The sequence below is a fragment of the Rhododendron vialii genome, chromosome 4a, assembly GCF_030253575.1.
Source record: "Rhododendron vialii isolate Sample 1 chromosome 4a, ASM3025357v1".
Lineage (NCBI taxonomy): Eukaryota > Viridiplantae > Streptophyta > Magnoliopsida > Ericales > Ericaceae > Rhododendron > Rhododendron vialii.
In genome coordinates this window covers 32,923,578-32,995,666 of record NC_080560.1, presented here as the reverse complement: position 1 = coordinate 32,995,666, position 72,089 = coordinate 32,923,578, and the positions used below count along the sequence as shown (strand labels likewise).

The 72,089-nt window shown below is 40.7% G+C and overlaps 4 protein-coding genes and 2 pseudogenes across 5 annotated transcripts; 4 read left to right on the top strand and 2 right to left on the bottom strand.

The window, feature by feature from the left end:
* The first annotated feature begins 2,483 nt into the window (after positions 1–2,483).
* Positions 2,484–5,002, top strand: LOC131322047 (protein FAR1-RELATED SEQUENCE 4-like). 2 transcript variants are annotated; one of them, XM_058353148.1, is made up of 4 exons: positions 2,484–4,095; positions 4,222–4,238; positions 4,384–4,422; positions 4,508–5,002. In XM_058353148.1, the coding sequence occupies exons 1-4, from the start codon at positions 2,493–2,495 to the stop codon at positions 4,874–4,876; spliced, it is 2,028 nt and encodes a 675-aa protein (XP_058209131.1). In that variant the 5' UTR covers positions 2,484–2,492; the 3' UTR covers positions 4,877–5,002. The 2 variants fall into 2 exon arrangements, with proteins under 2 accessions (XP_058209131.1, XP_058209130.1); XM_058353147.1 differs by lacking the exon at positions 4,384–4,422 and having other exon boundaries at positions 4,222–4,277.
* An 8,579-nt stretch (positions 5,003–13,581) lies between these two features.
* Positions 13,582–15,810, top strand: LOC131322046 (L-type lectin-domain containing receptor kinase IV.1-like). The gene has a single exon (XM_058353146.1). It carries the CDS (start codon positions 13,638–13,640, stop codon positions 15,633–15,635), a length of 1,998 nt encoding a protein of 665 aa, XP_058209129.1. The 5' UTR covers positions 13,582–13,637; the 3' UTR covers positions 15,636–15,810.
* A 17,222-nt stretch (positions 15,811–33,032) lies between these two features.
* LOC131324980 (U2 spliceosomal RNA) lies at positions 33,033–33,182 on the bottom strand (annotated as a pseudogene).
* Positions 33,183–39,621: 6,439 nt separating this feature from the next.
* Positions 39,622–47,590, top strand: LOC131322045 (L-type lectin-domain containing receptor kinase IV.1-like). The gene is made up of 2 exons (XM_058353145.1): positions 39,622–40,623; positions 46,336–47,590. The coding sequence occupies exons 1-2, from the start codon at positions 39,662–39,664 to the stop codon at positions 47,366–47,368; spliced, it is 1,995 nt and encodes a 664-aa protein (XP_058209128.1). The 5' UTR covers positions 39,622–39,661; the 3' UTR covers positions 47,369–47,590.
* A 1,193-nt stretch (positions 47,591–48,783) lies between these two features.
* On the bottom strand, positions 48,784–48,933 carry LOC131324969 (U2 spliceosomal RNA; annotated as a pseudogene).
* Positions 48,934–62,925: 13,992 nt separating this feature from the next.
* On the top strand, positions 62,926–65,165 carry LOC131322044 (L-type lectin-domain containing receptor kinase IV.1-like). The gene has a single exon (XM_058353144.1). The coding sequence runs from the start codon at positions 62,965–62,967 to the stop codon at positions 64,984–64,986; it is 2,022 nt and encodes a 673-aa protein (XP_058209127.1). The 5' UTR covers positions 62,926–62,964; the 3' UTR covers positions 64,987–65,165.
* The last annotated feature ends 6,924 nt before the right edge of the window (positions 65,166–72,089 follow it).

The following is a 72,089-nucleotide window of genomic DNA, read 5'->3' as shown; positions in this document are numbered from 1 at the left end:
ATCAGCACACAAAATTTTTTTTACACCCTTTATATATACTCCCTCCGTCCCTTTTTTAGAGTCCAATTTTCTATTTTGGGCTGTGCTTTAATAAGTGTCCATTTTGTAAAGTTAGTGGGTAAAAGTTGATGATGAATTTTCCATTTTGACCTAAAAATATATTCCATTTTGAAAAGTTAGTGAGTAAAAATATAATGATGATACTTTCATAGATGGAAAGGAGATAAAGTAGAAGTAAAAGTTGATGTGAAAGGTGTAATGATGATGTCTGTTTAATAAGTTGAAATTACAAAGCAAGAGACTTAAAAATGGAAGGAGGGAGTATCAAAAAATATGGTTAAAAAACTAATTACTCCAATTTTTAATCCGTTCGAGCCAATGTAAAGATTTTATTTTTTTGATCATTTTATCCTAAATGATCATAATAATTTTTTGCTCTAAAGCCTTTCAATAAGCACCCTAAAAGATTCCTAGAACCAAATTAAAAAAAAAAAAAACATACGGTAAGTTAACGTTTAGTGTGGGTAAACTTGTATTTTGTTAAAATCAATGAGGGTAATTTGGTCATTTTACCTAAAATGGAAAAACCCATTAATGCAAAAAATACCTTTCCCCCTACTTCTCACTTTTGCCCTAGTTAAGGAAAATCAGTGAATCTATTTTGGCAAAACTCATTTTCAAAAGTTGGTGCAAAACAAGGAAAATCTAAAAAGCCATAATGAGAACCAAAAACTGAAAACACATTCTCCAAAATACATTTCCAAAATCAGAAAGTCTACGTACACTACGTATTTCCACTACCTCATCCACTACCTCCCCAAAACGACGTCGTTTTGGGAGGTACCCTTTAAAAAAAAAAAAAAACGAAAATCCAAAATCAAAATCAAAGAAACGCGCGCTCCCCAGGTCCCCAAATTAGTCGTCGACCTACAGAACGAGAGAAGAAGAAGAAGAAGAAGTAGAAGAAGAGGAAGAGGAGGAGGAGGAGGAGGAGGAAGAAGGGGACACCACAGCCAATCCAACCCACCGCCAACCACCACAGGACGCTCCCTATCCACCTCTGGCGACCACCACTACCGGCAAGGAAAGGACCAGACTAATTCGAAATCTCGGGTTTTCACGACCACCACCACCAAGGTCTCTCTCTCTCTCTCTCTCTCTCTCTCTCTCTCTCTCTCTCTCTCTCTCTCTCACGCTGCTCGCTTTCTATCTCTGTCACGCTATATTAGAGATTTTTTGAAAAAAATTTAGGGTTCCAAAACAGATTAATTAAATGATATGCCCAAGCCTCCAAAACAGATTAACTAACGTACAGTCAGTTTTTCTTTTAAAGTTTGCTCCTTGAAATAAGAGAAGTAAGAGGATTATTCTTAAACAGAACATGGTGAAAATTCTAGGATAGTCTTATTACTAATTTTTCGAATCGGATTATTTAGGCCTTATTTGTTCTCCATTTGGGTCTTCTTTGTAGCTAAGTTGCATAGAACTTTTCTAGTTTTCAACATTTAGCTTTATTTTGGGGCTGACAATGTAGCATGAAAATAATTAATCTTAATTAAATTTGCCATGTAAAAACTTAATCAACCCATAGTGTATATAGGAGTCCTATATACAAGCTTTGTATCTGTTTTGCTAATTATGTGGTGCTTATTGACTTCTTTTGGAGGCTTTTTTGAGATGCATACATTTGTAAAGGAACTATTTTTTTTGTAGTTATCGAGTGTTCGAGTCAGTTTACGCGCTCAGCGACTAATTATTTGTTTCCTTTGTTTCTTAACTACTAGATGATGTCGTCGGAGTCCGTTCCATTGACATTGCCTCCAAACAAAGAGTGTGGAGAACAAGAAAAGGTGTGGAGTGGAGACAGTGAACATGAAGAAGAGGTATGGCAACATGGTCCTTCAAGCAAAGATTGCGATGAGATAGAAACTATTGAGGAAACAGAAAATTGTGAACATAAAGCTGAAGAACCGAAGGTGGGAATGACATTCGACACATCGGAGGACGCTTATTTGTATTACTTAAAATATGCAAAAGAAAAAGGGTTTGCTGTTGCGAAAAGATCATCGAGAAAGGGAAGAGATGGAAATGTGAGGCATATAGGGTTTGAATGTTGTCGTGCTGGAAAAGCAAGGGTGAGAACAAGCAACCCGGTCAAACCACGGCCACAAACAAAAATTGAGTGTCCAGCTCACGTTAATGTTGTGATACACCCGGATGGAAAGTGGAGGTTAAGCCATGTTGTTTTGGAGCACAATCATGAATAGAGCCCGGCAAAGGCAAGGTATTTCAAGTGCAACAGGGTACTAGATGAACATGTAAAAAGAAAACTTGAATTAAATGATCAAGCCGGGATCAGAGTGTACAAGACTTATGATTCACTTCAGATTGAGGCTGGAGGTCCTGATAAGCTTCCATTTCTTAAGAAAGATTGCCGAAATCATTTGGATAAAGTTCGACGTTTACGACTTGTGGAAGGAGATGCTGAAGCGATGCATCGTTATTTCATGAGAATGAAGGCCGACAATTCTGACCTTTTTTTTGCAATGGATTTGAATGAAAAGGGTCGACTACGGAATGTTTTTTGGACTGATGCAAGGAGTAGGGCAGCTTGTAAGGAGTTTGGTGATGTTGTGACCTTTGACACAACGTACTTGGTAAACAAGTATAACATGTCTTTTGCTTCATTTGTAGGTGTAAACCATCATGGTCAGTCGATTTTATTGGGATGCGGGCTCATTTATCATGAAGATACAGAGTCATTTTCGTGGTTATTTGAGACTTGGAAGACATGCATGTGGGGTTGTGCTCCGAAAGCAATGATTACCGATCAGTGTATGGGCATGAAGAATGCTGTAGAAAATGTATTCCCTGACACCCGACATCGGTGGTGCATATGGCATATAATGAAAAAGTTGCCCGAAAAGTTGAATGGGTACAACGACTATGAGAAAATTAGTTCGTGTATGCGCAAGGCAGTATGGAATACATTGACGGTAGAACAATTTGAGAATGCTTGGAATAGGTTCATCACAAAGTATGAGCTTCAAACTAACACATGGTTAGAGGGGTTGTATCTGGAGAGAAAACGGTGGATTCCTGCCTATGTGAATGGTTGTTTTTGGGCGGGAATGTCATCCACTCAAAGAAGCAAGAGTATGAATTCATATTTTAATGGTTACATAAATTCAAAGACGACCTTGAAACAATTTGTAGAGCAATATGAAAATGCATTGGCAAACAAGGTGGAGAGTGAAAACCAAGAAGATGAGAAAAGTTGGCGAACTTACATCCCCTTAATAACTCAAAGTGACTTTGAGAAACAATTTCAAAGTGTTTACACAAATGACAAGGTTAGAGAGTTTCATGAAGAATTTTTTGAAAGACTTGAGTGTTCTTGTAGTAAAATAAAAGAAAGTGTGTCTGAATATGAGGTAAAAGAATGGGTTACATATGGAGAAGGAGAAGGGAGAAAGAGAATTCAAGTGTCGTTTATTGTTGATTTCAATGCTGAAACCAATGATGCACATTGTAATTGTCGATTGTTTGAGTTCAAAGGAATGGTTTGTAGGCATCAACTCATGGTGTGGAGTCAAATGGGAGTTGAAAGAGTGCCTGACAAGTATGTCTTCAAAAGATGGTGCAAAAATTTGAAAAGGGTCCACACTAAAATTCGGATCAGTTATGATAAGTCCTCAACGTTAATTGAAGCGCATCGGCATGACAACATGTGCAATCTCTTTAATGAGGTTGTCGATTTAGCAGAAGATTCTCAAGAGAAGTATAACATGGTGATGACACGGGTACGCAAGCTAAAACGAGAGTTGATGGAAGTTTCGGTCGTTTGTGAAAGTAATGTGGTTTCACTTGGTGATGACACGGGTACTCGTATTGTGGACATTTCACTTGGAGATGGGGTTATACCTTCTGGAGATGGGGTTATACCTTCCAAACAGAGCACGAACATACTTGACCCGGAAAGTCTTCGAAGAAAAGGGAGGCCGCCGTGCAAAAGGAAGCGAGGTGTTGTGGAAAAAGCAGTGAAGAAGAAAAGAGAAACAAAAAAAAAGACGGTATCTAATGAAAATGTCAAGGTATAAGTTTTTTATTATTTGTTGCTTCCTAGTTAATTTTTTTTTCCAACAGCAGCTTTTTAGTTAATATTGACATATAGATCTATTCGATGCATGTGTAATACTAATATTATTGGCTAATTTCGGGAGGTTGAGAAAATTGCAGTTGGCCATGGGTTCGGGACACAAGATAGTGTAGTAAATGTACATATTATGAACTTTATTTTTAATTGCACAATCTCATTCTTGATGGAGAAGATATTGATAATCGTTCTTTATTGTTGGGCAGGATAACCCAAGCCATATGGAGCATTGCCATGAGTTTGGGACACAAGAGAGTGTAATAAATGTACATATAAGGAACTTTATATTTAATTGCACAATCTCATTTTTTATGTAAAAGATATTGATAATCGTTATTTATTGTTGGGCAGGGCAACCCAAGCTATATGGGGCATTCAATGTGGCCAAACATGATGCCCTATAATATGCAAGCAAATATGGCACAAGGCAGAACCATCTTTTCATTTTCACCAACTTTTTGTCCAACCGGAACAATCTTGAACCAATTTTGGCCTTCTTTTTCAAGTTCACAAAGCCTATTCAATGGTCAATTTTGGAGAGGTCAATCAACTATTATGGACAGTCAAGTTTGGGGAGGAGGACAATCAAGTTTTTTGGACGACCAAGGTCAATATTGGGGGGGACAAGAACCAAGTTTACAGCAAACTCAAGGGCATGGATGTGAAAGACGAGAAAGTTTCACAGATATGTTGAATGCAACGAATAATGATGGGGAATAGTTCACTTGTTTGTTTAATGGAAATGATGAATATGTATTGTTATTTTTATTGGTCTTCACATTGATGAATCTGTATTAGTATTAACATTACGACGACTTTTGTTGAACTTGTGAATGTTGCAAGGTTGCACTGTGTTATATTTTATATATGCAATTTATGGTAATCAAATATATTCTGTTGTGTCCATATCGTATTTTGAAAGATGTGTCTCAAGGTATTTTTTTAAAAATTCGACAAAGTTTTCTTTACTTTCGGTCTAACCCGACGTCACAGCATCTCAATCAACAAGAGTCAGCAATAGTAACAGAAAAAAGAGCAAAATACTGTGAATATTGCAAGTTTACTATGTGCTGGATTGTTTTTTGTTTTTTGTTTTGACATGCAGGATTATATTTGATGAATGAAATTTATGGTAGTCAAATGTATCGTGTCGTGTCCGTATCGTATCTTGAAAGACTTCAAAGTATTTTCTCAAAAATTCGGCAGAGTTTCCTTTGTTTTCAGTCTAGCCTGATGTCACAGCGTCTCAGTCAACAATGGTCAGCAGTAGCAACAGAAAAAAGAGCCAATTCAATTGCAATTGAAACAGAAGTTTTAAATCTAGCCGAAATAAATACATAATGTTTTACAAAAGAGGAATAAGCTGAACATCATCATCATCATTTACCCTAAGCTATATTACAAGTAGAATGAAAAAGAAAAATCCTAAGTGTCGCTAGCATCTCTTCTTGGCTGGACGCTCCATCTCTTTAAGAAGTTCTCCAATTGTCACATACAGTTATTGCACAAAGGAGCACCATTTGAAGTACTTTGAACAGCTGCATATTGGGTATTTCCATTCAACGTAACTCTAAGCTCTGGACCAGAAAAAACATGCATACTGTCATGATACAATGTTTCATCTCCGCATTGTTGCTTCAGTTTTTGATTTTCCAGGTACTTGAGCACTCCATAAGTTACAGTTCCGGCAACAAATAAGAAGACAATTGGAGTAAAAACTAGGTATAGATACTTGACCACGAAATTGTCCCATTCGTCTGGTAGAAAACCTGAGAATCAAAAGAAAGATGAAATTTAATCTTGAGCCAAGATAAACAACCAAATATTGAACATTGTTATGCATCTTGTTTCTAGTCTTGCATCCGATCATTGTTCAGATAAACGGCACAAAAAGCGGGACTACATGTATCCAAATTGATGAGGAGTTACCAACTCTTAAATACGGATATAACATGGAAACTTCAAGGCAGAATTCTGTGCAGATATTCATTTTGAATTGTTTAGTGTTGCAGCCTTTGTCATGTAATTTAGCATATAAGAGTTTGCAAAACCACCACCAAAATTTTAAAAGAAAAAACATACTACTTAATGAATATGTCAAACAGCTCAAACCACTTGGGCATTGGTGGCAATATAGAGAGGTGCTTAGCTTAGTTTTTTGCTGATAAGCAATGGCTCATATGCTTTCCATTTTCAAAATGCCTAGGATAGCATACTAATAGCAGATAGGCACATGACGCTTCAAACTACCTAATAGAAAGGGAAGAACTCCTGAGTCTTGCTCTTTGTGCCCGTGTTCAGGGAGTTATGGGAGGGGGAAGGCTAGCTAATACTGTATTTCACTCTAAAAAAAGAATGAAAATGAACCACAAGGATAGCTAATATAAAAAACTGTTTCAAACAGTTTTTCATGATCACAAGAGATGTAATATGTAGACAGCTTATGCAAATAAAGTGATCTTCATGATTCAAACCTACGCCTTCCACTTGGGCGGATGAAGCATCATCATCCCAAGTTTCACTTATTTAGTACTAAATACTTGTCCAATTGGTTTTAGATTCCAACAATTTGGCTTGGCTTCACATATCGACAAACTATCATGTGCACATAAGATGTAAATGGGCATGCCCTATCTAGCCAGTCATTCAAAACAATATCATGTTGCCCCCAATTATATCAATATAAGTAACAATGTAATGAATTCACAAATAGCAAGATCTTTCCTTGGGAAGAAAACTGTTTATAGCTAGCTATTACCTAGCCTCGGCGAGTTAGGCCAAAGCTGCTGGCATTATACCATCCAAATGACCCTTCTCAACTCTCATAAGGGCAAAGAATAATGGTACTCCCACACCTTAAGCTAAGGGCGAACATTTTAACTTGCACTCCTAAGAGCCCAGTAGAATGGGAACGAGTCAACGCATTAAGTAGAACAACATTGTAAAGAACGAATCATTTGACAAGCCATAATATCCTGGTAATTCTGTCATACAACAAGATTAAACTGTTTTTACCTTCCTTTACAAGTGAAAATGCAGCAAAAAGGTAATACGGCAACAACCTTACTAACACTAGAAAGTTGGTAGAGGTATTTTATCAAACACATGACGTGCCTACGTTAAATTTCTTAGTTCACTGTACAAGTTAGTGAGATTGTTAGAGGAAAGTCTCTGGGTGGGAGACGATTTTGAGCATAAGGCAGTGAAGTTTCTTTGCTTGGATCTATGAACGATTTTGAGTAACGAACAGTAGTAGTTAGATACCAATATCTATGAACAGTAGCAGTAGGCAGTCAATCCTAACTTTTTGTGCAAAAATCCCCAATATGTACAAATTGAAATTGGTACTCTAGTTCGATCGATACCAGCGTTCTAGATCAAGAGAGAGAGAGAGAGACCTTCGTCGCCATACGGCGGCAGTGGCCGAGACCTTCGTCGGTGTTCTAGATCGATACCAATGATTGTGGTTCAAAGCTCGTAGGTGCACGACCATCGTGGAGGCGTTTTCGTTGTCGGAGTCGTTTGCTCGAGTGGTGGACGGTGGATTGGGTTGGGTTGGGTGTCGGCTATCCTCTTCTCCTTCTTTTGTAAAGAAGCGTAGGAAGGAACAGGAATGGAGATTTTGGGTTCTTTGATTGTAATTTTGGATTTTCGTTTTTTTTTTTTTTTTAAAGGGTACCTCCCAAAACGACGTCGTTTTAGGGAGGTAGTGGATGAGGTAGTGGAAATACGTAGTGTACATAGACTTTCAGACTACGAAACAACCAAAATGTAGTAAAAAATAAAAAATGAGAAATTGAAAATGTGAGAACCAAACACCCCCTTTATCTTTTTCGAACCCGCATTTTAGCAAATTTCCTCAAATCATCACAACCGAAGGAGCACCCATGTTCCAAACACCTACAGAGAGCAACCAAAAATAGATTTTTAAAATTTTTGAAACACCCACGTAGATATTCATTCCAAACAGATATATTGATCAGTATTTCAAATACTCCAAATTTGAAAAAAGAATAAATTTTTTATACCGACGGTGTAAATATTTGTTTCCTTCAAATTAATTGCATTGTGTCACGTCGCCATATTTTATTAATTGTAACCATTGTTTTGACATATGTCGTAATGCAAGTGATTGGAGGAAATAAATATTTACACCAGCGGGGTGAAAAATTTAATAAAGACTTTCAAGTCTTATCTAGAAGTTAAAATATCTTCTTTTTTTTTTCCAATCAATAGAAGAGATCATTTTACATCGGATATGAAGTACAAAGTACTAACTTGAGACACTATATCAATTGTAAGAGTTCATAAGACAATCAAGCTCAACAATTTAACTAATACAAGAAATAAGCCAATTATTGGGTAATAGGGATGAACGTTTTAACCGAAAGACCGAAAAGACCGACTGAACCGACACATTTTTTACAAATCCAGTCGGTTTTAAGAATAGTTCAGTTTGATTTGGTTTCAAATTTTGAAAAAATATGAGAATCGGTTCGGTTTCGGTTTTCAAGTAAAATGAACCGAAAACAACCGAACCGAACCGACACTAAACTCTTCCGTTTGATTTTAATCCTAACCGTCCATTTGTTTAGTATTAGCTCTTCCGTTTGATTTTAATCCTAACCGTCCATTTGTTTAGTAACAGCTGCCAGGCGGTGATTCTCTCCACGTGCCCAACCAATGAACCAAGGAGGCGAGGACTAAACTTGGACTGGAGTTTGGACTTCACCTCTGTCCTGTACTTCCCAACCCCGCCGCCCGCCCCCCCCGGGTCTATCTAGCCGCCGTCAATGGCTGCGATCTGCGAGCTCCATCCGAAACGGTGATGGCGTAACAAAAATCGGAGTATCTCACCTCCTCAGTCCTTCATCTAATTCTTACGCTTGAAATCAACTAGATTTCTCACTATTTTCCACCGATTGTTGCAAGAAGACGACCAAATGGGTGTGGGTGTGCCGCCTGTTCAGTGCTTGTTATCTACGTGGCATCCAAGTTGGATCTTCCTACTGTCTGAAATCTCAAACCGAAAAATCGACAAAATCGATCGAACCGAACCGATTTCACAATCCCCGAACCGAACGATTTCTCTCACCAACAAGTTGGTGTCGGTTCTAAATTTTGGAAAACCGATTGGTTCGGTTTGGGGGAAATATTGGCAAAAAATCGACCGAACAGAACTAATATCATGAGAGATAAAAAAGAAAGGAAAAGCATTTTAAGGAAAGAACACCCACACATAGGCAGAGAGACTCGAACGTTTGACCTCCTAATAAGATGCGAGAGTTCTGACCAACTGACCTAACCGCATTAGTTAAAATATCTCTTACTAAGAACATGCCGATCCCGTTTGTTTTGAGATTTTGAATTTGGATTTGTAGATAATAAGTGTAAAAAGAAATAGAGTAATAATTGAAAATATCGATAATGAGTGGAGAGAGATAGAAAAAAAAATAAAAATAATAATTGGTGAGAAATAAAATAACAATTAAAATTCAAAACTCCTAAACGAACTGAGCCGCCATTTCTCCAACACTCATCCAATAGAGCATTGAATTTTACACCCATATTCCCATCGTTATTTTAACAAAAAAAAAAACTTTAAAACGTGGAATGAATTTCAATGCTGTAACAATAAGTTCGTATGACATGCTAGATTCAAAAGAGTAATCTGACCAAGACTAGTCTCCATTAAACCTTTTGAAATTTAATGGGCAAAAATATATACCCCACTGGCCAATTACTACTCCGCACTACCCATTATTGGCAGAAGCGGGTTAATGCGTGTTCACTGCAAATACATTAACGAAATGAATAACACTTGATGATGATGCCTAACTACGACAATGACATTCAAGAATCCAGTTGCCATTCCAGCTACGCAACCATGAGAAAGTGGCAGTAGGTTTCGCTCAATGACGGGTGTGTAACTTAAAAAAAACATAAAAAATCTATTTACTTTTTCCAATCTAGACGAGTCAATCCACAATAGCAGAGCATAGCACACATTTCATAGGTGCCAATTTCAAGTTTTCCAGTCGTACGATTTCTTGGAGGGTTACAACTCAAAATCAATTGGCAATAGGTGAAATAATTTTTAGAATATATTAACCAAATTTGGATGTCTTAAATGACAGATGTGAGACAAATCTAACACGCCTCCTCACGTACAGTCCGGATGCACGTGGAGGTGACAGACCAGGAAATGAGCGATTGATTCAGGCGACGGAGAAGATAAAGACTTTCTCATAAGAGGTAAGATCACATAATACCTAGTTCTGATACCTTGTTAGATTTTTTAGAGAGTTCCAACCCAAAATCAATTGACAATAAGTAAAATAACCTCTAAAATATATTAATCAAGTTGGACCGATGTGGATAAGTTTACCAGGTTTTTAATCAAAGTTGAACATGCAGCTCTTCTCCTTGTACAAACACAGGTTTACAAATTCATAAAGCTAGCTATCGGTTTTCCAAGAAACACCCCTGTTTTTTTCTTTTCTTTTCCCCTTCCCATTTGAGAGTTGAATTTTGAGCGTAGAAATAATAACAGTAATAAAAATCCCTTCCGTTCCGCGTCCATAACATGTCACTTCATGAAGGTGCAAAAAAAGAAATGCAGTCATTAAGGCTCCGTTTCAGAACTCAATATAAGTATTTATTTTTTAAGAAAACAATTTCAAGCTTAAAAATAACGTGTTTACGCTAAGAATTTTCCTACCAATATAGATCTTGTTTGATAGATCTTATCGAGATCTTTTATACGGTGCAAAAAAAATTAAAAAATTATTTTTCATTTACATTAGTTTTTATTTTGAAAATGTGAAATAAGTACTTATTTTTTAAGAAGGTGTTCTGGAACGGAGCCTAAGTATATGCGCACAAGCACACTTGCATATTAAACATAAATTCTCATAAATGATTCTCGCCTTGAGCATACAGTCTCTGTATTTATTCAAACGGTTTCTTTTCTCTTATATTGTTGGAAATATTTGTTCGAATTTCTGTAAACTATAATAACAGGAGACAACAACACGTCAATAAAAAAAAATAAGACCATACTTCAATAATAGAAAATAAGAGTATGAGAGAATTTATGTGGATTGAGTCACGCATAAAGCATTGTCCTAAGGGAAGATACATTCCTGTTTGCACCGATTTGTGTGACATTCCACTCCCAGGATAAAACGATTCATGTGAAGCTTTGTGTAAAGCTAGAGCTATCCCCATGAATCAAGAACCACCCGTATACTTAAATTAAATACTAATGTTGTATGTAATACATTAACAAAATATGTGTATCATACAATCTCCATATATATGATCTGAACATTTTTCCTTTCTCGTTCCGAGAGATTATTCCATGCCCTTAAAATACCACCATGTGGTGCCCCATGTCATTTTTAATCACACATTGAATGTGGCCTATACATTTATTTTGGTTTCACACCAAAATGTGTGATGGAAGGAGGTCTTGGAGCATCACGTGGCGGTGCCCCAAAGGCATTGAATAATTTTTTCGTCTCTTCCACTCCAACTCCTGGCCACCATTTTATCTAGTAAAAAACTAACCAAGAATGTCATTAATAATTTCATATAATATGCCCTTAAAGTCCTAAGAGCATCCCCAATGGGGATGTAAACCAGGTGCTATAGTTATAATACAACCCAGATGTAAAAAAAACTTGCTCCAATGGGGATGTAAAATAGCAATTTCAGAGATGTAAAATGGCTTAGATGGAAAAGGGGATGGATATTTCCATCCCCATTTGACTACAGCTATAATTGACAGGTCATGAGCCAACTGATTCTACCAGAATTTTGGACAGCCGGAGGTTACCTGATTTCGTCGGAAAGTCGTCGGAAATTGGAAGAACACGCCGGAATCTGGTAGAACTTGCCGGAATCTGGAGATCACCGTCTCCGACCCCGATTCTTGACGATCCATGGATGGCGCAGATGCATGCCGCCGGCTGTGCCCTTCTGAAACCCTCGGCTGCGTGCCCTTCCGGCTGTGATTTCCCTTCAGTTCAGAGAGAGAGAGAGGGGCTGGGTTCTACGAACCAGAGAGAGAGAGAGAGCGAGAGAGACGGGTTGGTCGTAGAAGAAGAGATAGAGACGGTGTTGGTGATCTGTAGAAGGAGAGGGAGAGAGTAAAGTAACTGGGTTCAGGGCTGGATTTTTCTTCTCATCTGTTCGTATAGAGAGAGAGAGAGAGAGAGAGAGAGATAGAGAAAAGAAAAGAGTAAAGTTGGGTCTGTTTTGACCCCAACGTTTGGGTTTTTTTTTTTTAAAAAAAAAATTTATTATGAGGATCCGACCAACAGATCACAAAATGACACCAACGGTAAATTTTTTTTTTTTACCTACAAATGTGTGTTTTGAATAGAATTTTACACAACAAAAATTTTCTCACTTCTTCACAAACACCCTCCAAAAAAAATAGTGAATGGTGTAGTTGAGAGTGGATGAGAGTAAATGACTGAAATAAATGGTGTAGTTGAGAGTGTAGAGTAAATGGATCAAGTAAATAATGTGGTTGAGAATTGATGGGAGTAAATGGATGAAGTAAATGGTGTAATTGAAGTAGATGAGAACTAAAAAAAAAATGGGAAACTTGCACAGAATACTTTTATATGGTCTAGGCTAGTATTTTTTTTTTCGGAATTTTTTTTTTAAGTCCTTGATTATCATTGGATACCAAAATTATTTTTCAACGGAAATAGTATTTGAATTAGGGTTAAGAAAGTTGAAGAAAATTAAGGAAGAGGAAAAGTTAGTTAATTATCCAACCTTTTTTTACATCTCACCATTGGATAGGAGTGGATTCTATTTTACATCCAACTAACTTTTAACCACTTTTTACATCTAAAATAACTATCCATCCACTTCTAAAATACATCCCCATTGGGGATGCTCTAATAAAAATGACTGGGAATTACTAGTGTTTTTTAACCATAACCGACAATTTAATTTCAAAAGGTAATTAGCATGGTAATAAACTATTTTAAATAGGGTTTTAAAAGCTTTTCTAACAGCATGTAAGTGCAGGCATGAAAGTAGTGTCTTTCAAAAATATTTCAAATTACTAGTAGAATTTTATAAGGGTGATGATTGAGCGTGGTGGCTTGAAACGAGTATCCGGAGCGAAACATCCCAGTAAAGGATGATTTTTGACTAAAAAATAGATGACTTCATATCTATGCATTGAGAAATTTTTCAGTGCTGAGCGGGCTAGGACCACGTGATGCCAAGCACGTATCTCAACCGTCCAAGCGTATTTTGAACGATCCAGATCTATTTGAACTTAATGAGATGTTTTGATAAATTTACACTTAAAAATTACTCAAACAAATATTGGCCGTTCAGAACATGTTTGGACGGCCGAGAAAGTGTTCGGCACATTGTGGCCGGTGCCCACCCGGCACTGAAAAACTTCTCGCCTACCTATGGGGACTCTCACACCCATCATTCCGCAGCCATGTTTCTCAATCCTCTTTTCTCTGTCTCTCCTCTCCTCCCCCTCCTCCTCGCTCTCCTCCCCTCCACACCCGCCCAAGACCGCCTCAGCTTCACCTTCAACAACTTCAAAGCCGCCTCACCAAACCTCACCCTCGACGGCATAGCCGAGTTCACACCCTCAGGCCTCCTAGCCCTCACCAACGGCACCCGCCATGAAATCGGCCACGCCTTTTTCCCCAAACCATTCCCCTTCAAACCCTCACCGAACGCCTCCGTTTCCTCATTCTCCACCTCCTTCATCTTCTCCATAATCACCGATTACCCCACCTACTCCGCTCACGGCATTGTCTTCGTCGTGGCCCCCGCCCCGCGCCTCCCTGGTGCCCTCTCCGGCGATTACTTGGGCCTCTTCAATGAAACTAATAACGGGAACTCAACCAACCACGTGGTCGCGGTAGAGCTTGATACTGTACCCAAGAGCGAGTTTAAAGATATAAACGATAACCATGTCGGTATCGACATTAATGGGCTGGACTCTGTTGCGTCTAAGGCAGCTGGGTACTATTCTTCAAATGGGAGGTTTCAGAATTTGAGTCTGATCAGCGGTAAGGCGATGCAAGTTTGGGTTGAATACGACGGGGGAAAGAAGGAAATGAATGTTACTATGGCTCCGGTTGATTTGCCCAAGCCAAACACGCCGCTATTGACTCTTTCTAAGGATCTTTCCCCGATCTTGAACCAAACTATGTACGTTGGGTTCTCTTCCTCTTCTGGTTATATCACAAGTACTTCCCATTATCTATTGGCGTGGAGCTTTAAGATGAATGGATTGGCTGATGGGTTTGATTTCTCTCAACTCCCTAAGCTTCCTCAAATCGGACGGAAGAAAACATCTATGCTTTTTAAAATTGGGTTGCCTTTGATTTGTTTAGTTTTGGTGTTTGGAGTAGTTTCAGGGGTAGTGTTTTATATTAGAAGGAAGAGGAAGTTTGCTGAAGTTCTTGAAGATTGGGAACTTGACTATGGGCCTCATAGGTTCAAGTACAAGGACTTGTATATTGCCACCAAAGGGTTTGGGGAAAAGAGCCTCTTGGGTAGTGGGGGATTTGGTAGGGTTTATAGAGGAATACTACCCACTTCCGAAATTGAGATTGCAGTCAAGAGGGTATCTCATGAATCCAGGCAAGGAATGAGGCAGTTCGTCGCGGAAATAGTTAGTGTTGGCCGTATGCGCCACCGAAATCTAGTACAACTCCTTGGTTATTGCCGCCGGAAAGGGGAGCTCCTTTTGGTATATGATTACATGCCTAATGGCAGTCTAGACAGGTTCCTCTATGACCAACCGAGCGTCACCCTCAGTTGGCAAGAAAGATTTCGAGTTATTAAAGGAGTGGCATCAGGCCTACTTTATTTACACGAAGAATGGGAGCAAGTTGTTGTACATAGAGATGTTAAGGCGAGTAATGTTTTGTTAGATGGTGAAATGAACGGAAGATTGGGCGATTTTGGGCTAGCTAGATTGTATGATCACGGAACTAATCCACAGTCCACTCTCGTGGCTGGAACACTAGGGTATCTTGCGCCAGAGCATATTAGAATCGGAAAGGCCACAACGAGCACCGATGTGTATGCTTTTGGTGCCTTTTTGCTTGAAGTGGCATGTGGAAGGAGGCCCATTGAGCCACGAGCAGCAGTGGAGAACTTAGTTTTGGTGGATTTGGTGTTTTCTTTTTGGCGTGGAGGGGAAATTTTGCGAACGGTTGATCCCAAATTGGGGAGTCAGTATGTGGCGGAGGAAGTGGAGTTGGTTTTGAAGTTGGGATTGTGGTGTTCACACTCTGAGCCGGTCGCCAGGCCAAGTATGAGGCAAGTTGTGCAGTATTTGGAGGGAGATATTCCTCTTCCGGAGTTAAAATTAATGGGTAATTCTGCCACGGGTATAATGTTTGCTCACCGCGAAGGGTTTGATGAGCAATTGTCTTCTGTTGTAGAGTCCCTTCTCTCTGGAGGTAGATGATGCTTCTATATTTTGTTTTTTCGTAACTTTTTGGATGGGTAATGTAATTGGTGAACCATATTGGGTAATACGTTTTTCTACTTTTGGCATAAGCTTGTCTTCTATGTATATCTGTATAACAAAAAAATTCTATGATGCTTGTAATCAAAAGAACCCCAATGTTTCAGGGCCTTTCATATTTATTTGTTTGCCGAAATTCTTGCTCATTACCACCAAACAGAGGCAAAAATATGATTGTTTTCGGTTCTCCATTCCACAATAATAAGCTTTTGTGTTATATAGATATCTATAGCTCATTGTAAGCGCTGCTGCTTCGCAATTTTCATTAGCCATTCCAAGCAGGTATTGATATCTGCTTGGATAATGTAATAGATATCTATAGCTCATTGTGAAACATGGGATTGATTTGGCTCCACAATGCATCAATTGTCCAACAACTGACTTCACTTCTAAGTAGATGAAAGTTGGAGAACTTCCATTTCAGTGCAGATACTGAAAGAAGCTTAAAAAGAGTAAAAAAAATCATCTGTAAAAAGTCTATGAGAACATAACATACTTGAGTTATGCTAACTATTGTTTTAGGCTCTTCTAGAGCCCTTCTGTTATGTCTCTATAACAGTATCAGTTAGCCCCACTGGGACGAGGGCGTTACTGCCTGCCTTCTTCCACCGGGAAGGGCTTGGAGCTCGATTTGAAGATGCAAAGAGAATATTCTCGTATTTGAGAAGTTGAAGAGAAAGTGTGGCCCTCAACCTTGACAGGTCTGAGGTCTTTCCTTCTCCTTGTTCTCTTCTTGTCGTCAAAACAAAGCCCACAGGTAGCGGACCTTCGACCGGCATAGCTGTAGCGGTCTTGGTCTGCTCAGCCTTCTTGTAAACCAATACTGATGTTCACACTTTTAAATTTTCCAACCAAACAAAAGAAAATACAAATTTACTTCTTTTATATGATCTCTTCAATCATTCAACAATTTTCATATGACGATGCTATGCTCTCAAATTTTCCATTGATCTTCTGAAGGAAAAATACTCAAGCTGTTCATCTCGCATTAACAAGCATTTTTTTTGCCCGAAATGTTATACTGCTTTATTCATATCAAAGACGGGATTGGATTCACTAAGGCTTATGTGCTTCAATAACACCGCAAAACGATGTGAAAACTTTTGGCCCAAGTTTTCTGTAGCAGGCCGAGCAAAATGGCTCGGGCCATTCCGAGCGTGATCTAGTATTACTTTCAACTCCAAGACATCTTTCTTTGGACGTTCCGATCAGCAACCGTAGCCGAAGGTCCCTGTCGCCGAGGTTTCCTCTAATTACACCTCCTTTAATGCTCCATTCCCTACACCTGCTCGGGGTGGAGGATACGTTCGTTTGGATAGCTGCCGAAGGTCCCACAACATGCTCGGTGCCGAGCATGGCTTGGCCGACGATCCAGCTCATCCGCATCAGAACAGCAACCCTGGCTATGATGATGGTCGTGACGTCATCCGAACGGTTATGAGGATAATGATGGTGGCACGTGAAGGTGCCAGCTCATCACGAAAACGGTTGCAAAACCCTAAACGTGATACAACAGTGACATCAGCCGACGCGTGTCAAGCGTTGGTGCAATCTTGGAGACCAAGCGAAGGTTTTCCTATAAATATCCCATTATGCCTTCTTGGAAGGGAGACGCTCAAACAAAACCCTAGCTCCCAATCTCTAACTCTTCTTGGCAAGCAAACTGACTCTTGCACCGGAGGGCCATACCGGAGAACCTCCGGTGTGGTCTTTTAGTCGTGCTTCGTTTTGCAGGATTGGACAAAGGAGACAGGAGCTAACCCCGAACCACCATTCAAAAAGGACGAACCATCCGGAACGGAGTCCCACAATTTGGTGAACCCGACGTGAAATTGATTCTCAGATCCACGACGGCTCCTCCACCTTGACCGCCTCGTTCGTACCTAAATACCTCACCCCTCGAGATCTCCACCAGTCTCCTCCAAAGAACAATGGGCGGAGCACCACCACCACCTCCTCTCTTTCAACCCCTCAGTTCCTCTTTGCACATCACCTCTGAAACTAGTATCAACGCTGCATCCCCATCTCACCCTTCTGGATTTACTCCTCCAGGCGTGAGCTCTTCCATCCAACGTCCAGTTGGCCTGAGTGAAGATGCTCTAGCATACGTACAAATGCTAGAACAGCAACAAGAACAGACCAACGCTGATGTAGCCCTCCTCCGAATGGAAATCGAAAAAATTAAGGCCAAAGAATTTCCAACGGTATCCCACTCCGGATCTCAGGGTCGGCGCTGGAGAGGAAATCTGCCACCCCCTCCTCTTTTGGGTGTTGATGCGCGGCCAAAAAGAATCTCAGTCCACGACCGCTTGGACCCACCATTGACAGACCATCGAACTGGGGATAGCGCTCGCCTTAGGCAGCAGCTCTCACCAGTTCATAAACGTCTCGGCAATGGTGCGGGACATAGAGGCAGAGAAGGACGACGAGAGGGGAGCCCGCATACTGTTTTCTCAAGTTCATCGGCTGGAGACGAATACTCCCAGGGCTCCCAAAGCTACGATACCGTGAAATTCCAAGACAACGATCAGGCTCTCATCCCGTACAAATCCGAACGGCAAAGAAGCCGAACGCCGAGAAGAAACGGGAAAGGTCCCCAGAGCCATCGGATCGAACATGATGAAGTCCCTCGGGAAAAGGCCCACGAAGGACGAGCAACAAATTCAATAAGCGCTCGGAGGCTAAACCGTGAAAGGAGTGTAAGTGTCGTCGTTCGGCAAGACGATCGCCCTAGCCAACGAAGGGTTTACCATACCGAAAATCTTCCAGAAGAAGAGTACAGAAAGGTCCCCATGGAGAAAAGGGAAAGGGGATTTCAACGTCGGCAGGATGAGAACGAAGGAAAACAAAAGGAACAAGAATTTCGAGCGTCAAAGAAGTCTCGAAACACTCGGGAAGGTCTTCCCCCTCGGCCAACCCTCGAGTACCAATTGAAAAAACTGACAGAATCACCCTTCTCGGCCAAGATCCAAGCAACGTTGCCGAAGCTAGGTCTACATCTCCCAAAGTTTCAGAAGTTCGATCCCAGCACGACCAAGGCATACACCCATCTCATCAGTTACAGAAGCACCATCTCGTGCGTCACCGACGACGATGCCATCATGTGCAAAGCATTCCCCTCGAGTCTTGTGCGCCTCGGCTTGCTTTGGTTCAACCAATTAGAAGCTGGATCGATCCACAGTTTCAAAGAGCTTGAAAGAGCTTTTAACTATCGGTTCATCACCAGCAACAAACAAGCCAAGGAAGAAGACGCCTTGGCACAGATGAGGAAGAGGCCCGGCGAAACGCTTCGGAAGTATGCCGAACGTTACTGGCAGTTGTTTAACGAGATACCCGGTGTCGATCAATACTGGGCGGCAAGGAATTTTAAGAATGGTTTAGAAACTGGAAGCAAAATCTTGGATGAGCTGGCAATAAGGGCGCCTCATGGAATGAACGAGCTAATGAGGACGGTAGAACAGTTCTGTTCCTACGAAGAGTTCCTCGTCGAGCGAGAACTTCAAGGAGGACAGAACTCAATCATACCTCAAAGCCTTCATGTCCCCACGCCCCAAATTGCACCACCGAAGCCCGTGGTCGCTGTCCAGCCGAAGAAGCAGGTCAACACAGTCAAGGTAGCAGACAAAAAGGGGCCGAAAGCTCATGACTATATAGCTGAAACCACAGTTTTCAAAGAGCCAATTTATTTCCTCCTCCGTACGATTGAGAGGGAACCGTTCTTTGTTTGGCCGAACCCTCCCAAATTGAACACAGAAGAAGGCAATAACAACAATCGGAAGAGATGCTCGTACCATAACGAGCTCGGGCATTACACCACGGCTTGCGCTCCCTATAAGGCACTTTTGGAAAATCTAGCGGCACAAGGACTTCTTGATGATCATATCGATTGGACAAAGACGCCGAGGAGACAGCCGAACGCTGGTGGACAAAACCTTATTCCACGACCAGTCGGAGTAATCAACGTTATTCATGGGTCAACAACAAAGGAGGCAGCAAAACAGCTTCGTCGAGAGCTTATCAAAGCTGAGAATGTTACCCAAGTTTTTTCCATCAATCGTGCTCCAAAAAGAGTCAAAATGCTCGAGCGTCCCTGGTCAATCTCCTTCACCGAGCAAGATCTTCAACGCATCCAAACCCCACATTGCGACGCTCTGGTGGTCACACTCCAAATCTCGACTCACTCGGTCAAAATGGTGCTTATTGATCAAGGAAGCTCGGCAGAAGTGATGTATTTATCTCTCTTTAACGAGCTCAAAATCTGTAACGACCCTGAATTTTGGTCAATAAAAATTTCGTTAAAAATTTGAATTTTATTTAATTTACTTATTTTCTTTTGAGTGGCTATATGTTTTCTTGTTAATATTCGTCGTAGTTAGATTTTGGTCTCGACTAGAAACCCTACGTGACCAATTTAGTTAGTTTCCAACCGACTGCTTGGAGGAACCGAGCAACCAACTTACCTAGTTACTAGTTGGACCTTTTGAAGCCCTTGGACCTTTTGAACCTTTGCCTTTACCCTTTGGTCCATAATGGTTAGGGTAATTTTTATCCATTGGACAATAGGCATTCCTTTAAAATATTTTGATAAGTACAAAGATATAATATTTTAATGGTTTATAAAAACATGTGCTAGTACTTATATGCATTGTTTATTGGGGATTCTCCCACCCCTCCATTATCCATTGGATAATAACCACAAGGGTAATTTTTGTCCATTGGATAATAAACTTTTTATTATAAAAAGTACATGTAGTCTTTTCAAAATTTTATTTTAAATAAAAGGTACTTGTACTCTTTGTCCAATGGTTATTAACCGCAAGGAAAACTATTATCCATTGGGTAATAACCGTTTGGGAAGTTAGTGACCATTGGATAATAGAGACTTTTGACCAAATAAAGTACCGATGTGACTAGGGAACCTTCCAATAAAGTTGATGTGACTAGTCAAACTTTTCAAACCCTAGAAATTACTTATTTATTTCTTTTTATTATTTTGGTTTTATTCTTTGTCCATTGGACAATAAAAGTTAGGGGAACTATTATCCATTGGATAATAGAAACCCAATTCTTTATATTAAAGGGGTTTTGAGCAAAGTACTTGAATAGACTTTTATAATTATTTTGAAAAGTACTTTTGATTATTTTTTCTAATAAAAGTACCCTAGTAACTATTGTCCATTGGACAATGATTGTTAGGGTAATCTTTACTCATTGGACAAAAGCTTTTCCTTTATTATATTTCGTTAAGTACATATATATAAACACATGGGTAAATTTCAAAAGGACATGTAGTCTTTTAAAAGACTTAAATTATGATTTAAAGTACTCGTACCTTATTATCCATTGGACGATAACCGTTAGGGTATTTATTATCCATTGGGTAATAGAGTTATTCTTTCACCAAGTACATGGGCTTATTTAACTAGTCTTTTTTCTTAAAAACCCATGTGATGAAGTACCCATATTTTAATTTGAAAGTACTTATTAGCCTTAGTAGCCTTTAAGGCCTAATATTCTTAAAAGTACCCTAGTTTATTTATTTAAAGAGACATGTGCATATTTATTTGGAAATCTTAGCCTTTAAGTTTCCTTGACCCTAGTACCTAAGGTACCCATTATTTATTGTTGCTTGTACTTTTATATGTGTGTATATACATATATGTGTGTGTGTGTGTGTGTGTACTTGAGAGAGAGAGAGAGAGAGAGAGAGAGAGAGAGAGAGAGAGAGAGAGAGAGAGAGAGACCCGAGAGAGAGAGATGAGAGAGAGGCCGAGAGAGAGAGAGAGAGATAGGAGAGAGAGAGAGAGATCTTGATGTGTACCTTGATTCCCTTGATCTTTCAATTGATCTTTCAAATCCTTGGTGAATCTTCTTCCTAACCAAAACTAACTCTCCATTGTACATCTTTCAATTGTTTAGTGCCCAAATCTTGTACCCCTTGTCTCCTATCCTTCCAACAAATCTCCCATAAATCCCATCCTTGGTACAAACTAGCCTTGCAAGCTACCTATATAGGCCTAAGTCTTTTTATGCCTAATGACAACCTATGATGGACCTTTATGACACAATCCTAGCCTTTATTAGCCTTAGACCTTGACTACAAGCTAAACCTAGATTATAATTACCTAGATTCACCTAAAAAGCCTAAGATCTTAGTTGATTACATAGCCTTACACCTAAGATTTGGATTGGACAAGGCATGGCTTGACATGTGAGGTGATTTGATGACTTAATGGAACAAATCCATGGAGGATTTAGAGAGAGAGAGGGCCGGCCATGAGAGGGAGGGAGAGCCCAAGATTTTTGCCTATAAATAGCACCCCATGCTTCTCATTCAACTCACACCTTCACCTAGCAACTTCTCTCTCTAGAAAAATTGTGTTCTTTCTTGTTCTTTCTTTTTGTTCTTCATATTCTTGAGTAGTTCTTGAGTTCTTCAAGAAACTCATCCTAGGCCGCCACTAGACCGCCACTCGACCACCCTCTCGATCCAAAAATAGTAGTAGTGTTAGTCAAGTAGAAGTTTCGAGAGAAACCTTTCTCTTTCGAAGCTACCGGAGACCACCGTAGGAAGTTACTCCGTCCGACCACCGACGTACTTTTGCGTAGCCGACTACCGCCAAGAAGTAAGGTAGAGTCCCTCGTCCACTAACTCAACGTATAACGTAGAACTGTATGTTGGAAAATATAATGTAGAACCCCTTGACCCTAACTCTACGTATAGAACTGTATGATAGAAAGTAGGTTATCTTTATTTACGTACTTATCGTTGTATAGAAGTATTCGTATTTTGATCTTTAAGATAGTTATGAGTATGCGTATATGAGTTGCTTGTATTACTTGTGGTATGTGATAAAGCATAAGTGATTTCACTCCAAAGACGTCCGTACATGTGGCGTTGTGCTTTGAATAAAGCATAAGTGATACACTCCAAAGGCGTCCGTATATGTGGCGTTATGCTATAAGTAGTGATTGAGCGTGTTAAAGTAATATAGAATTGGATGATCTTGTTAGAAAGATTCATGTCCTACCGCGGAGTCTTTGAATGTAAACGAGACACGAGAACCGAGAAAGTAGAAACATGACACCTAGGGTGTGGTTAATTAAAAGAAATGTTTTCCGAGGAAGGAAATATTTTTGAAACAACATAATGACCGGTTTTGGGTGACATTATGTGAGTTGTGTGCGTGTGTAAAAGAGACATTTGAAAAGGTTTTTTTTTTTGAAATGTTTTGAAAACCGCAACGTGGCCGGACTTGGTAGCCCGTTGTGTGTATGAAAACTCGTAATGTGGCCGGACTTGGTAGCCCATTGCGTGGATTGTGAAAACCACAATGTGGCCGGACGTGGTAGCCCATTGTGTGGTGTGTGTTTTGTGTGTGTTCCAATGGGATCCGGGAAAAACGGAACCATTGTGAGGTTGTGTGCCAATGGGAACCCGGCGCGGCGGAACCATTGTGAGGATACTTGGGAACCCGGCGCGGCGGAACCAAGGTTGGGTGTGTATGCTTGGTTATCCGCGGTACGGAGCCAATGCAAATATTTTTGTGTGCCAATGGGAACCCGGCGCGGCGGAACCATTGTGAGGATACTCGGGAACCCGGCGCGGCGGAACCGAGGTAGGGTGTGTGTAGCTTGGTTATCCGCGGTACGGAGCCAATGCAAATATTTTTGTGTGCTAATGGGAACCCGGCGCGGCGGAACCATTGTGAGGATACTCGGGAACCCGGCGCGGCGGAACCGAGGTTGGGTGTGTCTGCTTGGTTATCCGCGGTACGGAGCCAATGTAAATATTTTTGTGTGCCAATGGGAACCCGGCGCGGCGGAACCATTGTGAGGATACTCGGGAACCCGGCGCGGCGGAACCGAGGTTGGGTGTGTATGCTTGGTTATCCGCGGTACGGAGCCAATGCAAATATTTTTTGTGTGCCAATGGGAACCCGGCGCGGCGGAACCATTGTGAGGATACTTGGGAACCCGGCGCGGCAGAACCAAGGTTGGGTGTGTAGCTTGGTTATCCGCGGTACGGAGCCAATGCAAATATTTTTGTGTGCCAATGGGAACCCGGCGCGGCGGAACCATTGTGAGGATACTTGGGAACCCGGCGCGGCGGAACCAAGGTTGGGTGTGTAGCTTGGTTATCCGCGGTACGGAGCCAATGCAAATGATTTTGAAAGTGTATGGCTTGGTTATCCGCGGTACGGAGCCAATGCAAACGATTTTAAAAAAAAAAAGGTTGGGTGTGTAGCTTGGTTATCCGCGGTACGGAGCCAATGCAAATGTTTTGTGTTAAACAAATGGTTTTTGAAAGATTGTTTTGTAAGTGAAAATGTTGACACGGTCTACGATGAGTCGCGTAGGAGAAACTCTGAAATCTTGGACACCAACGATAGTTGATTAACGAATGTGGATGTATATATACTTATCATGTGGAGATTGATGTGTATTATAGCTTGTTTATAAGTTATGGGTTAGCGGGTATGGGATTACTCTGCTGAGCTTTGTAGCTCACGGTGTTGCCTTTTGGTGACCCTGACATATTATATCGGTGGCGACGCTGGTATAATGTGTCAGACTTTGTAGATGATCAGGGTAAGCAGATCACCGTGGAGGCTTTGGAGCTGAGGAGCTGGCAAGAATAGAGGAGCTGAGGAGCTGTAGTTAGGAACCTTAGAACCCCCTTCATTTGTGTAAAATATTGAACTCTTGTGAGAGTATTTGTTGTAATAAGAGCCAGACTCCATTTGATGTTATCAATAAAATGTCCTTTTAACGTATCCAAAATTCAGGGCGTTATAGATTTTATCAATAAATTGTCTTCTTAACGTACCCAAAATTCGGGGCGTTACAAAATCCCACAGTCGTGCCTATTACCAGCAGAAGTCCCTTTAATTGGTTTCAGTGGCACTCCTGTTTGGCCTCTCGGAAGGATTACCCTCCCTGTCGTTACGGGCTCGGTTGCTTCTAATCAAGAATTCGTCGTTGTAGATGCACCGAGCCCATACAACGCAATCCTTGGCCGAAATTGGCTCCATTCAATCAAGGCCGTCGCCTCAACCTACCATCAAGTGGTCAGGTACATCGGCGCTAACGGCAAACAAGAAGACCTATTTGGAGATCAGTTACAAGCCAGACAGTGTTACGTCTCGGCCATTGGAAAGTCATCGAGCTCCAAAAGAGTACATTGGGTTGAAGTCCCTGACAAACCAGTTCTCGAAGACGTCGGATCTCTTCCTGAAGAGAAATCGATTGAGGATCTTATCAAATTCCCACTTAACGAGGATGCATCACGTTATTTCATGCTCGGCGCTGGTTTATCCCAAGCCAAGAGTGAAGAAACCTTGCAGTTCCTCAAAAGCAACATCGAAGTTTTTGCATGGACGCCGTATGAGATGCCAGGCATTGACCCAAAGCTCATCCAGCACTCCCTCAAAGTTTCAAAATCAGCAAAGCCTGTGATTCAGAAGCCTCGGCGGTCGGCCAGCATTCACGCCGACGCAGTTAATGAAGAAGTTGGCAAACTCCTCGAGGCTGGCGCCATCAAAGAAGTACAATACCCCACTTGGCTCGCGAACCCTGTGGTGGTGAAAAAGAAGAATGGAAAATGGAGAGTTTGCGTGGATTACACCAACCTGAATGATGCTTGTCCGAAAGACTGTCTTCCCCTTCCAAAAATTGATCAATTGGTAGATGCAACGGCGGGTCATGCTCGGCTGAGTTTTTTGGATGCTTACCGAGGCTACCACCAGATAGCCATGGATCCCGACGATATGGAAAAGACGGCATTCATCACACCCAGAGGCCTCTTCTGCTACCTGGTTATGTCGTTCGGCCTTAAGAATGCGGGTGCCACATTCCAAAGAATGGTATACCTGTTGTTCGGAATTCTCATCGGAGAAATCATGGAGGCTTATATTGACGATATGGTGGTGAAAAGTCTAAAGGCCGAGAATCACCTCTCTCATCTTGCCGAGGTCTTTGCAATATTGAAGAAGCACAAGCTACGGCTTAACGCCGACAAATGCGCCTTTGGAGTTAGCTCCGGGAAATTCCTCGGCTATTTGGTTACTCGGCGTGGTATGGAAGCAGATCCGAACCAGATCTCAGCTATTCAGCAATTGAAACCACCATCAACTCCTCGGGAAATTCAGAAGCTAACTGGGATGGTAGCGGCTCTCAACAGGTTTATTAGCCGCTCGTCGGATAAATGCCATGTCTTCTTCCAAACTCTCAAGAAGCAAAGCCGACGAAGTTTCAAGTGGACGGAAGATTGTGATGCAGCCGTCACCGAGCTGAAATCCTATCTTTGTTCGGCTCCTCTTCTTGTCAAACCAGTAGCTTTTGAAACTCTCCATCTCTATTTAGCTGTCTCTCCACATGCCGTGAGTTCGGCACTTGTCCGACGGGAAGGCCTTGAGGACCAACCTATTTACTTTTCAAGCCGAACCTTGCTCCCAGCGCAGACTAGATATCTGCCACTTGAGAAGCTTCTTCTAGCATTGGTTACAGCAGCTCGAAAATTGCTCCCTTATTTTCAAGAGCACCCCATCATAGTTCTCACGGAGTTTCCACTTAAAAATATCCTGAGGAAGGCTGATCTATCAAGCAGAGTATCTCAATGGGCGGTTGAATTAGCAAATTTTGATATCCACTTTGAGCCTCGAACTGCAATCAAGGCACAAGTATTGGCAGACTTTATTGCTGAATTCACCCCTGGAAGCCCGGACGAGGAAACATTGGTCAAGCCTAATTATGGGATGCTAGAACAACAAGAAGCTCGGAAAGTTTGGAACTTATTTAGCGGAGACGTTTGGAAGTTGCACGTTGACGGGGCATCAAACAGTAACGGCTCGGGTGCAGGGGTCGTTCTTGTAAACCCTTATGGCGTCCTTCATGAAAGTGCTATCACAATCAACTTCCAAGCCACAAACAACGAAGCCGAATACGAAGCTCTGCTTGCTGGTCTCCGAGCTGCGGCAAGTTTACAAGTTGAAGACCTACAAGTTTTCTGCGACTCTCAGCTGATCGTCAATTAAGTAACAGGTGATTATGAAGCTCGGGACCCAAGAATGATTAAATATCAAGCTACCGCTCTAGAGCTAATTCGAGGGTTCAAAGGATTCCAAATCGAACAGATCAACAGAGAGAACAACGCTCATGCCGATGCTCTTGCAAGTTTGGCCTCGGCAAGCAAAGCATCTGAATACCGACACATCAGCCTCGGCGAGATTCACCAGCCAAGCTTCGAAGTCTCTCAAAAAGTATTCAACATTTCCCTCGGCCCAAGTTGGATGGATGAAATCGTCTCGTTCCTCAAAGATGATACTTTACCCTCTGACAAAAAGGAAGCCCACCGTGTACGCAGCAAAGCAGCCTACTACTGGATCTCTGAGCTCGGCCAACTATACAGGAAAAGCTTCACTGGGCCATATCTCCGAGTCGTTCACCCAACCGAGGTCCCAATTATTTTAACCGAGCTCCACTCTGGCAGCTGCGGTTGTCACTTTGGCGGCCGTTCCTTATGTCAAAGAGCTCTCAGTTAGGGATACTTTTGGAAAGGAATGAAGAAGGATTGCGAAGAAGTGGTCAAAAAGTGCAAGCCTTGCCAACTTTTCTCCCCCATACCAAGGCAACCCGCTCAATCTCTCAAACCTATCACTAGTCCATGGCCCTTTGCTCAGTGGGGCTTGGATATAGTAGGCAAACTTCCAACTGCCCCTGGGGGCTTCAAGTTTTTGATCACTGCAACGGATTACTTTTCAAAATGGGTGGAAGCCGAGCCGTTAGTCACAACAACTGAAACAGACGTTCAGCGATTCGTTTGGAGGAACATCGTCACAAGGTTCGGCGTGCCTTATGCAATTGTGTCGGATAATGGCTCCCAATTTGTCGGAAAAGAGTTAACTGGACTCTGTGCTGAGTTCGGAATTAGATTCTTCAATTCAACCCCATCCTACCCCCAGGGCAACGGCCAGGCCGAAGCCACCAAAAAAACTGTTTGCGCGGGCATCAAACGTCGAGTTGACTCAAAACGAGGAAAATGGGCCGAGGAACTGCCTAGGGTCCTTTGGGCCTATCGCTCCACTCCCAGACGCTCCACTGGCCAAACTCCCTTTGCAATGGCCTTCGGCATGGAGGCTGTCATCCCACTGGAATCAAGGTTCCCGACCCTGCGTACCGAAACTTTTGATCTAGAATCCAACAATGATGCAGTTGCACCCGAGCTTATCTTAGCCGAAGAAAAGCGAGACGATGCTCAGCTCAAGTTAGCCAACTATCAGCAGGAAGTCGCTCGGGGCTACAATCGAAGCGTAAGGCTCAAGAAGTTCAGAGCTGACGACTGGGTTTGGCGGAAGATTGTCCGAGCCAACCAGAAGACAAAATTCGAACCGAATTGGGAAGGACCCTATAGGGTGATTAAAGAGGTCGGCAACGGCTCGTACAAGTTAGAAGACAAAGAAGGAAGGGAAATTGAGAATCCCTGGAATGCTCTGAACCTCAGAAAGGCCTACCTTTGAACTCTCTCGTCGGTCCCAATCTATCACACCACCTCTCAAGTCTATTACTTTTCTCTTACCAAAGTGTTGTACTTGTTTTGGCAATCTTTTATTTAATGAAAAGTCTCTCCTACTTCTGAAGCATCAGTGTTCTCTATATTTGATTACAATGATTCAAACATCAATCGCTATAAGCTCGGTATTCTGACAATTACAGCCACGTTCGGATTTCTTTACTGCAAACACGATTATGGCTCGGACAATTTGATTTCCAGCCACAACTCGATTAAACGTATTGGTTCGGCTATGTTCATAATTCGACTTGAACTAAATGGCCACATCAAACAATTACTCTACCTATTACCTTGGCATAAGACCGGCATTTTGAGCCGAGCCTTACACCAAAGTAGGGGCTATCATGAGTAACTATCAAAACCTTCAAAACAAGCCAAGGTTGCTTAACCCTCGGCAGCCAAAATCAGAAAATATTTCTAAGGCATGGAGAAAAATTCAGTGCAGTAACAAAGTTGAGAATTCCTTCTAAATCATCATTTAAACATAAACTTGGAATTCAAAAACTCCTACGAAGAGGGCTCGACTTGGTGAAACGTTTGATGCCGACCCCCTTAAAACTATTACATCTGGCATGGCAAAATCCCAAACGTTCGGTGCCATCCAGTCCAAAGAAGCAAAGTTCAAAATATTCCAAAAACAAAACACTTATGGAAAATCCTAAACTAGGGTATCTTCGACGACCTTGTCTTGAGCCTGAGGATGGCTCTCACCTTCACCAACCTTCTGCTGTTGATCAACGGCAGGCACATCGGTCATCTCTTCATCATTCTCAGGAGGAAGAGGTTGACACTCCTCCTCGGTGTATGGAAGGTCAAGGTCAGGCACAGCCGGCTCGGGAAGTTGCTTCAGAAAACCCGACTCAGGCTGAATCGCCATAACACCAGCCATGGCGTCGGCACCGGCAGCATATCCCAGCTTGAAGAAGTCAGGTAACCGAGCTTCAAGTTCGTCGTTTACCATCTTGTGAGCAATCTGGGTATACTCTAAGGCGGCTCTTTGAATCCCGGCCTCATAACCACGGGCGTCGGCAGCCGTAATCTTCTCTTTCTCCTCCCTCTTTAGCTTTTTCAGTTCGGCCTTAGCAGTCTCGACGGCGACCCTCATCTCAGCAAGCTCCTTCTTCAACCGTTCCATTTCAACCTCCTCGTCCTTGACTTGCTGCTCCGAGATCCTAAACTTGGTTCGCCAGGAATCTCGGTCAGACCTATACCTCTCGCGTTCGGCAGAGACTTTGGAAGCTTTGTCATACGCCTTAAGCGCAGCTTGCCCAGCCTAATCAAAAGAGAAAAGTGAAAAAAGAGAGGAAATAAATAGGAAAAAGATAGAGAAGAGAGAGAAGAGAACAAACCTGAACAAGATGAGAACACATCTCACCAAGACCTGGAAGGAGGTCGGTAGGAACCTGATCGTAATCCCTCGGCAGGGCCAGCCCCCTCAGAAGTGTAATGGCAAGGTTCGGCTCCTCTTTGACTGAGTCGTTCTGAAGGAGAACCCTGCCGTCAGGCATCGTGTACGAAGGGCTGAACTGGCGACGGACGGCGGCCTCGGTGGCTGGATCAGTAAGGTCGATATGTGGTTCTATAAGATTCCCCTGATCCTTTGACAGAGGGGCTGGAACTGTGTCAAGGGGCACAGATTGAGAAACGGTCGGCAGAACAACATCCTCTGACGTTTTCTGTCTTTTCTCCTTCTGACCCTGCTGCTCAGAAGAGCTTCGGCTTCGGCCAAGATTTGCCGACTTAGTAGGGATCACAGGCCTTGGAATATTCCTTCTTGACATGTCTTCAAAAGAGGGCTGGAGAAGTTCGGCAGAATCGAACGGAGTAAGCCATTCCTCTGCTGTGAAACCAATCCTCGGCAATTTTACTCCCCCCTGTTGCTTCTTCTTTCGGAGTCCGACGGGAAGGGAGTTTCCTTTCTTCTTTTGTATAGCCTCGGCAGCCGGTGCACTGGATGTCTTTTTCTTGCTCTGAGCGACCTCTTTCCCTCTCTCCTTCCTCCTCAGCACACCTTTGTAGGAGGGTCGGTAATCAAGAAGCGTCGGAGCGTGATGGCAAACCTGGGCAAGCAGCGTCTCGGTCGCCTTCTCCCGAGAGTTGGTGTTAAGTCCCTTGGAAATAGGGCCAAGCTCTGCAAAAACACAGCAATTCAAGAAATACCCTCAGCAGAAAAGAAGACAAAAGTAGAACGTAATAAATGACTTAAGCACGTTCGGTCTGATCACCTCTTGTATCAGCCACTTTCGGAACGGTGAACCGACGGAGACCGTCGCCGAACTCGAAGTTTCCGTGCACTTCGAGGTAAAAGTCAGCCCATTTGTCGGTATCCGAAAGTCCGTTTATCAGAGGCTGCTTTTTGGGACGCGTCGACAAATACCGACGGCCAGATTTCCCGTGTCTGGACATGGTGTATGTGAAAAAGAGGTCCGTCGGCGTAAAATCCAAATCTTGACTCTCGATCAAGGCAATTACCGACATAATGATTCGGTAACTGTTGATCGCGAGTTGATGGGGGGCTAAACTAAATTTCCAAAGAATTTCCCTAAGGAAGGGGTGAATTGGGAACCGAAGCCCGGCCTCACAAATGGCCATTAAAGGCACGGTTATATGCTCGGGACGGTGATCTCTATGGTCTTTTATGTCAGTGCTCTTGACTCTATGAATCATGACATCCTCGGGAATGTTGTATTCCGTTCGAAAGGCTGCGTACTCCCCAGGGCTGCCGCTGAAATAATGAGCGTATGGACATAGCAAGCCCTTGTCAAAAAGGTCAGCGTCGCTTGGAGCCGATGTCGAAGCTTCGGCTCCTGACATAAGCCTTGACTTGGCTTCTTGACCCACTTGTGGCTCGGTTTCGGATTGGGTTTCTGGGGAGAAGCTTATCTCGGGCTCCGTAAGGAAGTCGTTGGCAGCGTACTCATAATCTCGCTCGGCGTTAGAATCGTCGGACACAGGAGAGGTCGCCGACATTCTCGTTGAAGCAGAATTAATCGCTCGGCTATTCCTCAACCTACGCCACTCGAGAAGCTCGCTGATGAATTGACGATCGGATTCGATTTCCGAGCAATCCGAGTCTGAAGACACGTCGATGACCTCGTGAGCCAGACCTAGGAAAAGAACAAAGGGGTATCAAGCTATTGAAATCTGCGTCGGCAAAGAAAATCGTTTGGAAGTTTGGTTCATCTTATCGGCTCACGAGTCATATTCTAACCTACAATGGGCTCGGCACTTCTTTAAAGACTCCTAGGCGTTCGGCAAACAAGAGAGTTGGGGACCGTTCGGATTTTTACCCCCATCAAAAGAAATCGTTCGGCGAGCCCCAGACACCCTATGGGGCTCGGAAGAACAAGTCAAATTCAGGGATGAACATCATCGTTCATCCCAGTACTCTACTGTTCATACAGTACAAAACCCCCCAAAAATCATCCCAAAAACCCAGAAAATAAGCATGAAAAGCAAGAGAAAGAGTAAAACGACAAGAATCGGTGACATACTTGAAGATTTCTGTTGGAATGGGGCTTGAAGTTGAAGATCTGGGTTTAAGTTGAGTTCTGGAACGGAATCTTAGAGAGAGAAACTCCAGACGTTAGAGAGAGAAAGTGCAGAAGAACTTTCTCTCTCCTCCCTCACCACTATTTATAAGCGGAGCGGGCCTTTTCGAATTTCCCGCCCATCATTTCACCGCCGAACCCCTCGCCAACCTCTACGTGACACGTGGCTACTGAAGCCCTTGCCTATGCCAGCCGTCTCCTCGTCTGCCTAGATGTCCTTTCAACTGACACAGCCGTTCGAATACTCGACAGCTGTTACCTTATGTGGGGCTCGGATTAATCTGCCTAAGGTTCAAGCTTGGCCAAGCCTTAAATCAACCCATATCGAGTGAAGAGCTTCGGCATGGGTTGAGGGGCTATTGTAGCAGGCCGAGCAAAATGGCTCGGGCCATTCCGAGCGTGATCTAGTATTACTTTCAACTCCAAGACATCTTTCTTTGGACGTTCCGATCAGCAACCGTAGCCGAAGGTCCCTGTCGCCGAGGTTTCCTCTAATTACACCTCCTTTAATGCTCCATTCCCTACACCTGCTCGGGGTGGAGGATACGTTCGTTTGGATAGCTGCCGAAGGTCCCACAACATGCTCGGTGCCGAGCATGGCTTGGCCGACGATCCAGCTCATCCGCATCAGAACAGCAACCCTGGCTATGATGATGGTCGTGACGTCATCCGAACGGTTATGAGGATAATGATGGTGGCACGTGAAGGTGCCAGCTCATCATGAAAACGGTTGCAAAACCCTAAACGTGATACAACAGTGACATCAGCCGACGCGTGTCAAGCGTTGGTGCAATCTTGGAGACCAAGCGAAGGTTTTCCTATAAATATCCCATTATGCCTTCTTGGAAGGGAGACGCTCAAACAAAACCCTAGCACCCAATCTCTAACTCTTCTTGGCAAGCAAACTGACTCTTGCACCGAAGGGCCATCCCGGAGAACCTCCGGTGTGGTCTTTTAGTCCCCACATTTTCCTCTAGAGTTTCCAACTTTAATTTCTGTTGGGATGAATGTAGATTTTCTTTTCAGAATACGAAACACAAGTGATACACGGCTTCACAATTTTTGCCCATCATTAAGTAACAGTGCATAAGTATACAAACAAAATAAGGTATTGCTGCATATAGATTTCTGATTTTGAAACATTTTTTCAAGCTTAACTCTGTGGCTAACATGCGAGCATTGGTACTGTGAGTGCAAAAGTTAGAACTAGAATTGGTGGGGTGCACCAAGTGAAGGCTGTAGTGCAAAGCCAAGGCAACGCTCGATAACCCAGCAACAAGCTACTGTGAAGGGCTCTTACTCAGATATTAAATTGATAAGAACAGATACTACACTTGATCTTAGCCAAAAGGCCGAGAAATGTATGATTTTGTATTGTAATTGGCTACCCGTTTTAAAGCCCAACTTGGCCAGTCCTCTTTCTGTAACGTCCTCAATGTGGCAGCAAATAGAACAACTGTTGGCTTTCTTCACTCGAATCTCACCCCCTGCGATTTGGCGCAGTTGTACCCGTCTTCGATGGAGAAGGCATTTTGCACCCGTTCGTCTGTACTCTGTTGCAGAAGGCATTTTAGCACTCGGTGTCGATAGTGAAAGCCTTCTTTTTAGAGGCATATGATCCTTGTAGCAATAGAATTAGTAACACCTTGCAAATATTGTCTACTTCCTGACTTGAGTCACTTGACTTCTAACTACAGTTGAAGTTGTAAAACCTCCATTCGAGCGTACATACAAAAAGAAGTTAAAAAAGAGCCAGAAATCATCTGCAAAAGGTTTGATCCTCTTATATTTTCCAAGCAAATAAAAAGAATTACCAATTTACTTCTTGTATACAACGACCTCTTGTATGATTCATCGATTTTCATATTTCACTAAAGTTTTTCTTGCCATACTATCAATACTCTTTAAAGGGCCAGTGATCTTGGCTTTCTCACACTACACATGTTGTTTTCTTTTGAACTGCAAAAGAACTAACAGTAAAATAAGTTCAGTTCTGCTGGCTTTATTATATGCAATTTTGAGCTATTTAACCCTTTGCTTTGGTATCACGTACACCTCGTTGAGAGAGAGATGGTAATTTTGAATTTTTCACAAAACACCCTGTGTTCGAGATGTGAGTACCAGTGACCGCAAGGCACGTGTCCAGTACGTGCAGCACACTCCCTTCGAGCACTAATCAATGCTAGAGACTTGCACACGCTGGCATTGTTATTTCTTTTTCGGTTGGAGGGGAAACACCGACCGGAGAAAGAGTACCTTCCTTCACAAACTTCAGTCTCTGATAATCAGAATGGTTTAGGGTTACATAGTGCGTGTGCAATCCCGAGTCCCACAAAGAAACGGAATGGACGGTGAGCCCTCAGCCTGGTTATGTAAAGGAAGTATTTCTCATGTGAGAAATCAATGTGGGATTGGTTTAACTGTTTAAAACACTGCAGTGGTGAGAAGTCCCCTGTGAACAAAACAACATTCATTGATTGTGCATATTTATTTTACGTGGTGTTTCATTCTTGTAATTGGTGAACATTAAAGGTTGTGTGTCTTGAGTAAAACTATCTGTGTAAATGAGGAAATGCTCATAAAAATTTTCGCTTTTTTGTGTGTGTGTGTGTGTTTCAGGCACCTTTCATATCTGTTGACTACCTGAAGTCACAAATTCTTGCTCATTTTGTGTAGTTCTGGGCTAGATGTTAAAGTCAGAAATTCTTCTTTTGTGCAAGGCAATTGGTTCTTGAAAATCCAGGAAAACGCGAATATGTAGGGTGTAGACAATGAAGCACGGATGGGTTACCCTACGGGTAACTGGTACTAATACCGGAACAACACGGGTACATGTCCATTAAGGCAAAACACATACACAGTGAAGATGAAGCACCACCCCTGATTTTCGCTTTTTCTTTAGATAGATTCTACTGTATAAAGTTTAACAGTTAAATGCCATCCATATCAGTTTCATGTGCCTTTATTTAGGTTTTTGGATGGGATAAAGCTATGGGCTGTTTGTGGTCCTATAGAGTATAGACTAGCTAATTGGGCTTTGGCGAGTGGTGGTCTGTTTATATTGCTATGGACTCATTTTTTTACCAATCAGAAAATACAGATATTATATATAAAAAAATAATACAATAAAAACGGACACTACTGATCCGGAAATACAAGAAACAACAAACTAAAGCAACAAAACAAAAACAAAAAATTGCATGGAATCAAACGCCTAAGTTCTATTGAAGCTCTTCCCTCCTTAAAAATTAGGAAACCAAAAAAATATGTGATATATATATATATATATATATATATATATATATATACACATTATTTCGAAGCTTGTGGAGATCTACTGACAGAGTGGGTAAATTTTTAGTTTAAAAATTGCCCCCGACGAAAAAATTATGGAGCTACCTATGGATTTTGAGCTTTTCATTTTTCTTGTTATCTCAATTTTTGGAATATCTAATTTTCTTTTGAGCAAAGAGAATTTCACTTCGTTTTTAGAACTATAAAAAAATAAAAAAATGTCAAGGCAAGATTATATCTCAACCGAACTTCATTCCAAATTTTGCTTCGTTCTCAGAATTCATGGCGAGGCTAATAGTACTCCATTATTTGGCCTGGGATGATATATACACTGTGCTCGAGCTTTTTTTTAAAATAACTTATGTATACAAGCCAAGTTAGCCAAATGATAAACACACAATATTGTATATTGTTTACTGTTGAATATTTTAGATGATATTGCACATGAGATATGTTTATATTGATTTCAGGCCGGTAATCGACACCCAACTTTGGCTCGATTACTCGCACGCCCAGAATTGAAGCCGACATCGTCATTTGAAAATCCAAGTCGAAGCCTAAAATTTTGATTGTATTTGGATCCCGATCAGACACCAATAAAAATGAATTCGGAGCATCGCAGAACACAGAGTATGCGTAACATTGAACGACAGCTGGGTCACGTGGGACCCTTGTTAGACGTACAGAAATGGAATGGAAATGGCGTCCTGGCCGGGTGTAGATAAAGTCATTGAACAAGAGTTGGAATGAAAATGACTATGGTTGAAAAGTCCAGGTGTGATTGATTCCTTGCACTAAGGAGTTGGAATTAAAAGTCCAGGTGCGATTGAATTCCGCGGTCAGGTTCGACCAACTCCGTAGAGGAATTCGATCGCATCTAGCATAATCTTCCAGTTAAGCACAGAAATTTTCTGTGGGACTCGATTGCGTAAACTTGTGAGGTTATTGGATTATTTAGGCTATAAATGGTACTGTAAACTCTTGGTCCGAGTCTTGTGGTAAAATACTTGTAATTCGTAGTTTTGGCGTAAGATAGAAAATCGTAGTAGTTGAAAATCACCAAAATCAAATCTACACTAGTGTTGGCTTCCAAAAGCTAGAAACCACAATTTAGACCGATAGGCCTTACACTGCAATAAACCGCTCCATGTGGATCAATCTCGGTCATATCAAGTTATTTTGCAAACGATTTGAAAGCCCTACGCTTCGGGATAGACACCCAGAAATACTGTCTTTAGAAGCAAGCACTAACGTACATGCATCTCAACTAACATCTAAGAAGTAATGTTTCTTTTCTCATATATCTATGAATTTTACTTTCTATAGCTTCCAAAAAAATAATATTTACGTGAATCTGAACAGGAGGTGTAGTGATATCATAGTCTTCAATAATAATGGGTGCTTCTTGTTTAATTTAATTAACACTATAATCTAACTTTGTTTTATGAAAAGTGGGCTGAAAGTAAACTAAATTGAAGATCGACGGTGCCTGCTAAAGCTAAAACATGTGTCCACACTCCGCGATCTACTGTATATGCATATTTAGAATCAGCAGTCGCCCAAAGAGATATAAAGTGCTAGTCAAAGAGAAAAGACAATAAATACTCAACTAAGTATGAACGCACCAAAAAACTATAGATTTGACAAATCTCAACGAACTCGAGGTCGGCCCATTTAAAAGAGATTGTTTGAGCTTGGCGGTTTACCAAATAAGCCCCTTCAAATGAATCGAGCTTTCTAAAACGAGCCCAATAACAAATAACTCAAACTAGCGGAGTGTGGACACATGTTTTAGCTTTAGCAGGCATCGTCGATCTTCAATTTAGTTTACTTTCAGCCCACTTTTCATAAAACAAAGTTTCTTATTTTTATGGTTGGATTCCACTGGTTGTGTTTGGTTGAGAGTTTAGTTTAGTTTAGTTTTGGTAGTGGGTGGAGAGAGAAATAGAGTAATGATTGAAAATAGGGGTAATGATTGGAGAGAGATAGAGAGAGATGTGAAATTAATAATTGGAAAAATAGGATAATGATTAGAGAAAGAAGTAGGATAATGATTGAAAAATAAAACTAAAACAAAACTAAAATGGCAAACGAACAATTCTAGCCTATCATTTAGATTTTAGAATCTTGTAATTTGAATGAAAAATGGAAATATTCAATTAAACACCTACACATATCAAATTGAATTGATTTTTTGCAAGTCCACTCGATTTTTTTTAAAAATTATTGAACTACTCGAATTTTCTGTGCGAGATCCGAAATGGACCACGCAAGGCCATCAATGTAGAATCGGTTGCCACCCAGCCAGTGGCTATAGCCTGTAGCAAGGTTTCAATGTATATAGTCTTTCGTACTAGTACCTTTATTTTTTTTGCATTTAACTGGATCTTTCTATTGTGTATTGTGAGCCATCAAATTAACAAATGATTGGTGGGCAAAAATTGGTTAATTTTGATCATTGAAGCCAAATTATCACGAACTTAGTCACATAATGCGAGTGTATAAATGCAAGCATGAGTATGAAAGAGTCATTAAAAAATAAGGGGTGTTAGGTACAAAGAAAATATACTCCGAAATCACTCATAACAGAGGTTTCTTACCGCTAATAAAAGTCTATCAACAATCATAAATATCTCTAAAATTGTATTCGGAATATATTCGAAAAATATTTTCTTAGTATCTAACACTTTTGTATTTCGAACTAATAAAATTAGCGAGGGTGATAATTGAGAGTGGTAGCTTAAAACGAGGATCCAGAGGTCGAACGAAACATCCCAGTGAAGAATTATTTGACCAAAATAGTTGACTTCAGGTAGACCGTGCATATCCTCTCACAATTCACAACCACACAAACCCTCTGCCAAGATTTACATTGGATCAAATAAAAGGTAATCATCTATAATATAAATTGCGACGGTGTGGAAACTATAATTAACTTTGACATTTTTTTTTTCAGCTTACTTTTTTTCTAGTTTCATTCTGAACTTAATGGGATGCATGTGAGGTTTCATGTGTTGTCTATTTTTTTATATGCAAGTCATCTCTTATCATTTTTTGGAACTAGCATCTATGCAAGAAAGACGTGGTGTTGTTTCAGTGGTCTGTGGAGTTGCCACGCTCGACGATATAGTTATTACCTTTTTATTGCATAAAATTTTTTTGGGTAAAGTTTTTATAAACCAAGTTTGAGTAAAGTTTTTACTTTTTTTATTCCATATAAACAAAAATTGGAATTTGCCTTCAGAAATTGAGATTTGCCGGCTCACCCATAATGACACCTCTCAAAAACTTTTAACTATGCAGCACAAATGAATTGGGATCCGGTAAGCATGCTTTTTCAATTTTGTATAATAGATGGTTGTAGTAGGGTAGAGTGATTGATTTTACTTTTCAATTTTGTATAATATTCGTCTTCTTAATGATGCTTTGAGGTCTAAAAGATTGAAACATACCCCTCAGGTATTATTGGATACCGCTCAGGTTAGCACAAAGAGAGATATCTCCAAGAACAAAATGCTTGCCTAGACGGAATTGGGGCATTGGTTTGAGGTCCCGACCTGAATCAAAGAGAGATGCAAAGCATGGCCTTTTATCATTGTATTTTCACACAGGTTGTAGCATTACATTTTCACTCATGTTTTAGTATTATATTAATTTACCAGTTCTCATCTCATTTTGAATATGTTGAGTTATAGGCACGTTTTTTGATTATTTCAGCGTTGAGGCCAAGTCATTGCGACATTTATCAGCTAAGGATTATCTTTTGATGCCTCCTCCAAGGTGTTGTCATTGCAGCAACATTCAGTCCTGGTGGGAAAAACCTTGTAGTGGCCAACCTTGCAACGTCAAAAGCTATGTTGGGATGGAAGTGAAACCACCTCAAACTTCTTTCATATCGAGTTGATTAGGTAGAAGTGAAACCACCTCAATCTTCTTTAATTTCGAATTGATTAGTTAGATATTGATTTGTTGTATGGATAAAAAAAAAGTTTTCCTATTTCGAACTTATAAAGTGTATTTTGTGAAGATAGTTGGGTTTTTGGAATGTGATCAGTATTATAATCGAGTGTTTAATATAGTGGAAAGTTAAATTTTGTTTGCAAATGCTTTTAGGGCATGAGCATTCCGCTAGCTAAGCTCACACCTAATCAAGGTTACTCAAAATCATACCGAATGACAAATTTATTGACCCGTGCCTGGAATTTCTAGTACTTAATCAAAAAATAAAGGAAATCATATATTCCCTCGAAGCATGGAAAAATTTTGAGTGCCGAGCGATATCACGCAGTGCCTGCTCGGTGTATTCGAATTGTCCATTGTATTTTTGCGCGGCTCAGATTTGTAGAGACAAAAAAGAGAGAGAATGTGTTGGAGTGAGATGAGAGAGAGGGTTTCAATCTAAACCGTCCAAAAGTATATTGAACGATTTGAATGGACCGAGCGGATACCAAGCAAATTGGACAGTTCAGATGTGCCGAGCGGGTATACGGCAGCCAAAATTTTTTCCTCAAAGCATTGGTCTCAACTCTCACACCCATCATTCCACAGCCATGTTTCTCCCTTCTCTTTTTTCTCTCTCCCCCCTCCTCCTCCTCACTCTCCTCCCCTCCACACCCGCCCAAGACCACCTCAGCTTCACCTTCAACAACTTCAAAGCCGCCTCACCAAACCTCACCCTCGACGGCATAGCCAAGTTCACACCCTCAGGCCTCCTAGCCCTCACCAACGGCACCTACCGTGGAAACGGCCACGCCTTTTTCCCCACACCATTCCCCTTCAAACCCTCACCGAACGCCTCCGTTTCCTCATTCTCCACCTCCTTCATCTTCTCCATAATCACCGATTACCCCACCTACTCCGGTCACGGCATTGTCTTCGTCGTGGCCCCCGCCCCGCGCCTCCCCGGTGCCCTCTTCGGCCGGTACTTGGGCCTCTTCAATGAAACCAATAACGGGAACTCAACCAACAACGTGGTTGCGGTAGAGCTTGATACTGTATGCAATAGAAAGTTTAAAGATATAAACGATAACCATGTCGGTATCGACATTAATGGGTTGGACTCTGTTGCGTCTAAGGCAGCTGGGTTCTATTCTTCAAATGGGAGGTTTCAGAATTTGAGTCTGATCAGCGGTAAGGGGATGCAAGTTTGGGTTGAATACGACGGGGGAAAGAAGGAAATGAATGTTACTATGGCTCCGGTTGATTTGCCCAAGCCAAACACGCCGCTATTGACTCTTTCTAAGGATCTTTCCCAGATCTTGAACCAAACTATGTACGTTGGGTTCTCTTCCTCTTCTGGTTATATCGCAAGTGCTTCCCATTATCTATTGGCGTGGAGCTTTAAGATGAATGCATTGGCCGATGGGTTTGATTTCTCTCAACTCCCTAAGCTTCCCAAAATCGGACAGAAGAAGACATATATGCTTTTTAAAATTGGGTTGCCTTTGATTTGTTTAGTTTTGGTGTTTGGAGTAGTTTCAGGGGTAGTTTTTTATATTAGAAGGAAGAGGATGTTGACAATTGGCATCAATTCTCCACATGGGCTGCTGAGAGGTGCAGCCTTTGTTGAAAATGGCATGACAGCCATTCTTTGAATGGCCTATAAATGGAGACCCTTTGGCTCAAAGTTTTGTATCAGAAATCAGAGAGAAGAGAGTGATACACGAGTAGATTGTGAGGCAATACTGTGTGAGTCTGAGTGATTGTTGTAATCCTCCTCCAGTAAATATAGTGAATCCGCTGCCCCTCCGTGGATGTACCCGATTATTGGGGAACCACGTAAATCCTTGTGTTTCTCTGTGTTGTGTGTTTGTGTTTGCTTGGTTTGACTCTGGTTTAGCACTACAATTGGTATCAGAGCACGTAGTGTAGAACCAAGAACATAAAAACCACCATAGTTTCCGACTCTGCTTCTCAGTCCGTGTTCTGTCCGAGTCACAGAGCCACGTTTTTTTTTCTGATCCAAGAATCCGTTTGACCACTGAGTCTTGTGCGTCCTTGCGAGACGATTCCAACGCACCAAGACCCATCGGAAACGGAGTAACAACGAGGTCACACGCTCCGTTCGACGGTTGAGCGTGAAAGAAGCTGCTGCTCGCCAGATCTGTTTTTTTATCTTTTCAGAAAACAGAGTTTTTTTTTTTACTTTAATATCTGTAAGGAGGAAAATCAGGTGCTGGTTTTTTGACTAGTCAAAGCCAGGGAAAATTATCCAGTGCTACTGGCTCCCCTAGAGACGCTGATGTCAGCTTGACATCATCGATCCAGAAGCTTCAGAAGGCCAGAAGGTTACGCCCAGTCAGCACGACACGTGTCACCCAGTCAGCAGACACGTCATCTGCCACATCATCAGAGAGGCTGAGTCATCAGCCACGTATTCAGCCACGTGTCTTTCCACATCAGCGCCAGGTGTGCGCCACATCAGCAAAAAGGCCCAGTCATTAGCGCCCAGTCAGCATTTATTGCTGAGTCAGCAGGTCCAGTCAGTCCTAACCAGAGGGAATATTCTCTGATCCAAGGAATATTCCAGAAGGTGTTATTTTGCATTTTCGGAGCCGTTTCAACTCTGATTTGCGCAAGTGAGTAGTCGTTCCTGACTAGTCTCGACGTTCCGGATCCAACGCCGCACTCCGTTTTCCGTAACTCAGCTCCGACATTGGTGTTTTGTCCGTTGGTTGGCTAAAAAGCGCGTTTTTGGTGTTTTTTGTGCACCGGATATTCACGTGGGTGGAGTTTAAGGAGTTCTAATGGCGGAAGAAGAGTTTAAGGAGACCTCGGAAGTTTCTTCATCTGCAGAGAAGAATACCGAGCATCCCAAGGTCACTTCGAGCAGTTATGGGCAAAGGAATACGGTTTCCAATGCTAAGTTCGAGGTGGAGAAATTTGACGGAACAAGTAACTTCGGCATGTGGCAATGCGAAGTTTTGGATGTTCTGTATCAACAGGAGTTGGATATTACGTTAGAGGAGAGGCCGAACGACATTTCAGACAAGGATTGGATAAAGCTTAATCGCCAAGCTTGTGGCACCATCAGACTTTGTCTTACGAAGGATCAGAAATACTTCGTGATGAAGGAAACGTTAGCTAAAGAGCTATGGGAGAAATTGGAAAACAAGTACATGACGAAGAGTATTGAGAATCGGTTGTATCTCAAGAAGAAGCTCTACGGGTTCCAGTTCGTGCAAGGTACGACTATGAACCAACACTTGAACAATTTCAATAAGATTTTGGCTGATTTGCAAAATCTAGACGTTTCCATAGAAGATGAGGATAAAGCTTTACTGTTGTTAAATTCATTGCCTGATACTTATGATCATTTGACTACTACTTTATTGTACGGTAAAGAAGAAATCAAGTTTAATGACGTTTCAAATGCTTTGATGAATAACGAGGTACGGAAGAGGGATCAGCAAGCTCACCGTGACCCGTCCGCATCAGCTTTGACAACAAGAGGCAGAACCGACACTAGGAGGACTGGTGGTGGAGGGCGAAGGAGGTCTCGCTCAAAATCAAGGGGGAAGTCTGTAGAGAGAAGATTGGGGAAAGACGAGTGTGCCCTTTGTCGTCAAAAGGGGCACTGGAAGAAAGATTGTCCGAACAAACAACCAGCTGCAAATGTTGCAGAGGAGACAGAGGATGATCTAGAGTCAGCACTATTAGTTTCATCATCACCTGACCATTCAGATGAGTGGATACTAGATTCGGGATGTTCCTACCACATGTGTCCCAACAGGGACTGGTTCTCGAGTTTTCAAGATCTCGATGGAGGAGTTGTTTTGCTAGGCGATAACACCGCTTGCAAAGTCCAAGGGATAGGTTCAATCCGTTTGAAGTTGCATGATGGGACGATCAGGGTGCTAACAGACGTTCGGTATGTTCCGGACTTGAAGAAGAATCTCATTTCGCTTGGAGCCTTTGATGTGAAAGGATACAAGATTACGATGATGGGTGGAGTGCTAAAGATAGTTCGAGGGGCGCTCATTGTCTTGAAAGGTAGCCGAAAAGGAAACTTGTATTTCCTAGACGGTTGCGCAGTCACAGGGAGAGTGGCCGTTACTACTAGCTCAGACGAAGACGATGCATCCAAGCTATGGCACATGCGTTTAGGGCATGCTGGCGAGAAGGCCTTACAGGGTTTAGTAAGGCAAGGCTTGTTGAAAGGGGCCAAGACAGGAAAAGTTGGCTTCTGTGAGCATTGTATATTGGGCAAACAAACTCGAGTCAAGTTTGGCACTGGAGTTCACCGCACAGAGGGGATTCTTGACTATGTTCATTCAGATGTTTGGGGGCCGACCAAAAATGTAACTTTGGGAGGCAAACGATGGTTCGTGACATTTATTGATGATTTCTCCAGACGTGTCTGGGTTTATACCATGAGGCACAAGTATGAGGTCCTTCCAATCTTCCTTCAGTGGAAGAAAATGATGGAGACGCAGACAGGAAGGAAAATCAAGAAGCTGAGGTCAGATAACGGTGGCGAGTACAAGTCAGATCCTTTTTTCCAAGTCTGTCGGGAGGAGGGGATAGTTAGACACTTCACAGTTGCGGGGACGCCGCAGCAGAATGGAGTAGCAGAGCGCATGAATCGTACTTTGGTGGAGAAAGTTCGGTGCATGTTGTCAAATGCCGGGCTTAGCAAGGCGTTCTGGGGCGAGGCTCTCAAATATGCCTCCCATCTTGTCAACCGTTTACCGTCAGCAGCAATCGGAGGGAAAACTCCGATGGAGGTATGGTTTGGGAAACCAGTTACAGATTATGATTCGTTACATGTTTGGGGTTGTTCTGCTTACTATCATGTAACTGAGTCCAAGTTAGATCCACGAGCCAAGAAAGCTGTTTTCTTGGGTTTCACTTCAGGTGTTAAGGGATACAGGCTCTGGTGTCCCGAGTCCAGGAAGGTGATTCTAAGTAGGGATGTTACTTTCGACGAATCTGCTATGTTACAGCAGGTTCCTTCCAAGGAGAATGTGGAGCCGAATGCCTAGCAGCAGGTGGAGCATTCAGAACAGGTGGAGGTTGAGACTCCCCTTGTTCCAGCCAAGACTGTTCAGACAGTCAGCCGTCCTGAGGATCAACCCGTTGATCAGGATGTCATTATTGAAGAGGAGGCTTCATTACAGGAAATACCACAGCAGCCAGAATCCATTGCAACCAGCAGACCGAGGCGGGAAATCCGGAAACCTGCTCGATATGCTGATACAGTAGCTTATGCACTTCCAGTGACAGACGATGATGTCCCCTCCACTTACCGGGAGGCAGTGCAGTGTACAGATAGTAACAAGTGGAAAGAGGCGATGGATGAGGAGATGGGTTCACTCTCCAAGAATCAGACTTGGGATTTGGTTCAACTTCCCAAGGGCAAGAAATCTATTGGCTGCAAGTGGGTTTATGCAAAGAAGGAAGGTACAGGATCTGAGAAAGTCAGGTTCAAAGCAAGATTAGTAGCCAAGGGTTACGCACAGACGGAGGGGATCGACTACAACGAGGTGTTCTCCCCTGTCGTCAAACATTCGTCGATCAGGATCTTGCTTGCATTGGTAGCACAATTTGACCTTGAGTTAGCCCAACTCGATGTCAAGACCGCTTTTCTACATGGAGATCTGGATGAGGAGATCTATATGGCTCAGCCAGATGGTTACAGAATTGCAGGAAAGGAGAATTGGGCTTGTAAACTGAAGAAGTCGCTATACGGGTTGAAACAGTCGCCGAGACAGTGGTACAAGCGCTTTGATCGGTTTATGATGGAGCAGGGGTACACAAGAAGTCACTTTGACCATTGTGTTTACTTCTGCAAACTCCCAGATGGATCATTTGTCTATTTGCTCTTATATGTAGATGACATGTTGATTGCATGTAAGAGCAAGGTGGAGATTGACAGACTGAAGGCTCAACTCAGTAAGGAGTTTGACATGAAGGATCTCGGGGAGGCAAAGAAAATACTCGGCATGGAAATTCAGCGGGACAAGGCGAAAGGCACAGTTTGTTTGACTCAGACGCAGTATCTGAAGCGAGTGTTGCAGAGATTTGGGATTGACAGGAAAGCCAAACCTGTCAGTACACCTTTGGCCGCTCATTTTAAACTTAGTGCATCGATGTCGCCGCAGAAGGAAGACGAACGGAAGCAAATGGCTCAAGTTCCTTATGCCAATGCTGTGGGAGCTTTGATGTATGCTATGGTTTGTACGAGGCCGGACATTTCACACGCAGTTAGCATGGTCAGTCGATACATGCACAATCCAGGGAAAGAGCACTGGCAGGCTGTGAAATGGATTCTACGGTATCTTCAGGGTACTGTGGATGTTGGATTGAAGTACGAGAGAAACAGAAAACTTGGTCAGCATTTGGTTGGTTACGCGGATTCCGATTATGCTGGTGACCTAGATAAGCGACGGTCGACTACAGGGTATGTGTTTACACTTGCTGGAGGGCCAATCAGTTGGAGGTCAACGTTACAGTCAACGGTGGCTTTGTCTACTACAGAGGCAGAGTATATGGCAGTGACAGAGGCTTTCAAGGAAGCTATTTGGGTACATGGTTTGATTGAGGACTTGGGAATTGTTCAAGAAAACGTCGAGGTTTTTTGTGACAGTCAGAGTGCCATCTGTTTGGCGAAAAACCAGGTTCACCATTCCCGCACCAAGCATATCGATGTTCGGTTTCATTTCATCAGGGAGATTGTAGAGGAAGGGGATGTTCTTCTTCAGAAGATTCCGACTGCAGATAACCCTGCGGATATGCTCACCAAAGTAGTTACAGGGATCAAGTTCCAACATTGCTTGGACTTGATCAACATCTCTCGAGCAGTGCGCGCCTAAGGGCGCAGAGGGGCAGTGTTGTGTGTTGGGGGCAACATCGGACCTTTGGAGAATTGTCGTCAAGGTGGAGATTGTTGACAATTGGCATCAATTCTCCACATGGGCTGCTGAGAGGTGCAGCCTTTGTTGAAAATGGCATGACAGCCATTCTTTGAATGGCCTATAAATGGAGACCCTTTGGCTCAAAGTTTTGTATCAGAAATCAGAGAGAAGAGAGTGATACACGAGTAGATTGTGAGGCAATACTGTGTGAGTCTGAGTGATTGTTGTAATCCTCCTCCAGTAAATATAGTGAATCCGCTGCCCCTCCGTGGATGTACCCGATTATTGGGGAACCACGTAAATCCTTGTGTTTCTCTGTGTTGTGTGTTTGTGTTTGCTTGGTTTGACTCTGGTTTAGCACTACAGAGGAAGTTTGCTGAAGTTCTTGAAGATTGGGAACTTGACTATGGGCCTCATAGGTTCAAGTACAAGGACTTGTATATTGCCACCAAAGGGTTTGGGGAAAAGGGGCTCTTGGGTAGTGGGGGATTTGGTAGGGTTTATAGAGGAATACTACCCACTTCCGAAATTGAGATTGCAGTCAAGAGGGTATCTCATAAATCCAGACAAGGAATGAGGGAGTTCGTCGCGGAAATAGTCAGTGTTGGCCGTATGCGCCACCGGAATCTAGTACAACTCCTTGGTTATTGCCGCCGGAAAGGGGAGCTCCTTTTGGTATATGATTACATGCCTAATGGCAGTCTAGACAGGTTCCTCTATGACCAACCAAGCGTCACCCTCAGTTGGCAAGAAAGATTTCGAGTTATTAAAGGAGTGGCATCAGGCCTTCTTTATTTACACGAAGAATGGGAGCAAGTTGTTGTACATAGAGATGTTAAGGCGAGTAATGTTTTGTTAGATGGTGAAATGAACGGAAGATTGGGCGATTTTGGGCTAGCTAGATTGTATGATCACGGAACTGATCCACAGTCCACTCTCGTGGCTGGAACACTAGGGTATCTTGCGCCAGAGCACATTAGAATCGGAAAGGCCACAACGAGCACCGATGTGTATGCTTTTGGTGCCTTTTTGCTGGAAGTGGCATGTGGAAGGAGGCCCATTGAGCCACGAGCAGCAGTGGAGAACTTAGTTTTGGTGGATTGGGTGTTTTCTTTTTGGCGTGGAGGGGAAATTTTGCGAACGGTTGATCCCAAATTGGGGAGTCAGTATGTGGCGGAGGAAGTGGAGTTGGTTTTGAAGTTGGGATTGTGGTGTTCACACTCTGAGCCGGTCGCCAGGCCAAGTATGAGGCAAGTTGTGCAGTATTTGGAGGGAGATATTCCTCTTCCGGAGTTAAAATTGATGGGTAATTCTGCCACGGGTATAATGCTTGCTCACCGCGCAGGGTTTGATGAGCAATTGTCTTCTGTTGTAGAGTCCCTTCTCTCTGGAGGTAGATGATGCTTCTATACTTTGTTTTTCCATAACTTTTTGGATGGGTAATGTAATCGGTGAACCATATTGGGTAATACGTTTTTCTACTTTTGGCATAAGCTTGTCTTCTATGTATATCTGTATAACAAAAAAATTGTATGATACTTGTAATCAAAAGAACCCCAATGTTTCAGGGCCTTTCATATTTATTTGTTTGCCGAAATTCTTGCTCATTACCACCAAACAGAGGCAAAAATATGATTATTTTCGGTTCTCCATTCCACAATAATAAGCTTTTGTGTTATATAGATATCTATAGCTGCTTCGCAATTTTTATTAGCCATTCCAAGCAGGTATTGAGTGCTGTTCTCTGTTGCATAATGTAATAGATATCTATAGCTCATTGTGAAACATGGGATTGATTTGGCTCCACAATGCATCAATTGTCCAACAACTGACTTCACTTCTAAGTAGATGAAAGTTGGAGAACTTCCATTTCAGTGCAGATACTGAAAGAAGCTTAAAAAGAGTAAAAAAAATCATCTGTAAAAAGTCTATGAGAACATAACATACTTGAGTTATGCTAACTATTGTTTTAGGCTCTTCTAGAGCCCTTCTGTTATGTCTCTATAACAGTATCAGTTAGCCCCACTGGGACGAGGGCGTTGCTGCCTGCCTTCTTCCACCGGGAAGGGCTTGGAGCTCGATTTGAAGACGCAAAGAGAATATTCTCCTGTTTGAGAAGTTGAAGAGAAAGTGTGGCCCTCAACCTTGACAGGTCTGAGGTCTTTCCTTCTCCTTGTTCTCTTCTTGTCGTCAAAACAAAGCCCACAGGTAGCAGACCTTTGACCGGCATAGCTGTAGCGGTCTTGGTCTGCTCAGCCTTCTTGTAAACCAATACTGATGTTAACCCTTCTAAATTTTCCAACCAAACAAAAGAAAATACAAATTTACTTCTTTTATATGATCTCTTGAATCATTCAACAATTTTCATATGACGATGCTGCTATGCTCTCAAATTTTCCTTTGATCTTCTGAAGGAAAAATACTCAAGCAGTTCATCTTGCATTAACAAGCATTTTTTTTGCCCGAAATCTTATACTGCTTTATTCATATCAAAGACGGGATTGGATTCACTAAGGCTTATGTGCTTCAATAACACCACAGAACGACGTGAAAACTTTTGGCCCAAGTTTTCCTCTCGAGTTTTCGACTTTAATTTCTGTTGGCATGAATGTAGATTTTCTTTTCAGAAGACGAAACACAAGTGATACACGGCTTCACAATATTTGCCCACCATTAAGTAACAGAGCATAAGTATACAAACAAAATAAGGTATTGCTGCATATAGATTTCTGATTTTGAAACATTTTTTCAAGCTTAACTCTGTGGCTAACATGCGAGCATCGGTACTATGAGTACAAAAGTTAGAACTGGAATTGGTGGGGTGCACCAAGTGAAGGCTGTAGTGCAAAGCCAAGGCAACGCTCGAGAACCCAGCAACAAGCTACTGTGAAGGGCTCTTACTCAGATATTAAACTGACAAGAACAGATACTACACTTGATCTTAGCCAAAAGGCCGAGAAATGTATGATTTTGTATTGTAATTGGCTACCCGTTTTAAAGCCCAACTTGACCCGTCCTCTTTCTGTAACGTCCTCAATGTGGCAGCAAATAGAACAACCATTGGCTTTCTTCACTCGGATCTCACCCCCTGCGATTTGGCACAGTTGTACCCGTCTTCGATGGAGAAGGCATTTCGCATGCGTTCGTCTGTACTCTGTTGCAGAAGGCATTTTAGCACTCGGTGTCGGTAGCGAAAGCCTTCTTTTTAGAGGCATATGATCCTTGTAGCAGTAGAATTAGTAACACCTTGCAAATATTGTCTACCACCTGACTTGAGCCACTTGACTTCTAACTACAGTTGAAGTTGTAAAACCTCCATTCGAGCGTACATACCAAAAGAAGTTAAAAAAGAGCCAGAAATCATCTGCAAAAGGTTCGATCCTCTTATATTTTCCAAGCAAATAAAAAGAATTACCAATTTACTTCTTGTATACAACGACCTCTTGTATGATTCATCGATTTTCATATTTCACTAAAGTTTTTCTTGCCATACTATCAATACTCTGTGAAGGGCCAGTGATCTTGGCTTTCTCACACTACACATGTTGTTTTATTTTGAACTGCAGAAGAACTAAAAGTAAAATAAGTTCAGTTCTGGTACTTTATTATATGCTATTTTGAGCTATTTAACCCTTTGCTTTGGTATCACGTACACCTCGTTGAGAGAGATGGTAATTTTGAATTTTTCACAAAACACCCTGTGTTCGAGATGCGAGTACCAGTGACCGCAAGGCACGTGTCCAGTACCGGCAGCACACTCCCTTCGAGCACTAATCAATGCTAGACTTGCACGCGCTGGCATTGTTGTTTCTTTTTCTGTTGGTGGGGAAACACCGACCTGAGAAAGAGTACCTTCCTTCACAAACTCCTGTCTCTGATAATAAGAATGGTTTAGGGTTACATAGTGCGTGTGCAATCCCGAGTCCCACAACCACACGGAATGGACGGTGAGCCCTCAGCCTGTTTATGTAAAGGAAGTATTTCTCTTGTGAGAAATCAATGTGGGGTTGGTTTAACTGTTTAAAACACTGCAGTGGTGAGAACTGAGAAGTCCCCTGTGAACAAAACAACATTGCTTGATTGTGCATATTTATTTTACTTGGTGTTTCATTCTTGTAATTGGTGAACATTAAAGGTTGTGTGTCTTGAGTAAACTATCTGTGTAAACGAGGGAATGCTCATAAAAATTTTCGCTTTTTTTTTGTTTTTTTTTGTTTCGGGCGCCTTCCATATCTGTCGACTACCTGAAGTCAGAAATTCTTGCTCATTTTGTGTATTTCTGGGCTAGATGTTAAAGTCAGAAATTCTTCTTTTGTGCAAGACAATTGGTTCTTGAAAATCCAGGAAAACGCAGATATGTAGGGTGTAGACAATGAAGCACGGATAGGTTACCTCCCTACGAGTAATACCGGAACAACACGGGTACGTGTCCATTAAGCAAAACACATACACAGTGAAGACAAGCACCACCCCTGATTTTCGCTTTTTCTTTAGATAGATACTACTGTATAAAGTTTACCAGTTAAATGCCAATCCATATCAGTTTCATGTGCCTTTATTTAGGTTTTTGGATGGGATAATGCTATATAGTCCTATACAGTATAGACTAGCTAATTGGGCTTTGGTGAGTGGTGGTCTGTCTATGTTGTCATGGATTTCTTTTTTGACCAATCAGAAAATGTAGATATTATATATAAAAATATATACAATAAAAAAGGACACTATTGGTTCGGAAATACAAGAAACAACAAACTAAAGCAACAAAACAGAAAAAAAAAAAAAACAAAAACAAAAAGCCGCATGAAACCAAACACCTAAGTTCTATTGAAGCTCTTCCCTCCTTAAAAATTAGGAAACCAAAAAAATATGTGATATACATACATTATTTCGAAGCTTGTGGAGATCTACTGACAGAGTGGGTAAATTTTTAGTTTAAAAATTCCCCCCCAACGAAAAAATTATGGAGCTACCTATGGATTTTGAGCTTTTCATTTTTCTTGTTATCTCAATTTTTGGAATATCTAATTTTCTTTTGAACAAAGAGAATTTCGCTTCGTTTTTAGAACAATAAATAATAATAATAATAATTGTCAAGGCAGGATTATATCTCAACCGAACTTCATTCCAAATTTTGCTTCGTTCTCAGAATTCATGGCGAGGCTAATAGTACTTCATCATTTGGCCTGGGATGATATATACACTGTGCTCGAGCTTTTTTTAAAAATAACTTATGTATACAAGCCAAGTAGCCAACTGATAAACACACAATATTGTATATTGTTTACTGTTGAATATTTTAGATGATATTGCCCATGAGATATGTTTATATTGATTTCAGGCCGGTAATCGACACCCAACTTTGACTTGACTACACACACGCCCAGAATTGAAGCCGACATCGTCATTTGAAAATCCAAGTCGAAGTCTAAAATTTTGACTGTACTTGGACTCCGATCAGACACCAATAAAAATGAATTCGGAGCATCGCAAAACACAGAGTATGCGTGAAATTGAACGACAGCTGGGTCACGTGGGACCCTTGTTGTACGTACAGAAATGGAATGGAAATGGCGTCCTGGCCGGGTGTAGATAAAGTCATCAAACAAGAGTTGGAATGAAAATGACTAAGGTTGAAAAGTCCAGGTGTGATTGATTCCTTCCACTAAGAGCATTCACAGTGGAATAACCAAAAGTTAATAATCAAAAGTTGCCACATCATCTTTTGGTTATGCATTTAAGAGGTTGCTAAGATTAACAATGTAGAGGTCCACAATGGTACAATCAAAATTGAATAACCAAAACTTGCCACATCACTTTTTCAACTTATAAAAATCTAAAAATTGTGACATAAAAAATAAAATTTGCAAATCAGTTTTGAAAAAAAAAGTTTTAATAAAAAAACAGTTTTGAAATAAAGTGTTTTTGCAAAAAAAAAAAAAAAAAAAAAAACACAGTTTTGGGAAAAACAGTTTTCGCAAAAAAAAAACAACTGTTATTGCAAAAAAAAAAAAAAAACTTTTTAAAAAACATTTTTCTTAGAAACATGTTGAAAATGGAAGAGAGAGAAGGTTTTTGTGTAATGATGGTGTACTTGATTGAGAAAATATGGTGACAACTAAATTTGGTTATTGGCAAAAAGTGGCTAGTTTTGATTATCTAAGAGTCAAAATTTGATGAGTTGTTAAGAGGTTGCTAAGTTTGGTTATTCTAATGTAAGCTCTTTTTTTAGAAAATGTTGCTAACCTTAACAATCTTTTGGTTTTGATTATACCACTGTGGATGCTCTAAGGAGTTGGAAGGGTCTCGATTGGATGCCGTATAAATTTTGGGTGTATTATTTATGAAGAGGGATAAGATAGTAAGGGATATTAGTTAAGAAAGGATGGCCGTATTAAAAAGTAGATGGTTTGGATAATGTATTAGAGAAGGGGGATAAAATAATACTTGGTTTGGATGGATGATAAATTGGGTGTATAAGAATGGGTGTATGATGTAAAAAGCTGTCAAATGACTCATTTACCCTTGTGCAGTGTTTAATTTGATTCTTCATTACATTAAACATATAATTATGAAATCCAACTTTTGATTAATTTTTTTTCACAAATAATCTATAATAAATTAGTTAACTAATATAATAATTAATTAAAATATTAAAATTCATTTTTTTGAGTGCTTTATTATATTTTTGTTAATTTTTTATTATGAAATATAAAAATGTTTAAGTTTAGTTTTTATGGTAGAAGACAATGAAGAGTGTAACTTGAGCAAATTCCTTTGTTTAAGTAACCTATTTTCTATGATGTATTTTTTTCACGTTCGTTCTATATTTTTTTCATGTTCGTTCAACTTGAGCAAACTCCTTTTGTGTAAGGTACCCTACTATTTAAATGATGATACAATGAAAGAAGGGCAAGAGAGCTGCCCCTTTTTTCTTGAATAATGACTACTTCTCTCCTCCCCTGTTTCTACCCAAAAAACCAGCAACTGCATTAATTCTTGTAATGAAACATATGTATATATTTCTTGCATTCATGTTCGTGAATTTTTTTTCTGATTTCATTCTATTTTCTTGTATTTTTTTTAACATGTTGTCAAAATAGAGAGCAAGCGGCCCATGTCAACCATTCTTTTCTTTCTTTGTATTTTGGGCAGATGGTGCTAAAACTATTTAACAGTAAAAAAGATACAAATCAACAAACTCTTTTTTTTGGTAAGCAACAAAATTTTATTAAAACTTGACTGATGGCACATCGAGGCGGCCGGACTCTAGATACAAGGAAGATATTGAAACATAAAGGAGGCCAAAAGAAAAGAAAAAAGAGAAAAAGATATATCCAACAAGAAATTTAATGAAGCCACAGGGAGATAAGTAGAATCATCCAAACACCAAGCAAAACTAAATGACAATATCCTTGCAAGACTGACCCCTTGAATGAAAGATTAATCAAGTAAAATCATATTCCTTGGTCAGCTTGCACCAGTGATCTTCAAAGTGATTGGCAAACCAGTTGAGAGGCATCATAAGAATCTGAGCAAATGAAGAATAATCAACATTAAAGTATGTGGGATTAAGCGGCAACAAAGCATAAACAATTGAAGCAGTTTAGCGGGCAAAAAAAACATCAGAACAAACATCCAAATAACCTCTTAGCCCTCCAATGCTCAGGAGTTGACAGGATATATGGATCATCATAATAACAGATAGACAGATTCACCAGCAGAGGTAGGCAGCATTGGATAAAATTGTACCTACAAGAGCTCTTAGCCCTCCACAACTTAGGAGTTGGAAAGAGGATCAACAATGACCTTCATCAATGAAACAGCAATCCAATAGAAGCATACTGCTTCGCCTTCAAACCTCGCCTTCAAATATAAGGTTGAAAACCCCAAGCGTAGGGCTAGGTCGTCGGTAGCATAATATCCGGAAGTCCGGGATCGTACCCACAGAGAATTCGAATGTAGCTTAATCGGATTGTAGGTTTTATAAGGTGGATTGTGGCGTTTAAGACGGCCAACTTGGTTTTGCTTTGAAACGATGAAAATTGCCAAGGCAAAAGACTAGGATAACGCTTAATAAACTAAAAGGAGGCAAGTCTAGGGATCGTCTAACCCTTGACAAAGGATGTTACCGGTTCTCAATATAACTCAGGCGAGAGCCACGACCGCGTGCTCACGCCCGGAGAATTTAGCTTTAATGACTACGTTTATCAAAAGATGTGATTAACCGGAATTAAATCAACCTATTTTTGCTAATGTATCTAACACGTAGGGGGCCACGAGCCCTCAATATGTCGCTTGCCAAGACCGCTTGACTAAACTTCATACCAAGGAGTTAACACGCCTCGCTTAGACCAAAATGGCTAGGTTAATGAAATTCCGAAAACCAAGATTTTAAGCCCGAAGGTTTGAGAACCAAATAACCACCTAAGTACTCGGGAAAGATTACCCCGAGACTTGGCCTATCAGCTACTCACACATAGCTAAAGCATAAAAGAAAGCATAAAAACGAGACATGACTTTTAACCGATAAAAACGAAAACAAACTTGATATTATAAAAGATCTAGTCCGTAGGAACAACTTTAATAAACGAGAAATTAACAAACGAGAATTACTTACTTGAGTTCTTAAGGAATTACACTAGAAAAGCTTGAAAGACCATTAATGGAGGAAAATTAAAAGCTATTAAAGACCTAGATAACAAAGGGGAGAGAGGAGACCCCTATTTATACACAATGGGTTTCTCTCTCCTCAAATATCTAAAAACATACTATAAAAGGCAAGTATTCCATAAATGGAAAGCCCAAAAAGCAACAAATATCTGGCTGGAAGCTCTCCGTATCGATACAGAATAAGCAAAGTATCGATACCACATCGTTAAGCTGAAAAGGCCAATCTCCCGTAACAATCCCGTATCGATACAGATTATTCCCGTATCGATACGGGACTCTCTGCTTGGCAAGATAACCAACGCGTATCGATACGGTCCAAAATCCGTATCGATACAGGGAGCTTATCTCTGGTCTTCAAGCCAGCCTCCCAGTCTTGACACCCGACGGCTCCCAGCAACTTCCACAGCTCCACAGCACCTTATTTTCATTCTCTAAAGTTAAGTAAAGACTACATTTTAAACCTTTCTTTTACCTTTTCTTTACTTTAATTTATTTAATGAAAATAAGAAAGTACCCCCCATTTGGAAACAATGGCATTACCAGAATTTGAAGATTTCAATTAAATCAAAATGTCAACCCCCCATTTTTAGTGTAAAATGGAAATCTGCACGTTTTTCGCAAGAGAAAATGGCTCAAAACATGACCTTGCTCTTCAAATAAAACCTTGTAACTTTGTAGTTACTCTTAGAAAAATTCAAAGATCAATTATCGCCATTTTTAATCTCGAGAATCGATACTTTTTCTGAAAGTCATTTTTCCGTACTTAGACAGATTTTAAGGGGCCGACAGGGTCTTTGGGTACTTGGAAGCACTTGGGCCATCCATGGCGTTGAAATGCGCCTTATTTGCACGTTTTACCTGAAAACACTAAAAACACACCTTACGTGCAATATCGTTATAAAAGCTAGATAAATGCAAGTTAAAGCAACATAAAACGGGACTAGTCGCACCAAATATCTACAATATTGGGTGCGCATCACATACCATCATGCAGAATTGCACACACTTACTCACAGCAGCACACGCACCGAAGGGACAACATATGCCACAATATGGCTCACATAAATTGGCCAACACAGCTGAAAACTGGTCCTAACCCAATTTTTTTGTGCCTTTTGGCTCAGATTACTCAAATACATCATAGCCAACAATATAACTTATTCACACCTTGGGTTTCTCTTTCATTTTGTACTATTCAACTCGTTTCAATGGGAATGAATACTAACAATCGGCTCAGATATTTGTTTCATATCATCATAGCTATTTAAAACTGCATGGTAAATGCAGAAAACAACACCTAAAGAGCAGGAAGCTGTAGGAAACTGAATGGTAAATGCAGAAAACTGCATGGTAAATGCAGAAATATCATCACAGCCACACACACACACACACACACACACACACACACCTGCTGCACAAGTACACACACATGAAACCCACACACCCTGCATTTCACCATAGCCAACAATATATGCCAATGCCACATAGCAAGTAAATCTGTTTTTTTTTTTGGCTTAGATAAATGAAATGTTAAAAGGCACTAAGGCGGCAACATTATTTGCCAATTGACCGTCTAATGTTGCCCCGCCTAAGTCCTGAAAGTATATATCAAAATTTTGTCATCATTGCCAAAAAAAAGTTCAAAATATTGGTACGTACGGGCTCGATTGGATGAGGCGCACACACACGCACCCATCCCTCTCCAAGCATCATAGTGGGCTCAGAAAAGTACTACGAATTAAAAGCACTAGGGTACTCATGGCTGCAACCAAAAGTTGCCCCGCCAAGGCACTACCTTCATTTACATTGTAATTGTTTCATCATCACCCTATTAGGGGTATCGAATCACCCATAACCTATCATTCAACATAATTACAATCACTTAATCTATTTGCCATAAATTGGGTGAACAAAAGTAAAGTAGGAATGCATGGCAATGTCATCGTCAACCATGTTCTTACCTATAACATTACTCCACAATTGTCAATTACTTAACCATATTACCCCATACTTCGTAGTTACACAATTTCATCAAGTTAATATTGTCATCAAGTTAATTTCTTGGGGACAATTTCACCATTTTTTTTACAAATAAATTCCCTAATAAATATAGAACGCAAGTTGTAAAACATGAGTTGTAGTTGCTCTAGTCTCCTGCCAAAACTCCATTCTTTCTAGGTTCTAGTTTATTCAAGTTCCAATTTTACGAATTTCTTATTTGCCTTTTAATCTTCTAACTGAAAATACCAACAAAATATATAACAAAGAACGTTTCGATTGCCACAATTATTGTCAAACAGAGGTTTACTACTGTATAGTGTTCACACATTTGGACACAACAGAAACAATAATGTTCTGTTTTCAGATTTTCTGAAAACCCTAAACATATATCAGGAAACCCTAACCAAAAATGGCATTAATCTTCTATTTTCTGGTTTGCATGTTTATTTTCGGGGCTGCGTTTGTAGTTGTTGTTTTGTGGGTTTAACAGATTACCAACAAATCGAACTCAAATCAACTAAAACGAAACCATAATCCAGTCTTAAGGCAAGAAATCGAACTCAAATCGAAACCCTAACCACAAATCAAAACCGAAATCAAAACCCTAACTAGAAATGACAAAAAAAAAAAAAAAAACCGCACCAAATCCTAGTGTAAATCGAAATCAAATCAAGGTGTAAATCATACCAAAATTGCGCAAGGATTCGTGAACGGATTGCACAAAAATCACACTAGAATAGCACCACAGAATCACACCACAAAACCCAGAGTTGTTCTGCGATTTTGTAAAGTCAAGAGGAGATAAAGCGAAGAGATGAAGAGGGGGATTAGGGAGGGCAAAAATGGCAGAATCGCACCTGTATTGTGCCGGATTAGTTATGGCTACCTCCGTAGGTGGCCATAAATTAGTACCCCTTCGCCTGTGTTAACGAAGAAGGGGATAAAGAAATACAGGAGGAAAAGATCCAACCAAACGGTGCAAAACCTGTCCAATCAAGAGCCCATACACCCGGATTGCCTAATACACCCTTCCAATACACGATCCAATCGGGCTAAAAGTCTAGGTGCGATTGAATTCCGTGGTCAGGTTCGACCAACTCCGTAGAGGAATTCGATCGCATCTAGCATAATCTTCCAGTCAAGCACAGAAATTTTTTGTGGGACTCGATTGCGTAAACTTGTGAGGTTATTGGATTATTTAGGCTATAAGTGGTACTGTAAACTCTTGGTCTTACTCTTGTGGAAAAATACTTGTAATTCATAGTTTTGGCGTAAGATAGAAAATCGTAGTAGTTGAAAATCACCAAAATCAAATCTACACTAGTGTTGGCTTCCGAAAGCTAGAAACCACAATTTAGACCGATGGGCCTTACATTGCAATAAACCGCTCCATGTGGATCGATCTCGGTCATATCAAGTTATTTTACAAACGATTTGAAAGCCCTACGCTTCGGGCTAGACACCCAGAAATACTGTCTTTAGAAGCAAGCACCAAATCTCGACTAATCTCTAAGAAGTTAACATAATAAGTAATGTTTCTTTTCATATACCTATGAATTTTACTTTCTATAGCTTCCAAAAAAAATAATATTTACGTGAATCTGAGCAGGAGTGTTCTTGGTGTAGTGATATCATAGTCTTCAATAATGATGGGTGCTTCTTGTTTAATTTAAAGGAAATTTTTATAAATGGTCCCTCTAGTTTGCATGAATTTTCATTTTCGTTCCTCTAGTATCAATTGTGTTACTTTTAGTCTTATAATTTGCATTCTGTCTCAATTTCGTCCCTCTCGCTTACGGCGTTAATGAAACAAATGGAATTGGAGAACAAAATTGTCATTTCTCCTCACAGAGGGACTAAATTTAGATTTTATGCAAACTAGAGGGACTATTTCTATAATTTTGTTTTTTACTTTTGTTTTTGTAAATAAATTTAAAACACATTATATATAATATATTTCTCATCTCATTTTATATTGAATAATAAAAAATATGTTGAAATTTTCTAAAGTTTTTATTATATACATCACAAAAAATATGAGAAAATTCGAAAAACAACCCTTATGTTAATTGTCTTGGTCGTGTATTTTTTTTTTCAATTGAATTTTCACTATCGTTATTTTTTTTGTCACATGATTAAAAAGAAAAAGTTGTTCAGTAGTATTTAGAAATCTTGTAATTGTGTTTAATTAAGCAATGAAACACTATTAAATATTAAGAGACCAAATACATTAAAATATGGGTATAAGTGTATTTATTTTTGGACTTACTCATAAGATCACTCATATAACAAATAAACACGGATTTTAAACATTTTTTTTATTGGGTGAAAAAATAAGAAGATTATAAGAACATGATACAAAGACATTAGCTAAGGGGTTGATTTGTGCATTTTCTAATATTTTTGTAATGTGTAATGAAATATAAATTTTTCAATATAGTTTTATTACCCAATAAAAAATAATTCAGTTATCAAATACATTACTTATGGTTTTTTTTATTTTATTTGCAAAAAACGAAAGTAAAAGGTAAAATTTTAAAAATAATCCCTCTGGTTTGCATAAAATTTCAATTTGGTCCCTCTATGAGAGAAAATGACAATTTTTCCCTTCAATTCCATTTGTTTCATGGACGGCGTCAGGGAGAAGGACGAAATTGAGATGGAATGAAAACTATAGGGTTAAAATTGATATAATTAATAGTAGAGGGACGAAAATGAGAACTCGTGCAAACTAGAGGGACCATTTTTAAAAATTTTCCTTAATTAACACTATAATCTGACTTTTTCAGATTGATAATTAATCAAATCATGTTAGATGGATAAATTTCTCCGCAAAGGAGTGTTAATGGGACAACAACTATGAGCATTGAACTAGAAGATGCATAGATATGCCAAATCAAGTTGAATAGATTGATAGGAAACTGAGTGACAACTTTTGAATGTTTGGTATTACAGAAGTTTAGGCTCCGCTTGTTTGGACGTAAAATATTTTATTTATTTTCTACTGTTTAGCTGATAGAAAGAGGAGGAAAATATTTTCCAGGTAAAATATTTTGCATGAAAGGGGTGAAAATGTTTTACTCTCTTTTTCTCGGTAAGTTGTTTTTGTTTTTGGTGCCCGATGGTCTTACTCTACACGTATCCCATCACTCTTCTCAAAACAAGTGTACTCAAAAATCCCCTTCTCCCATATGTGATTTGATCGAAATAAATAACTAGTTCAAAAAAGTCTGTGAGTAGCGCTGCAAATTAGATTTCCTCAAGGACCATGTCTCTCTTCATTTAATTTTTTTTTTCTTTCATATTTCCATTGTTAACATTAGGGTTGTGTTTCAATTTCGGTGCTTAGGCACTTCGTAATTCGTACGGGTGCAATCCCAACAAGAAGGAAATTTATTCTTCCCTACCATTTGAGGAATTTTTCAATGCCGCAAGGGTACCACGTGGTGCCGCTCGACGTATCCGGGCCGTCCAAAAGTTTTTTGGACAATCTGGATTAAAAATCATCTATTAACGGTTTTTAATCCGGATCATTCAAAATTTTTTTGGATAGCCTAAATACGCCGAGCAGACACCACGTCAGCTGTACCCACCCAACACTGAAAAATTTCTCCGATCATTTTCCTCTTCCAATCCAAGACCCTAAACATAACCCTAAGGACATCAAATTTGACTTGTACCTGAAAAGAAAGATGAAAACCTCAAAAGCAATGCTAGAGAAATTAACATCTTCCAATCCATGACCCTAAACATAACCCTAAGGACATCAAATTTGACTTGTACCTGAAAAGAAAGATGAAAACCTCAAAAGCAATGCTAGAGAAATTAACAAGAGTGTGAAGCAAAAAGAAGGGAACCTCCACTATATGTGAAGTATAAACACTTTACACAAAATCAAAAGAACAGTGGCATTATTAGCTCCATGATCAATAGAAATAGAAGTACTAATTATTCAGTAGTCTTGGGGTAGCGCAACGTGGAGTTCCAACACTTTTTTTTTCCACCTATTTTGGGGTATTCATACACTTAGTATCGAGTCTCACAAATATGTGTGATAAATAAGGGTGTCGGGTATATGGAGGTTAGAAACAAAGCCTAATTCGATGTCGGTTTGAATTCTGACGTTAATTATTACCTCCGGAAGTATTTTTGTTGGTTCCGATTCTGATGTTTACCATTGAAAATGCTTTTACCAAGGGTTTTGGGGCTTTTAACGGTGGTTATATAATGCCACTAAAGCCAAAATTTGGCCTAGTGTGTTTTGGCTCATGAATTTTATGGAACTTGAGCATTTCAACCGGAAAATACACAGGTATTATTGGTGCAATATTTGCAGAACCATTTGAGTGGAAAATCATTTTGACAACCAAACGACGGAAAACCCTTGTTTTAGAAAATATTTTTCATGTGCCAACCAAACACCGAAAAATAAAAGTTAAAAGTTTATTTTTTGGGAAAATATTTTACATGGAAAACATTTTACATTGTAAAACATTTTACATCAAAACAAACGGAGCCTTAATCTAATTTTGGGTCTGTCTTTTCGCTTCTCTTCCAATTTTTTTTTCACAAAATAGAGAATATTATATTAATAATACCTCAGCAGCACCTACCTAATGGAATTTATTAGAATTTTTTTTACAAAACCAAACCAATCATCTAACTATTGTAAACGAGAAAAACAAGGCAGTTGAAGTCTTTCACTCCAATTCAGACATTGAGTTTGATGCAAATAGCGGCACTCGCGATCTGTTATATATGCATACTTAGAATCAGCAGTCGCCAAAAGAGATATAAAGTGCTAGCCAAAGATAAAAGACAATAAATACTCAACTAAGTATGAACGCACCAAAAACTACAAATTTGACAAATCGCAACGAGCTCAAGGTCGGCCCGTTTAAAAGAGATGTGTTTGAGCTTGGTGGTTTACTAAATAAGCCCCTTCAAATGAATCGAGCTTTCTAAAACGAGCCCAATAACAAATAACTCAAACTAGCGAAGTGTGGACACTATGTTTTAGCTTTAAGGGGCACCGTCGATCTTCAATTTAGTTTAGTTTACTTTTAGCCCACTTTTCTTAAAGCAAAGTTTCTTATTTTTATGGTTGGATTCCACTATCATTTAAATTTTAGAATCCTGTAATTTGAATGAAAAATGAAAATATTCGATACACATATCAAGTTGAGCTGGTTTTTTGCGAGTCCACTCGATTATTTTTGAAAATTATTGAACTGCTCTGATATTCCGTGCGAGATCTGGAATGAGCCACGCAAGGGTGTCCATGTAGAATCGGTTGCCACCCAGCCAGTGGCTGTAGCCTGTAGCAAGGTTGGAATGTATATAGTCTTTCGTACTAGTACCTTTTATTTTTTTCGCATGTAACTGGATCTTTCTATTGTGTATTGTGAGCCATCAAATTAACAAAAGATTGGTGGACAAAAATTGGTTAATTTCGATCATATTGAAGCCAGATCATTACGAATCACATAATGCGAGCATGAATATGAAAGAGTCATTAAAAAATAAGGAGCGTTAGGTACAAAGAAAATATACTCCGAAATCACCCAGAATAGAAATTTCTTATCACTAATAAAAGTCTATTAACAATTATAAATATCTCTAAAATTGTATTCAGAAAATATTTTCTTTGTACCAGCACTTTTGTATTTTGTCCTAGTAAAATTAGCGAGGGTGATAATTGACAGTGGTAGCTTAAAACGATGATCCAGAAGTGGAACGAAACCTCCCAGTGAAGAATTATTTGACCAAAATAATTGACTTCAGGTAGACCGTGCATATCCTCTCACAATTCACAACCTCACAAACGCTCAGCCAAGATTTACATTGGATCAAATAAAAGGTAATCATACTTAATCAAAAAATAAAAGGTAATCATATAATCTGAATCCTCAAAGCATGGAAATTTTTTGAGTGCGGAGTGATACCACGTGGTGCCTGCTCGGTGTATTTAAACTGTTTATTGCGTTTTTGCACGATTTGGATTTGGAGAGATAAAAAAGAGAGAAGGTTTTGGAGTGAGAGGAGGGAGAAAATTTTAATCCGAGCCGTTCAAAAGTGTACTGAACGACTCGAAAATGCCGAACGGGTGCCAAGTGAGATATACCCACCGGGCACCCAAAATTTTTTACTCAAAGCATTGTGTTTACTTTACAACTCAAAAAGAATTTTTAAAAAAGTTCCTCCTAAATTTTTCTACTTCTAATATTTCTCTCTCTACTTATTATCTCCATTATTTTTAAAATTTTGTATAAAAAGCACTCCAAACACATCGGAGACTCAACTCTCACACCCATCATTCCACAGCCATGTTTCTCCCTTCTCTTTTTTCTCTCTCTCCCCTACTCCTCCTCCTCCTCCTCCTCGCTCTCCTCCCCTCCACACCAGCCCAAGACCACCTCAGCTTCACCTTCAACAACTTCAAAGCCGCCTCACCAAACCTCACCCTCGACGGCATAGCCGAGTTCACACCCTCAGGCCTCCTAGCCCTCACCAACGGCACCCGCAATAAAATCGGCCACGCCTTTTTCCCCACACCATTCCCCTTCAAACCCTCACCGAACGCCTCCGTTTCCTCATTCTCCACCTCCTTCATCTTCTCCATAATCACCGATAACCCCACCTACCCCGGTCATGGCATTGTCTTCGTCGTGGCCCCCGCCCCGCGCCTCCCCGGTGCCCTCTCCGCCCGGTACTTGGGCCTCTTCAATGAAACCAATAACGGGAACTCAACCAACCACGTGGTCGCGGTAGAGCTTGATACTGTACGCAGTAGCAACTATAAAGATATAAACGATAACCATGTCGGTATCGACATTAATGGGCTGGACTCTGTTGCTTCTAAGGCAGCTGGGTACTATTCTTCAAATGGGAGGTTTCAGAATTTGAGTCTGACCAGCGGTAAGGCGATGCAAGTTTGGGTTGAATACGACGGGGGAAAGAAGGAAATGAATGTTACTATGGCTCCGGTTGATTTGCCCAAGCCAAACACGCCGCTATTGACTCTTTCTAAGGATCTTTCCCCGATCTTGAACCAAACTATGTACGTTGGGTTCTCTTCCTCTTCTAGTCCTATCAGAAGTGCTTCCCATTATCTATTGGCGTGGAGCTTTAACATGAATGGATTGGCCGATGGGTTTGATTTCTCTCAACTCCCTAAGCTTCCCCAAATTGGACAGAAGAAAACATATATGCTTTTTAAAATTGGGTTGCCTTTGATTTGTTTAGTTTTGGTGTTTGGAGTAGTTTCAGGGGTAGTTTTTTATATTAGAAGGAAGAGGAAGTTTGCTGAAGTTCTTGAAGATTGGGAACTGGACTATGGGCCTCATAGGTTCAAGTACAAGGACTTGTATATTGCCACCAAAGGGTTTGGGGAAAAGGGGCTCTTGGGTAGTGGGGGATTTGGTAGGGTTTATAGAGGAATACTACCCACTTCCGAAATTGAGATTGCAGTCAAGAGGGTATCTCATGAATCCAGACAAGGAATGAGGGAGTTCGTCGCGGAAATAGTTAGTGTTGGCCGTATGCGCCACCGGAATCTAGTACAACTCCTTGGTTATTGCCGCCGGAAAGGGGAGCTCCTTTTGGTATATGATTACATGCCTAATGGCAGTCTAGACAGGTTCCTCTATAACCAACCGAGCTTCACCCTCAGTTGGCAAGAAAGATTTCGAGTTATTAAAGGAGTGGCATCTGGCCTTTTCTATTTACACGAAGAGTGGGAACAAGTTGTTGTGCATAGAGATGTCAAGCCGAGTAATGTGTTGTTAGATGGCGAATTGAATGGGAGATTGGGCGATTTTGGGCTAGCTAGATTGTGTGATCATGGAACCGATCCACAAACCACTAATGTGGCTGGAACACTTGGGTATCTTGCGCCGGAGCACAATAGAACCGGAAAGGCCACAACGAGCACCGATGTGTATGCTTTTGGTGCCTTTTTGCTTGAAGTGGCATGTGGAAGGAGGCCCATTGAGCCACGAGCAGCAGCGGAGAACTTAGTTTTGGTGGATTGGGTGTTTTCTTATTGGCGCAGAGGGGAAATTTTGCAAACGGTTGATTCCAAATTGGGGAGTCAGTATGTGGCGGAGGAAGTGGAGTTGGTTTTGAAGTTGGGATTGTGGTGTTCACACTCTGAGCCGGTCGCCAGGCCAAGTATGAGGCAAGTTGTGCAGTATTTGGAGGGAGATATTCCTCTTCCGGAGTTAAAATTGATGTGTAATTCTGCCACGGGTCTAATGTTTGCTCACCGCGAAGGGTTTGATGATTTTGTACTGTCGCATCCGCAATCGTCTTCTGTTGCAGAGTCCCTTCTCTCTGGAGGCAGATGATACTGCTATACTTTGTTTTCATAAGTTTTTGGATGGGTAATGTAATTGCTGAACCATATTGGGTAAATATGTTTTTCTACTTTTGGCATAAGCTTGTCTTCTATGTATATCTGTATAACAAAAAAAATGGTATGATACTTATAATATAAAGAATCCCAATGTTTCAGGGCCCTTTCATGTTTATTTCTTTGTCGAAATTCTTGCTCATTACCACCAAACAGAGGCAAAAATATGATTGTTTTCGGTTCTCCATTCCACAATAATAAGCTTCTGTGTTCTATAGATATCTATAGCTCATTGTAATCGCTCCTCCTGCTTCGCGATTTTCATTAGCCATTCCAAGCAGGTATTGATATCTGCTTGGATAATGTAATAGATATCGATAGCTCATTGTGAAACATGGGATTGATTTGGCTTCACGATGCATCTATTGTCCAACAACTGACTTCACTTCTAACTAGATGAAAGTTGGAGAACTTCCATTTCAGTGCAGATACTGAAAGAAGCTTAAAAAGAGTTAAAAAAATCATCTGTTAAAATCTATGAGAACATAACATACTTGAGTCATGCTAACTCTTGTTTTAGGCTCTTCCAGAGCTCTTCTGTTATGTCTCTATAACAGTATCAGTTAGCCCCACCGGGACGAGGGCGTTGCTGCCTGCCTTCTTCCGCCAGGAAGGGCTTGGAGCTCGATTTGAAGACGCAAAGAGAATATCCTCCTGTTTGAGAAGTTGAAGAGAAAGTGTGGCCCTCAACCTTGACAGGTCTAAGGTCTTTCCTTCTCCTCGTTCTCTTCTTGTCGTCAAAACAAAGCCCACAGGTAGCGGACCTTTGACCAGCGTACTGTAGCGGTCTTGGTCTGCTCAGCCTTCTTGTAAACGGTAAACCAATACAGATAGTAACCCTTTCGAATTTTCCAACCAAAGAAAAGAAAAAAAAATTACAAAAAATTTACTTCTTTTATATGATCTCTTGAATCATTCAACAATTTTCATATGACGATGCTATGCTCTCAAATTTTCCATTGATCTTCTGAAGGAAAAATACTCAAGCTGTTCATCTTGCATTAATCTAACATTGGCCTTACTAAACTAGCCATGGATCAGCTAATGGTAGAACAATTTCAACAAGCATTTTTTTATCGTGAGTGCATTCAAATTCTTAGAAAGTCAACACTTTGAGTACTATGTACGTCAATACACGGCTTTGAGTATTATGTGGTTCAATAACACCACAGGACGACATGAAAACTTTTGGCCCAAGTTTTCCCACCTCGAGTTTCCGACTTTAATTTCTATTGGGATGAATGTAGATTTTCTTTTCAGAAGACTTGAGTGATACACGGCTTCACAATATTTCCCCACCATTAAGTAACAGTGCATATAAGTATATAAACAAAACAAAGTATTGCTGCATATAGATATCTGATTTTGAAACACTTTTTCAAGCTTAACTCTGTGGCTAACATGCGAGCATTGGTACTATGGGCATGCTTGGATGCAAGTAAAAAATATAAAAGGGGGATAATATAGTAGGGGGTATTAATTTTGATGGGTTAGCCCACATTGATTTGATGTTTATGGATGGGAGATAAAATAATATGTAGTTTGGATAGGGTATTAAATAGGGGGATAAAATTTGACTTTGTTTGGATGGTTTATAGAATAGGGGGTTAAGGAGTGGATGATAGGAAAAGCCTTAAAATGATTATTTTGCCCATGTGCAGTGTTAAATTTGATTGTGTATTAAAAGAAGTAAATAAATTCAAAAATCAATATATTTAATCAATTTTGGACAATTGGAAGTATTAAAAAATAAATTAATTAAAAAATTGTCTATTCTAAAAATATTAAAAAACATTTTTTTAATAAATGGTTCGTACTTATCATTTTTTTTGAGAAATTAAATTCATTAATGTATAAAATGTTTAAGCCTTATAAACTCATTTAACCTACAAAATGTTCATTGAGGGAGGTGCAATTTTAGTTGTTCGGAAAAATGAAAACATTTTTCTTCGAAAATGATTTTTTTTAAAAGAAAAGACAAATTAGGGTAGGTTTGAATGGAAAGTATGATTTTGGGTAGAATGGAGAGTAGAAATTGGTTGAATGGTGAATGGTTGGTGGATAAATTATTGAATGGTGGATATGGGATTGAATTGTTGATATATTTTTCCTTATAAATAGCAACCAAACTCATATTCAAACTCATTGAAAATTTTCACTTAGAAAAACAAGTCTCATATTTCTCTTTCTCAAGTATGGCTGGTCGTCCGCCTCCTCGTCACAATTGGGTCCAGGCTGAGGAGACTCTATTGATTTCGGTGCTGAAATCAATGGTGGAGTCCCGATTGTGGACCACCGTGGATGGACACTCTTGTCCAAGTTAAACGAGATACTTGAAACATTGCATGGACAGAGATTTTTTCGATGCTGCCATTGAGGAATGGCATATTGAAGCGAAGGTAAATAAGTGCGCCGCACTTGCTTGCTCATTGTGGACCTAATTGATCATCCCGGGTTTGAATGGGACACAAGTGAAAACATGATAGTGGCCAAAGATGATGTCTGGGTTGCATTCCTCCAAGTAAGTCTTAATAAATTGTTATAAATTTTTTAAGGTCAAAATATATATTGTTCTCATTTTTATCATTTTGACTTAGGTTAATTCACAAGCTAGGGTGGCAAAAGATGTTCAATTTCCACTGTTTGATGATTGGCGTGTTTGCGTCATTACCCCTCCCGAGGAGCCCAAGGAATAGGTGAAGATGGCGAAAGAATAAATACCATAATGTTGGAACGTCTTAATTTAACATAATGTTACAAGTTGTCTCCGTTCATGATGTTTCTATTCAGAACGTCCTAATTTTACATAATGTTGGAACATAGAACTTCATTCGGAATCGAAAAGAAGTGCCAACAAAATACAACCTACGAAACCTAACAAAAAAATTACAACGAACGACTTCAGTTTTATTTGATGATCAACTCCCAATGTAGTTGCGGATGTCGAACTTTTGTCTTGCAACTTTGTGAGCCGGTATCTATCCTCATGAAACTTTAACAATGCTTCTTCGGCTTTGTCAAACGTCCTGTACCTTTTTGCCATGTTTTTTGAGTATCAATTAATTTGGAGTTGAGCTTCTTTCCAAGATGTATAGATGCTCAGATTGTGCCCAACGAAAACCACCCAATACAAGTCTTTTTCTTCATCTGTCATTGATTAATCTATTCCAAAACAACATTCTAAGTCACGAAAAACACATGAAACAAAAGACTATCGATATGAGGCATGTAATGTATTACAAAATAACATTGTAAGTCGCCGTAATATATTCCAAAATGAAGGCATTTGGCTCAAATTTCATCATCGCCAATTGACACAATTAGGACACAGACTAGAACACAAGTACAAATATTCCCAGTTTGTGAGTCAAGTAGCAATGCAACAAGTATGAACATGTGACTGAGATTTGTAGACAACATTTTGAAGGTACTAGGCTGCAAAATGATCCTCTCAAGTTGACCTGCCTAAGTGCCTAATGTGTCTTGTAGAATTTTCATCACAGCTAAAACACACACACACACACACACACACACCCCTTGGAGCAGCAGTTATAGAACATATGTTAAAACTGCTGGTTTTGGTTCATTTATACATTTAGGTTTTGGCCTCTGTTTGTGGGTTAAAACTGCATGTCTTGGGCTCTATTTGTGGCTGCATTTTCTTGGTAAACATCCCAATATATGTCATGTATCCATTTGGCTCCCAAATATTTCATCATAACCACCAAAAAATTTGAACCAAAACATCCGATTTAAACCCACAAATGGAGCCACAAACAAAACCAAATCCTCCAGTTTTATCCCACAAACTAAGCATAACCTGCATGTATACACAACACCAAATATAACCATAACCCACATGTATACACAACACCAAAACATTCAGTTTTAACCCACAATCACAGGCCAAGGCCTGCAATTTTAACCCATAAAAATAGAGCACAAAACCTGTAGGTTTCAATGGCTACAAACAGATGCCGAAACCTGCAGTTATAACCCACAAACATAGCACAGAACCTAATGGTTTGAATGACAACAAACAGAGGCAAAAACCTGCATTAATAACCCACAAACAAAGCACAAAACCTACAGTTTTCACCCACAAACATACAGAGACCAAAATTAAGGCATTTGGCTCAGAGTTGTACACATGGTTTTCAAGGAACTAGTCTACAACATGAGTTTTCAAATGACCCTCTCATGTTGCCCCGCCTAAGTCCCTATGGTGTCTTTTTAAATTTTCATCACAACCAGCCACACACACACACAGCTTTTAGCCTCCGTTTGTGGGTTAAAACTGTAGGTTTTGGTTCAGTTTGTGGCTGCATTTTGGTTCAGTATATACATGCAGGTTTTGGTTTAGTTTATGGCTCAGAAAGCTTTCATCATAGCCTCCCAAACACATGAACCAAAACCTCCAGTTTAAACTCACAAATGCAGGCACAAAAGAGAATCAAACCCCTACAATTTGAACACATAAACATAGGCCATAAACCTACATTTTTATACCATAAATATAGGCAGAAAATGTAAACCAAAATTGACAGTATAAACCAAGAAATGCAAGCACAAAATAGGACCAACACCCTTGCAGTTTTAACACATCAATAGAGGCCACAAATCTACAGTTTTTAACCACATATAGAGGCACATAATATAAACCAATACCTCCAGTTTTAACCCACTGTCAGACACACACACACAGAGAGACCAGTAATCACCAAAACCCCTCTATCACCACAACCTGCATGTGCCAATAGTGGCCAAAACCTGCAGCTTTAACCCATAAATAGAGCACAAAATGTGCAGTTTTCAAAATAAACAAACAGAGACCACAACATGCAAGTTTTAACCACAAACATAACCCAAAACCTGCAGGCCAAAACACACATGAAAACTGCAGCATGCTAACCACAACCAAAAGCTGAAGTTGTTACCCATAAATAGAAGGCAAAATCTGCAAGTTTTAACAACAAACAGAGGGCAAAACCTACAGGTTTTCCCCACTAACATAGCCCAAAACCTACTAAAAAACACACATGTAACCTATAGTAGATTAACAGAACCAAAACCAACACTGTGTACTGATAAACAGAGGCCGAAACCTGCTCCAATTATGAACCAAAACCTGTATGTATAATAGAAACCTCAATGTAGGGAGGTATTCCCGAGCATGTACAATTATTTCCCGAACACGTGATATTCGGGAGCACGTGGTAAGTATGACAGGACTTACCACCGGGCAGTTCGGTGAACAGCGATATGGACCAATGATATGGGAAGTCATTGATCCATGCAATCTATTCGGTAAATTAAGGGCCAATGATATGAGAAGTCATGGCTATAAACTGACTGTTCGGCAGTTAGAGACATTCCGATTACATTGGACCAAGATACATGTGCAGTAGCTGGTCCAAACAGACTGCTCGGATATGATACAGCCGAACAGTTGAAGTAAGAACTAAGCACGTAATACGAGTGATGACGGGACAGTCATCATGCAAGGCAATAGTCTAAATAATTGATGAAAGACCAGTTACAAGTGAAGTAATTGGTCCGGACAGTCTGTTCGGCTATGAGATAGCTGAACAGAGAAAGAAATCCGATCAGGTATTGGAGTAAAAGGAACATTCTAGAAGGGTCCAGAAACAGTGGTATTCTGTTAAGGAATAAGATCCCGAGAATATAGGGTCTGAGAAAGATACCCAATGAGAATGGGATGTTCGGTCAGTAATGGAAAAGAATCCTGAAAAGACTCTTTTCCATAAACTGATAAAGGAAACGAGAATCCTTGATATCCTGGATTTCCTATACGAGTTGGGAATCCTATGGCAATAGGGATGCTTGGGCACCAAGCATCCGAATGTCTATATAAACAGAGTAAGCCTAGAGGTAAAAGGTACGCAATACTTTGCATTCTTGCTTTCCTACTGATAATTAGGGTTTAACTGCTAGTACGTGATACTAACTTCGCCATCGGAGGGCCTTTGCCACGAGAGGCAAAGGTGCACTCACCCCCTGTCTATTTTGCAGATTAGGGTTCAGACGTCGAGTTGGGTTCCGGTGAAGAGGCACGAATAAGCCGTTGCAATCCAGTTGATCAGAAGAACCAATTGTTTTCATCCCCCTACACTCAACTTGCAGCCATTGCCATAGACCACACACACACACTCACAAAACCATAACCAACAAGGGGCAACCATTGCCATACACACACATGTAACCTGCACTTGAAAGGATACTCATGGCTGGATTGGGCTTAGACAATACATACCAATCACAAAAGTACTCCTGGTTGCAACTAATGTTACCCCGCGAAGGTATCAACCTTAATTAATATTCGAATTATTTCATCATTGCCCATAAACATTAGTACAACAAGAACAAACCCAAAAACCTGCATTTGTAACCCATAAACATAATCAAACTACGGCCACAAATACACCATTATTTTTGTTCAGTTTATATAAAAGTACACAATTGTTTCATAAGTACATAGCATAAGTACAACAAGAGCTTATCCACAAAAGGCTCTAAATATTAGACAAGGGACCACATGTATAGGAGTGATAGATCGGCCACTTCAAAAATGGGCCATATATATATATATGAGTGAAAGGTTGACCACTTCAAAAAACTTGTACTACTTCTACTTCTTCTCCCTCATGGCTAAACAGGACCAAAGATTAGACCAGCCCAAACTTGTTTCAATCCTCGCGAGTGCCATAGAATAGGTCTAACCTGTCTTCAGCCACACAAATGATGGCACCTAACTTAAATCATTGGGTATCAGTAAGGTCAAGCTTTTTACGCTCTTTTGGCACTTGTGTGCAGCGAGTGGATACGTCTTTTAAATACCACATTGCATTGGTCATTTTCTCCATATGGCCATCACTTTTTTCCAACCATACCTCCATGCTTGCAGCAAGGGATCCCACATCACCCATCTGTGTCCTCTTCTTCCCCCTTTGAGTTCTGGCATTGGCCAGAAGAGTGGAGGTCCGAGGAGTGGACGTTGGGAGAGATGCACGACATGCA

Coding starts and splice junctions, on each gene's coding strand:
- LOC131322047 (XM_058353148.1), top strand. CDS start 2,493: ATGCATCGTTATTTCATGAGAATGAAGGCCGACAATTCTGACCTTTTT. Junction 4,423..4,507: donor CACAAGAGAGTGTAATAAAT/GTACATATAAGG, acceptor ATTGTTGGGCAG/GGCAACCCAAGCTATATGGG.
- LOC131322046 (XM_058353146.1), top strand. CDS start 13,638: ATGTTTCTCAATCCTCTTTTCTCTGTCTCTCCTCTCCTCCCCCTCCTC.
- LOC131322045 (XM_058353145.1), top strand. CDS start 39,662: ATGTTTCTCCCTTCTCTTTTTTCTCTCTCCCCCCTCCTCCTCCTCACT. Junction 40,624..46,335: donor TATATTAGAAGGAAGAGGAT/GTTGACAATTGG, acceptor AGCACTACAGAG/GAAGTTTGCTGAAGTTCTTG.
- LOC131322044 (XM_058353144.1), top strand. CDS start 62,965: ATGTTTCTCCCTTCTCTTTTTTCTCTCTCTCCCCTACTCCTCCTCCTC.